The sequence below is a fragment of the Salvelinus namaycush genome, chromosome 36, assembly GCF_016432855.1.
Source record: "Salvelinus namaycush isolate Seneca chromosome 36, SaNama_1.0, whole genome shotgun sequence".
Lineage (NCBI taxonomy): Eukaryota > Metazoa > Chordata > Actinopteri > Salmoniformes > Salmonidae > Salvelinus > Salvelinus namaycush.
Window position 1 is genome coordinate 13,537,736 of NC_052342.1, and position 72,089 is coordinate 13,609,824.

General features: G+C 43.3%; 3 protein-coding genes across 3 annotated transcripts in view; 2 read left to right on the top strand and 1 right to left on the bottom strand.

Annotated features, from left to right (window-relative positions):
* Positions 1 to 1,852: 1,852 nt before the first annotated feature.
* Positions 1,853 to 25,218, bottom strand: acap1 (ArfGAP with coiled-coil, ankyrin repeat and PH domains 1). The gene is made up of 23 exons (XM_038976125.1): positions 24,577 to 25,218; positions 20,995 to 21,052; positions 20,316 to 20,435; positions 19,604 to 19,657; positions 19,376 to 19,434; positions 19,042 to 19,225; positions 18,463 to 18,507; positions 18,190 to 18,285; positions 13,967 to 14,041; positions 12,653 to 12,765; positions 10,431 to 10,482; positions 10,197 to 10,297; positions 9,952 to 10,063; positions 8,889 to 9,091; positions 8,691 to 8,760; positions 8,152 to 8,246; positions 6,826 to 7,022; positions 5,739 to 5,789; positions 5,403 to 5,587; positions 5,176 to 5,285; positions 4,984 to 5,094; positions 4,828 to 4,889; positions 1,853 to 2,654 (listed from the first exon to the last, which is right to left on the bottom strand). Exons 1-23 carry the CDS (start codon positions 24,627 to 24,629, stop codon positions 2,557 to 2,559), a joined length of 2,304 nt encoding a protein of 767 aa, XP_038832053.1. The 5' UTR covers positions 24,630 to 25,218; the 3' UTR covers positions 1,853 to 2,556.
* Positions 25,219 to 39,730: 14,512 nt separating this feature from the next.
* Positions 39,731 to 50,533, top strand: agfg2 (ArfGAP with FG repeats 2). The gene is made up of 13 exons (XM_038975832.1): positions 39,731 to 40,290; positions 41,131 to 41,224; positions 42,154 to 42,269; positions 42,521 to 42,674; positions 43,076 to 43,208; positions 43,422 to 43,526; positions 44,661 to 44,903; positions 45,465 to 45,537; positions 46,717 to 46,760; positions 46,954 to 47,046; positions 47,480 to 47,599; positions 48,154 to 48,224; positions 48,484 to 50,533. Exons 1-13 carry the CDS (start codon positions 40,124 to 40,126, stop codon positions 48,529 to 48,531), a joined length of 1,461 nt encoding a protein of 486 aa, XP_038831760.1. The 5' UTR covers positions 39,731 to 40,123; the 3' UTR covers positions 48,532 to 50,533.
* A 3,786-nt stretch (positions 50,534 to 54,319) lies between these two features.
* Positions 54,320 to 72,089, top strand: part of si:ch73-335l21.1 (insulin receptor substrate 1-B) — a 73,789-nt gene continuing 56,019 nt past the window's right edge. Inside the window, exon 1 of the mRNA XM_038975827.1 lies at positions 54,320 to 54,977. Coding sequence (XP_038831755.1) covers positions 54,629 to 54,977 — 349 coding nt within the window. The 5' untranslated portion in view covers positions 54,320 to 54,628. The remainder of the gene's footprint in view (positions 54,978 to 72,089) is intronic.

Consider the following 72,089-nt stretch of genomic DNA (forward strand, 5'->3'; position numbering starts at 1 on the left):
ACATCCGTTGGGGTGGTGTTGTCATGATGTTTGACAGTCTCCTGGAGGGGAAGGAGTCTCTCCAAGAAATGGCCATTTCACAGTCTGACGATATGGACAACTCATCAAGAGGATCCTCCGGGATGATGTATTTTGGGAGAGAGTGGTAAGCAGCCTGAAACATATAGCAGTAGCCATTGCACGGATTGAAGGAGACAATGCCATCCTGTCTGATGTTCAGACTCTGCTTGCAGATGTAAGAGAAGAAATCCATACTGCCCTGCCCACGTCACTGTTGCTCCAAGCAGAGGAAACTGCAGTTCTGAAATACATAAAAAAGCGTGAAGACTTCTGCCTGAAGTCCATACACGCCGCAGCGTACATGTTGGGCCCCCAAGTATGCTGGCAAGAGCATCCTGTCTGGTGCACAGATCAACAAGACCTATGGTGTCATCACTACTGCGTCTCGCCACCTTGGTCTGGATGAGGGCAAGGTTCTTGGCAGTCTGGCAAAGTACCCTTCTAAGCAAGGGCTTTGGGATGGAGATGCAATATGGCAGTGGTGCCAACATATCTCATCAGCCACCTGGTGGAAGGGACTGAGGCTCTTTCCCCGGTTGCCTCCATCATCCTCCAAATCCTACCAACATCAGCTGCCTCAGAGCACAGCTGGTGCTTGTTTGGGAACACACACACCAAAGCACACAACAGGCTGACCAATACAAGGGTTGAAAAATTGGTGGCCATACGGGCAAATTTGAGGCTTTTTGAGCCTGACAACGAGCCATCCTCAACAAGGTTGGAAAGTGACAGCAAAGATGAGGCCTCAGTCTGATGTTCAAGAGGTGGACATTGAGGAGGTCCAGGGAGAAGACATGGAAGCCTGAGGGGAAGACAACCAAAGCTTTAGTTTCTAGACTATCATTTTACAGATGTATGTTGAAAACGTTTTTAGGAGATGCGATGGATCATTGGGGATCATTCAATATTCCCTTTCTTTTGTTGTTCAGTGAAATCCTCCCATGTGAAGAGTCAACTCATTTAATTAAAAGTTACATTTGTAACTACATTTTCTTTCTCTATTGGAAGGATTTAATAATTTGAAATGATATCTACTTATGATGAAGTAAAAGGTTTATGTTTGTCTCCTTATGATATTGTAAATATATCCAATGCAAAAAACATCTACATTTAAATGGTATTAATATTAATTCCCATATTTTCCCGTTAATTCCCACGGAAAGTTTCCACCTCTGAATATTCCCCAAAATGTGCAACCCTAGTTGAGACTATGGCAATGGGGTTAGTTGAGCAAAATGAAGTGTTTTCTTCCCAGGCGTAATGCAAGGCACTATCACTAAGATAGGAGGTAACAAAAGGCATGTTTGGTAAATGGATAAGGATCCCAGCGTTAGTTTGTACTCTCTACAGTATTGCGCCGCAGCTGCTGTCTCAGTAATGCTTCACAGACAGTTGACATTGGTGACTTGCCAATAGGTCAAAGGTAGACCTGTTGACATTCTGCAAGTCACCTTATAATTCTGCAAGTCACAAACAGGACTTTATGTGCCTACAGGTTCCTCTTCAATCAACAGTACCCCCCTATCCAGTAGGCTTATGTGTATGGCACTACATTGGTTATATTTTAGGAATATTCAATTCAGTTCTGTTTTTTATGCTCGTTTAATAAAAAGTGTTTATTTTCTCCTAAATATTGTTAACTGTTGTTCAGAGGTTACTGCAATGACATGGTGTTGCCACCTAGTGGATATAGATCGTCAATACCCCTGTGGTTAGGAACCGTATGGTCGAGAAGACCAATAATCCAACTATTGACATAAATGCGTGTCTGGATGAGGGATGAATCACTGAATTGAACACAATACATTTTAATGATATATGAGTGGTTGCTAAACATTTCTGGAGGATGCAGTGAATTAAATGTGTGTTTTACTGCTTGATAATTGGGTATATTAAATGAACTCTGGTATTTTAATCGTCCGTACGAAATACAGCTCTGGTACCTCAGGCAGCCAATACAAAAGAAAAAAGAAACACATCACATCAGAAATGATGAAGTACAAGAGCACATACAACAATCTGAACCTTTGCTCTCTCATTTTGTTTTGTCACATTGTACAGTACATTGAGAAGGCTCAATCAAAATTCATACAAATCAACAACAAAAGGCAACTTTTTTTGTTCAAGTTCTGGGAAACCTAGTTGTAGTCGAGTCAACAAGACGAGATTAGGACGGATGGCCCCCAAGACTACGGGAAAGCAAATTAAATTATGAAATTAATCATTTAAAATGGGACGTTTTTAACTGTATTACCTGTCATTATTAGGCTGTACATCTTGTTCTCTCCTACAACCCCATATAGCCATTTAGCCTGAGTGTTCGCCTCTGGCAGCCAAACACAAAGATATTACTGTTGGAACTGGAGGCTCTACTAGGAGTAATGACCAGCTGAGCTACGACCTAACGCAGAGCAGATGGCCAGCAAATGTGTGCGTGTGTGTGTGTGTAAGACAAGGAAAACAACAGTATGTAAAAGAAACAGCAGTTGGTGTAGGTCAAGTCTTAAAATCTGTGCTGCGCCGTTTGAGCTTCTCTGGGTTGTTAGAGGCCATGTGAGAGAAGTCCCTGAAGATGTCCTGGTACGTTTCATCACCTGAGGAAAACAAGACATGAGAAGAACATGAACATTTTACGTTCACAAAATGGCTGTACATTTCTGTCCTCAAACGCCCCCTTTTCTCTCCCTCAATTTATCCACATTACTACTATAAGCAGACACGCACACGCCGTTTACCTGTAGCACTGTTAAGCAGGGGCATCAGGGGACACACTGTGCAAGCAGTGCAGAACAGGCGGTCGCCTCATTGGACAAACACAAAGGCTCACACGACAACAATGAAAAAGCAGTGCACATCAGAGACTGACAGACAAGTTGAGCATCTCGGAGCACATGACATGGGAATCACAGCACTGCTCCTCCAGAGACAGACAGATTATTTGAGTTAGGCCTATTTCCTGGTTTGAAATATCCTATTTGAAACTGTGAAATATTGTGTCAGTACTGGAGTAAGTAACTTTGACTTGGCTGACAGTTTGGCCATGTGGCAATGGATGGTACACTTTGTCATACAACTCAGCACAGTAAGGTTGAATCTGTCCACAGTGAGTCCGCTGTTCCCTTTCCAGCCCAAATCTGTTGCACCGGCTGGGCCCACTGGCTAGGGTTTAGACCAGTGGTTCACAAATGTTTAAGCATGGTTCATTGTGGATTGTCCTAACAGCAGCCTAAGACCGGCCACAACACAACCCACTAATGGACCAGGAGCCGTTAGGAAAACACTCAACTTCAAATGGACAGAGTGGCTCATTCCTGTCTATACAGCTTCATGTTCTCAGTATCATTGGTGTTATTGTCGAGCAAAAGCCACGCTAAACAGTGGCAGCGTGTATACACATTGAAACAGGTTGAACACAACAATAACCGCTTAGGTGTGAAAAACGAGGAACTGGTTTGAAAAGGTTCAAATCAGCCTGGGGAAAGGGAAAACACAGTGTAATGGGAAAACCCTCAAGTGAAAAAAAGCATTTTGTGTTGGACTGAGCTTATGACAATGACATACAGCAGACTAAATTAGACTACGCAAGGTGCATAAAATGTACATGAAGAGACATATACTGTACATCAACTGCACCCAAACAATCTGATTCCTGCTTTTTCAGTCAGCATACTGTGTAATCATACAATACATGCATACATACATACATACATACATAGGACCACAGAGAGCTGTACACTATAATACATATAAGTATAAATCAGTGGAGGCTGGTGAGAGGAGCTATAGGAGGACGGGCTCATTGTAATGGCTGGAATGGAATTTTGGAACGGTATCAAACATACGGAAACCTCGTTTCACTCTGTTCCATTGATTCCATTCCAGCCATTACAATGAGTCCGTCCTCCTATAGCTCCTCCCACCAGCCTCCACTGGTATAAATAGATGTTAAACATGGCCATTGCTCAGTGTTATCATACGGTGATCTACATAGAGCCAGCATGGGCTGTAAAGTGCAGGACGGCTGACCGTGCGTTCATTCACTGTACATCGAAGTGCAACGTGGACTCACTCGTGGGTGGACATACATGTCATTACATCAACACTCTTTAAAACATCCTCTTCTTCTACAGTATGTCCTCTCTTTTCCCTTTAGTATTATATATCCAAAATGGCCACCTCTTCCCACAGAAAGACTACAGTATAGAAGCTGCTTGTTCATACATTTACCCTGTATTCTAGTTATCCTTCTAATCAAACTTCATTTAGTTTACTCCCTCTACTGAGGTACAGCAAATCGTCCATAGCCAGTAACAATTCTCAGTTTCAAGAACCTTCCACATATACGTTCCGAAGAACGTTCCCCTAACCTCTTTGTCAAAATTGTATTCTGAGAATGTTCTTTCTGAAAACACTCTTAGAAGGGTCTAGCAACGATTCCAGAAAATCTATCAGAACATATCATGCTTGACTTTAAACGTTCTAACAATGTTTCAGAGAACAAACTCAACTTGAATGTTACTGTCTAGTCCCAATTTATTGGGGTTCTGGGAACATGTCTAGTTAGCCGAGTAGCCTATGCACCTCAGCAGTACCCCTTTGCCTCCCTCTGTTCTCTCCATCAATTACGATGCAAGTCCCCCTCTCTCTACTCATTCTGCCCCCCCCCCAGTGCCCATCCACTCAGTTGGTTCTTCAAGGCCTGAAGTCCCTTCCTGGTTTGGCCTATCCCACTCCCTGTCCCGCCCACTCCCTGTCCCATTGAGTGACCTGGTTGGCCAAAGGCTCCGTCCATCTCCCGCATCTCCTTGTTCATCTTGGCGATTCGCAGCCTGTCATGGGGATAGTAGAAGGATGGTGAGGAAAATCTGCTGTATCAATCAAACAATCAATCGTTCTAGTGCCAACAAATCAACTAATACTCACAGGGTGACGATGTCAGCATTGGCGGTCTCCACGGCAATGGTGATGGGGTCTTTCTGGGTGTGGTCTCTGGCGTTGTAGTCCGCCCCTCTCTTCAGGAACAGACACACCAGCCTGGGAGATAGAGACCAGGTTAGTGTGTGCGTGTATGTGTGTGTGTGTGTGTGTATATGCTTATGCATGCGTCTGTCCTACCCAGTGTGTCCCAGTATAGTGGCGTGGTGTAGGGGTCCTCTCCCATTGCTGTCTGCTGTGTTGACATTGGCACCGTTCTGTAGCAGGAACTCACACGCTGCCAAGGAGTTCTGAAGAGACAGGGGCCAGAGTGTAGGTAAGAATTCACACAAACCAGCGTCTCTCTCTTCTGAACGTAGACACACACCCACTCACGTCCTCGCCACAGTGATCTTTCACTCACTCACCGCGGTGACGGCTTGTATGAGTGGGGTGCTGGACTCCTCGGCTGTGTTGACCCAGTTGACGTCAGCTCCGTGGGCCAGGGCGTCGGCCATGACAGGGAAATGCTGCAGCGCTGCAGACCGATATAACAACGCCCCGGGATGAAGACCAGACAGGTCCTCCTCTTCATCATCACCATCTTCACCATCTGTGTATGGAGGGATGACAAGGGGGTTTAATGTGCTTTTTAGTTTGTTTAGTCTGTTTTGGTGTGTGTGACAAAAAGTATGAAAATGTTTGCACTCGCTCTGGATAAGAGCATCTGCTAAAAGACTTAAATGTAAATGTGTGTGTGTCACCTTTGTGAATGCCTGTATTGTTCTTTTGAAAAAGATCACTCGGATTGAGCCCTGAGGGAGAGAGACAGAGAGTAGACAGAGAGGGAGAGAGGAGACAGAGAGAGAGAGAGGAGACAGAGAGAGAGAGGAGACAGAGAGAGAGAGGAGACAGAGAGAGAGAGAGAGAGGAGACAGAGAGAGAGAGAGAGAGGAGACAGAGAGAGAGAGAGAGGAGACAGAGAGAGAGAGGGGGGGGGAGAGAGGAGACAGAGAGAGAGAGCGAGGGGAGAGCGGAGACAGAGGGAGAGAGGAGACAGAGAGAGAGAGGGGGGGGGGAGAGAGGAGACAGAGAGAGAGAGCGAGGGGAGAGCGGAGACAGAGGGAGAGAGGAGACAGAGAGAGGAGACAGAGAGAGGAGACAGAGAGAGAGAGGAGACAGAGAGGGAGAGGAGACAGAGAGAGAGAGGAGACAGAGAGAGAGAGGAGACAGAGAGGGAGAGAGGAGACAGAGAGAGAGAGAGGGGGGGAGAGGAGACAGTGAGAGAGAGAGCGAGGGAGAGGGGGGAGAGAGGAGACAGAGAGAGAGAGAGACAGAGAGGAGAGAGGAGACAGAGAAGAGACAGAGAGAGATATTCAGCATAGCAGCAGGTCACCATATTACAGGTTTATCGTGCTGATTATAACAATAGACACAGGGTGTATAGACACCCAGCTTACTGCTGTGTCACCAAGTTCACAGATGATTTCTGTGTGTATGTAGGTACTAGCGTGCATGCAGCGAGGCTGAACAATGTGGAAATATTTCATTCACTCCTATCTTGATAACTTGTAGAATGCCATCTATCCTGCTAAATATCCCTTGGACAGACACAAACAACCCACAGCACCTGCACTGTTTACATTCCTGGCCTGTACACACAGGTATACTGTTATAGGACTTAACAAACTTCAACACCTACCAGTCCATCAGTAGACTGCAGGCAGAAACATATCTGTACAGAATGAGTTGCATACCTGGTCTGCTAAAAGAACTCTGTAGGCCAGCCCGGTACAGCTCGGCTTGGCCCTATAGTGTAAATCAGACAAGCGTGTATGTTCCGTCCAGTACCTGGGAGTCGTGGCAGGGTGGCCCGATTGGGTTTGGGTTTGAGTGGTGGTCGTGAGCCGGCTGGCCTCTCCTGGGTGTTTGCTCTGTTCCTCCGGGCGCTGGAGCGCCGCAGTGGAATGTTACGACCCGTCTCCGGGAGCTTCTGGATAAACTTCTTCTCCACAAACTTAGAACGAATCCACGACTCCTTATCACCCCTGAGAGGTGACAAGACAGAGACAGAGAGACAGAAAGAGACAGACAGAGAGAGACAGAGAGAGAATATGAAAGAGAAAAATTCTGTAAAAAAAAAAAGTGTCAGGTCTTTCTGCTTAAAAGCATTTTTATTTATAGAAAGAAAAATAGAATCAAAATGCACTTCATACACAGTAATGCACATTATAAAACCATATTACACAGCAGGTAAATTCAGTTCAATTCAAACCAGGCCTCACTGTACTACTATTTGACAACACAGTTGACTGCATGCATACCACTGTACATCCTGTACACACACACACACACACACACACACACACACACACACAAAACCATGCAACTGCACAGCACATTTCCGGGGAACAGTTTAGTTTACAACACAAACCACAGCTGTCGTCGTCGTGTACCTGTGTAACTTCCTGTCTGGGGTGCAGCAAAGGAGAGGAAAAGAGGAAGCTAGATCATGTAACCGATGAAAGCGCTTGATTAAAGATTTGAGCAGAACTAATATCGTCAAATTGTGTAAAGAAAAAGGTTAGCCTGCATTTAGCAGTATGCATGTATAGTGTAATACGAAAAAAAGTTAAAATCTCCCTGTAGTTTCAAGTTATGACAGCAGAGGGGGATGAAGAGTGATTTTTTATACCAGGTGCTTGTTCAACGTTGCAGATATAAATGTAAAGTACAGTACCAGTCAAAAGTTTGGACACCTACTCATTCAAGGGTTTTTCTCAATGTTTGACTATTTTCTACATTGTAGAATAACAGTGAAGACATCAACACAATGAAATAACACACATGGAATCATGTAGTAACCAAAAAAGTGTTAAACCAATCAAAATATATTTTATATTTGAGATTCTTCAAAGTAGCCACCCTTTGCCTTGACAACAGCTTTGCACACTCAAACTTTTGACTGGTACTGTATATAACTACTCTGTATACAAAATAATCATGTCCAGTCTGTACAATATATTTATATCTGAACGTTCTGTTCCACTATACTTAATAAACATTTCAATCCAATCACACTGTAACGCTGGGAAATCTTTCATGTCTGAGTGAGATTTAACGTGTCGTTGAAGGGTGATGACTCAGGACCCGAGGAATGAAGATGAGAGTTCATACCTTGGACTGGATGGGTGGGGTTTCTTGATGGTGATCTCATCAATCCGCGCCTCGTAGATCCTGTTGATGGCTGTGTTCCCCAACTCACACATCAACTACAGCACACAGAGAGAGAGGGTGGACATAATCGCTTACTTTAAAAAGGTGCAATATGCAGACATTTCCTGGTTGCAAAAATGTGAATAGTTCGCCTAATTTCAGTTTGTGTGACAAAACAAGCAAGTGTAGTGACTCATTCATTGTACCATCTGTTTGAAGATGTTGTATAAGACTGAAAGTAAAAGACGCAAAAATGAAACGTAAGACCGGGAAGCATAGAAATAGCGCACATAGAACATATCTACTGCTTCTTAGACTTGCTTTCAATGAGAATGACATATCTATTACTCACATTTCTATGTGCTTTTGGTTTGGTCGCCAAAAAAGTACATATTGCAGCTTTAAAAAATTGTCTTTACATTGTATGAAAAAAGCTATGAATTAAGATAATATTTTCTTCAAGAAAGCCATATCTGCTTAGAGCATGGACATAGTCTTACCCTGACCAGCTCTGGTTCCCAGGAGTCCAGGGTGAGGGAGCGTACTTTGGAGAAGTGGACACCCAGACTCCTGTCAGAAGGACACCGAGAAGAAGGGAGTTAGTTACATATTAATATGTGTGTGTGTGTGTGTGTGTGTGTGTGTGTGTGTGTGTGTGTGTGTGTGTGTGTGTATGTGTATGTGTATGTATATCCTACCTGTGTATCCCGGAACAGACGATACAGAGGGTGATCCCCAGGTTGATAGAGGCCCAGTCCGGACCAGGCTCTCCACAGTCGCAGCACTGCCTGTTCCCCGGGATGGCCTGGACCTGATCCAGAGCCTCGCGGCCCCCCGTCTTCTCCTGATCCCCAAACACCCCTCCTCCTGGGCTGCCCGACACTGAGCTGCAACGCTCCCTCTGTGTGTGTGTGTGTGTGTGTGTGTGTGTGTGTGTGTGTGTGTGTGTGTGTGTGTGTGTGTGTGTGTGTGTGTGTGTGTGTGAGAGAGAGAGACAGAGAGAGAGGGGGGAGAACGAGACACAGAGAGAGAGAGAGAGAGGGGGGGGGGGGGGGAGAACGAGACACAGAGAGAGAGAGAGAGAGAGGGGGGGGGGGGGGGGAACGAGACACAGAGAGAGAGGTACACACAAACATATGGAATGAGTGTTGATCACTGCACCTTCTGTAGACAATGAGTTACAACTCTGCTTCTGAAAATACAAGTGTCGTGTGTTGGGGAAAATAAATAGTATATAAGAGTATAGTAACTATAAGAGTATAGTTTACATAACTAAAGTTACTTTGGAAAAGTAGTTCAATGCATTCAAACTACTTCGTGAAAATAATCATATGTAAATCTGAAATGTCATAGACTACAAATTGCAAGAAGAGATCCCTTTGCGGTCATATGTTAACCGAATGTGTAATTTAGCCTATTAAAACACCAACAATATGTTTCAATGAGAATTAGGCAGGGCTGCTGCCAAATATTTTATTTAACAATAAAAGTAGTTCCAGTCATTAGCTACACCGCTACATAGCAAAAAAAAGCATTAACTACTGAAACCACTACCTAGATTTGAATTTAGTTTAACTACAACCAAGCTACTGCAAAATGTAGTTACATTACTAGTTGAACTACGTGTAGCTACATTACTAGTTGAACTACGTGTAGCTACATTACTAGTTGAACTACATGTAGTTACATTACTAGTTGAACTACATGTAGTTACATTACTCCCCAACACAGAGTGAATAAATAAGGTGTGTGTGTTCTCACTGGGCTGTGTGGGTCTTCTCTGCGTTCCTGGAAGGCTGAGGCTATGCTGTTCTGGACAGCACTGATCCAGCCCTGCTGCTGACGCTCTGAGTCCGCCTGCAACAGACAGCTCCTACACACACACACACACACACACACACGCACACACGCACGATTACTATGTAAATACCACACGCCCAAAACTAACATCAATGGCAACATCAGCACACACAGACAAACTGCATATACACAGACAGTACACTCACTTGGACGGTGAGACCACCTCAAAGCAGAATCGTCTCTCGTTGTCAGCGCAGACCTTCACTGTGCACAGACGCAGGTCCTCCATCACCACGGTGGGCTGCTCCTGAGAGAGAGAATAGGACACGGTCAGGCTGTGAAAGTGTGTGTTTTTTTATTATTTTTTATTCTCTTTGTGTCTGCATGGATTGCTATTAAAAATGCATTGAAAAGTAAAGCAGTGGCTTTCAAAAATTCACCTTGAATTTCTTCTGATAGACCAGTTGATTTTTCTGGATAGAGAACCAGCGCCTACAGTCGTCAGACAGGAGATCAAAAGGAGATGAGACTGAATAATGCAATCACCTTCCTAGGCTGAACCATTAAAAACCTCTCTGGGCACAAAACACCTAGAGCTGAAGAGGGCCAAATAATGGGTGGAAAGAAAAGGCAGTGAAATATATTTATATATAAAAAAGAAAGACAGAGAGAGAGACAGAGAGAGAGACAGAGAGAGAGACAGAGAGAGAGAGAGAGAGAGAGACAGAGAGAGAGACAGAGAGAGAGAGAGAGAGACAGAGAGAGAGAGAGACAGACAGACAGACAGACAGACAGACAGACAGACAGACAGACAGACAGACAGACAGACAGACAAGACACAGAGAGAGAGAGACAGAGACAGAGAGACAGACATTAAGCCCCACCCTCTTCAACATATATATCAACGAATTGGCGAGGGCACTAGAACAGTCTGCAGCATCTGAGGTCAAATGTCTACTCTTTGCTGATGATCTGGTGCTTCTGTCCCCAACCAAGGAGGGCATACAGCAGCACCTAGATCTTCTGCACAGATTCTGTCAGACCTGGGCCCTGACAGTAAATCTCAGTATGACAAAAAATAATGGTGTTCCAAAAAAGGTCCAGTCGCCAGGACCACAAATACAAATTCCATCTAGACACCGTTGCCCTAGCGCACAAAAAACTATACATACCTCGGCCTAAACATCAGCGCCACAGGTAACTTCCACAAAGCTGTGAATGAGCTGAGAGACAAGGCAAGAGGGGCCTTGTATGCCATCAAAAGGAACATAAAATTCTACATACCAATTAGGATCTGGCTAAAAATACTTGAATCAGTTGTAGAACCCATTGCCCTTTATGATTGTGAGATCTGGGGACCACTCACCAACCAAGAACTCACAAAATGGGACAAACACCAAATTGAGCCTCTACATGCAGAATTCTGCAAAAATATCCTCTGTGTACAATGTAAAACACCAAATAATGCATGAGGAGCAGAATTAGTCCGATACCTGCTAATTATCAAAATCCAGAAAAGTGACGTTAAATTCTACAACCACCTAAAAGGAAGTGATTCTCAAACCTTCCATAATGCCATCACCTTCAGAGAGATGAACCTGGAGAAGAGTCCCCTAAGCAAGCTGCTCCAGGGGCTCTGTTCACAAACACAAACAGACCCCACAGAGCTCCAGGACAGCAACACAATTAGACCCAGCCAAATCATGAGAAAACAAAAAGATAATTACTTGACACATTGGAACTAATTAACAAAATAAACTGAGCAAACTAGAATGCTATTTGGCCCTAAACAGAGAGTCCACAGTGGCAGAATACCTGACCACTGTGACTGACCAGTGAGCATAGCCTTGCTATTGAGAAAGGCCGCCGTAGGCAGAACTGGCTCCCAAGAGAAGACAGGCTATGTGCATACTGCCCACAAAATGAGGTGGAAACTGAGCTGCACTTCCTAACCTCCTGCCAAATGTATGACCATATTAGAGACACATATTTCCCTCAGATTACACAGATCCACAAAGAATTCGAAAACAAACACAATTTTGGGTGAAATACCAGTGTGCCATCACAGCTGTAAGATTTGTGACCTTTTGCCACAAGAAAAGGTCAACCAGTGAAGAACAAACACCACTGTAAATACAACCCATATTTATGTTTATTTATATTCTCTTTTGTAGTTTAACTACTTGCACATCGTTACAACACTGTATATAGGCATAATGACATTTGAAATGTCTTTATTCTTTTAGAACTTCTGTGAGTGTAATGTTCACTGTACATTTTTACTGTTTGTTATCTACTTCACTTACTTTGGCAATGTAAACATGTTTCCCATGGAAATAATGCCCTTGAATTGAATTGAGAGAGCGAGAGAGAGAGAGAGAGAGAGAGTCTAGATTCATAACACAAGGTCAAATCATGACCATGAGGTCAGTGATCTTCAGGTTGGAAAGTCAGAGCTCTAGAAAGAGGCCCGAGTTCCCGAGTTGGGATTCCAAGTCCGACTTCCCAGCTATTTTGAACGTGGCAAGTGAGTGATGGAGAGAGCAAGAGAGAGAGAGGAGAGAGCAAGAGAGAGAGAAAGCGAAAGAGGGGGAGAACAACATACAGCACAGAAACAGAGAAAGAGAGAGGGAAAGAGAAATCGAAAGGTAAGGTAACATACCTGCTCCAGGTCTTGAAGGCATTGCTAGCTCTCTTATACAGGTAGCCCTCCATGGCGATACCGTTGGGTGCATCAGCACAGAAATCCATTAAGGAGTTATCATAGGAGACATCCTACCAACACAACATAAACACAAACATATACATGACTGTAGGGAAGGGATGTTAGTATCAGGACGTAAATATCATTTTAATGCAGTGATACCAGTTGATCCCCAAGCTATGTTTGAAAGAAAATGATGTCATAAAGTCTTCCTGTCTACAGTGCCTTCGGAAAGTATTCAGACCCCTTGATTTTCTCCACGTAGTTACATTACAGCCTTATTCTAAAAATGATTTTCATTTTTTCCCCCTCAATCTACACACAATACCCCATAATGACTAAGTGAAAACAGGTTGTAGGAAACTTTTTATTTACATAAGTATTCAGACCCTTTGCTATGAGACTCGAAATTGAGCTCAGGTGCATCCTGTTTCCATTGATCATCCTTGAGATGTTTCTACAACTTGATTGAAGTCCAACTGTTGCAAATTCAATTGATTGGACATGATTTAGAAAGGCACACACCTGTCTAGATAAGGTCCCACAGTTGACATTGCATGTCAGAGCAAAAATCAAGCCATGAGGTCGAAGGAGCTGTCCGTAGAGTTCCCGAGACAAGATTATGTTGAGGCACAGATCTGGGGAAGGGTACCAAAACAATTATGCAGCATTGAAGGACCCCAAGAACACAGGGGCCTCCATTATTCTTAAATATAAGAGTGTTTGGAACCACCAAGACTATGCCTAGAGCTGGCTGCCCGGTCAAACTGAGCAATCGGGGGAGAAGGGCCTTGGTCATGGAGGTGACCAAGAATCTGATGGTCACTCTGACAGAGCTCCAGAGTTCTTCTGTGGACATGGGAGAACATTCCAGAAGGACAACCATCTCTGCAGCATTCCACCAACCAGGCCTTTATGGTAGAGGGGCCAGATGGAAGCCACATGACAGCCCGCTTGGAGTTTGCCAAAAGTACTGAGTAAAGGGTCTGAATACTTAACTAAATGTCATGTATTTCCATCAAAAAAAAGATCCAAAAAACAGTTTTTGTTTTGTCATTATGGGGTATTGTGTGAAGAAAAAACGGTTTAATCCATTTTAGAATAACGCTGTAACGTAACAAAATGTGGAAAAAGTCAAGGGGTCTGAATACTTTCCGAATGCACTGTATATCCTCAGAGGATGGAGAGCTAGCGTAATCACATGGAAGCCATCATGGAGGTCTGTGATTATCTTCTTTCTTTACTGTAGTGTTTGGTTCCAGCCGTGTTTACCTTTTTCTTAATGGCAGCGTGTCTCTGTTCCATGTCTCTCTTCTCCCTGGCGGAATTCAACACTAGTTGAGTGTGCTGTGTATGAGAGGGAGAGAGAAAAAGTCAGGCACAATCAATTTCATTTAAAAACCAAACAAATCCAATAGGGACAGAATCGAGATACTCGTTAGTGTTTTGTTTCCTTGCCACGATACTAACTTCTTTAGGAAAACAGCCCTAACATTGGAAACACGCATCATTATGTCGTCATCCAGAGTCACATGTATTTATTTTCCAAGACATAGCAACCAAAATGTTTACATACAACAGGTTTCTAAAAGACCATAGAGTTGTCTACTTTGTGTTCTCATTTTAGCCATTGAAACAAATAGTGCGATACTGGTATGGCCACAGTCCTAGAATCCAATATTTCAAATGATGCACATTATCCTAAATAACACAGCAGTTCAGCATGATAGGTCCGTTCAGGCAGGCAACTAAATAAAGAGAATAATGTACACAGTATACTGGACAGTATGTTTTGGGATATAGAGTTGTAAAGATGAATGTAGAAACTGTTGAGGAAAATCAGGCGAGGAAATAAAGGGCTTCAGGCTTGTACAGCGTTCAGGTGGAGGTCAGGGAGTCCTTCACTCCAGACTTCCTCCTCTGGGGAAAACAGGAAGGAGGAAGTGCTGAACCTCTCCCAACTTCTGGCCGATGGATCGAGGAAAACTCTCCAGCAGCTTCGTATAGCAGTTTTACTTTCACTCCCTCTCTCTTTCTCATAAAGATTTCAGATGATCCAGCAGTCTTTAAGCAACTTCACTCTCATTCTTTCTCTCTCTCATTCTACCTCGCAATCCTTCACCATTTCCTGTAACAGCAGGAAGAGCTAAAATCAGTCTTTGTGGCTTTAAAATGGTCCAGTGAAAGGTGACTTGCTTTCCGGTTTCAAGCTGCTCTCGGATGTGCAGACTATTTAACGCACTGGTTAGTTGTAGTCTACTGTTGACTGCAGTCCTAGAGCTCCATGTCTGACAGCACGTCCAGTTATGCTACAGTGCCCATCCAGCGTAGCACTAACATGACGAATGACTAGATGAAAACATGCAAGCACATGGACACACACATATTCGCTCACACAGGTGCACACACACACACTTTCTAAGTCATGTGAAATATTTCCTGTTGATGGTGCCCACACTGTTTCCTGTCACGATGAGAGGGACTTTTACCTTGTGACTTCCTCGTCCCTCCTGGCAACATTGTCAGGACTCGTGTACTAATCCATCCATGGAATCAACTGCTAGAATAAACCTTCCATCTAAGACAGGGGTTCCCAACCTAGGGGTCACGCCCCACATATTGGGTGTGCCAACGTGCAGGACCGTCCTTGATTTTTTTTTTTTTTACAATTCATGATTGTTTATACTGATCTAAAACTACACATAAATCTGCGATGCTTTAGGATAGAAACAAGCGGAAGAGGAAGACGCGATATCTTTGGTTTGTCTCTATGACATTCAGAAGCTGAGCTACGACCTTCTAAAGTCGAGGAGTCAAAGAAATTGGATTTTGCTTGGGAAGTCACCTTATACAATGTGGGACTCTGTCGCAATCAATTGATCTATTCACTTTCTGTAAAAGAGAATATGTACAATGAAATTGAAAACTGAAATCATATATTTGGTAGCGGAATACCATTTGAGGAAATCAAGTCTAGCCTTTATTTTCCTTATCCATTAAATAGCCAATCTAAAAGAGTCTAGTTAAACTATGGAAAATAGCAGGAAATTTGCTTCAAAACAAACTAATTCCTAGGTCCCTCAAATTAAACTAAATCAAGCTGGTGGTGTTTTTATTAGAGGCTATCTCAATAAAAAAGAAAAAATAATTTTTTTTAAGGGGAGGGGGTTGCGTCGTGCCATTTCTCCAATGTAAAGAAATAGGGCCCTGGGTAAAAACAGAACACTGATCTAAGAGAAGAAGTCCCCTCCTCTTCCACTCACTTTCATTAAACTATTTTACTTCACTCTCTCTGCTCGCTAATGTCAACATCTGAACAACATGCACTGCCGTTCAAAAGTTTGGGGTCACTTAGAAATGTCTGTGTTTTTGAAAGAAAAGCACATTTGTTGTCCATTAAAATAACATCAAATTGATCAGCAATACATTGTAGACATTGTTAATGTTGTAAATGACTATTGCAGCTGGAAATGGCAGATCTTTTTATGGAATATCTACATAGGCGTACAGAGGCCCATTATCAGCAACCATCACTCCTGTGTTCCAATGCCACATTGTGTTAGCTAATCCAAGTTTATCATTTTAAACTGCACCTGTACATAGCCCATCTGTAAGCAGCCCATCTATCTACCTCATCCCCATACAACTGTATGTATTTATTTATCCTGCTCCTTTGCACCCCAGTATCTCTACTTGCACATTCATCTTCTGCACATCTACCTTTCCAGTGTTTAATTGCTATATTGTAATTATTTCTCCACCATGGCCTATTTATTGCCTTAACTCCCTTATCTTACCTCATTTGCACTCACTGTATATAGACTTTTTTGTTTTCTTTTTTTCTACTGTATGTTTTGTTTATTCCATGTGTAACTATGTTGTTGTATGTGTCGAATTGCTATGCTTTATCTTGGCCAGGTCGCAGTTGCAAATGAGAACTTGTTCTCAACTAGCCTACCTGGCTAAATAAAGGTGAAATAAAATGTTTAAATAAAAAATTTAAAAGGCTAATTGATCATTAGAAAACCCTTTTGCAATTATGTTAGCACAGCTGAAAACTGTTGTCAGATTAAAGAAGCAATAAAACTGGCCTTCTTTAGACTAGTTGAGTATCTGGAGCATCAGCATTTGTGGGTTCGATTACAGGCTCAAAATGGCCAGAAACAAAGACCTTTCTACTGAAACTCGTCAGTCTATTCTTGTTCTGAGAAATGAAGGCTATTCCATGCGAGAAATTGCCAAGAAACTGAGGATCTCGTACAACGCTGTGTACTACTCCATTCACAGAACAGCGAAAACTGGCTCTAACCAGAATAGAAAGAGGAGTGGGAGGCCCCAGTGCACAACTGAGCAAGAGAACAAGTACATTAGTGTCTCTAGTTTGAGAAACAGACACCTCACAAGTCCTCAACTGGCAGCTTCATTAAATAGTTCTTGCAAAACACCAGTCTCAATGTCAACAGTGAAGAGGTGACTCCTTGATGCTGGCCTTCTAGGCAGAGTTGCAAAGAAAAAGCCATATCTCAGACTGGCCAATAAAAAGAAAAGATTAAGATGGGCAAAAGAACACAGACACTGGACAAAGGAAGATTGTAAAAAAGTGTTATGGACAGACGAATCTAAGTTTGAGGTGTTCGGATCACAAAGCATGGTGGAGGCAATGTGATGGTCTGGGGGTGATTTGGTGATGGTAAAGTGGGAGATTTGTAACGGGTAAAAGGGATCTTGAAGAAGGAAGGCTATCACTCCATTTTGCAACACCATGCATTACCTTGTGGACAGCGCTTAATTGGAGCCAATTTCCTCCTACAACAGGACAATGACCCAAAGCCCAGCTCCAAACTCTACAAGAACTATTTAGGGAAGAAGCAGTCAGCTGGTATTCTGTCTATAATGGAGTGGCCAGCACAGTCACCAGATCTCAACCCTATTGAGCTGTTGTGGGAGCAGCTTGACCGTATGGTACGTAAGAAGTGCCCATCAAGCCAATCCAAATTGTGGGAGGTGCTTCAGGAAGCATGGTGTGAAATCTCTTCAGATTACCTCAACAAACTGACAACTAGAATGCCAAAGGTCTGCAAGGCTGTAATTGCTGCAAATGAAGGATTCTTTGACGAAAGCAACGTTTGAAATAATAATTGTGTCCTTCAATTATTTATAACCTTGTCAACATCTTGACTATATTCTCTATTCATTTTGCAACTCCTTTCATGTATGTTTTCATGGAAAACAAGGACATTTCTAAGCGACCCCAAACCTTTGAACGGTAGTGTACTTGAACAGATCTCTTCCTTCTTCATGAATTTGGTTTATCCAACACACTTCTCCCTCTCACTGCTGTCCTTGAGCTGTTCTTGTCTATTGATGTTCTGTGTTATGTCATGTTTCATGTTTTGTGTGGACCCCAGGAAGAGTAGCTGCTGCTTTTGCAACATCTAATGGGAATCCTAATAAAATCCCCCCCCCCAAACAAAGCCCCCACTTGTCCTTGTTACCTCTTCACTCAGGGTGCGTCGATAGTCGGCCAGCTCAGAGAGGGACTGGTGACCTTGTTGGAAGAATTGGGACTGGGCCTCCATCATAGACACCATCTGACAGAAACCCAGAATAAAACTTCCTCATACACTCAGACTAAACAATACATGCAGCCACAAAGACAAGTCAACAACTGCTCAAGTCAACAAATCATTAGACACCCACATGTGGACTCGACCGTGCGACACTTGAAATATTTCCGACAATAAAAGTTCCCACGTAATGAAACTCACCGCCATCAGAATGTCCGTCTTCTTCTTGGCCTCGATGACATTGATCTTGGACAGAGGACGAGTGAGTGAACAGGAGAGGACAGAACATGTGTGTTGGTATGACTGCAGCTAGTACTAACCACTGGGTATTAATAGTTACCAGCCTGCTACAGGGAAAACCCTTAGGCAATGCTGTTAGCATTCCCCACGGCAAAACACATGTCACTAAGCAGAGGTGCTGTTGCATATTTTATCAATGCCATTTGTTAGAAACATGTCCTGGTCCTCCTGACAAATCTCTTATGTAAAATTCTCTCTAGTATTTGGTTTGAGGCCTTCCAGTAGTGGCATGTCATCAAACAGAAAGCAAGCAGTGTAATGAACAAGATTCCAACATGAGCTGGAGACTACAACTGATAGTTTCAACACTAGTTGTCTGTAACTCAATTCCAGGCAAACCACTTCAAACCAGGCCCAATGTGTGTGAGCGCGTGCATGCGAGTGTGTAAGTGAATATTTTGTCTGTAGCATCCTTACCATCAATTAACCAAGTTTGGTCCTTCCCCAAAATACACTCTCATCCAGCTTTGATGACCTCACCTGCAGTACGTAGTCGAGGGCCCCGGAGCGGAAGGTCTTGCGGGCATTGAGGAGGGCATGGCTGGCTTCCTCCACCTCGTGCTGCTTCCCCCGGGGGGCCTGAGCGTTCCTGCCCAACGCCGCCTCCAGACTCTCGCTGCCCCGCTCAAACTCCTTACGCACATCCTTGAACCGACGCACGTCCCTGGGAGAAGGGGGGGGGGGGGGGGGGGGGAGAGGGAAGAATGAATGTGGCCCATAAAGATGTGGGTGGGACTGGGGGATGCTGTGACAGCAGTCTATGGTCGTGGTGTGAAACAATACTAAATTATTAAGGAGTGCCAGACTCACTCACTCTTTCACAAAACTCTGCAGTTTCAACTTCACCGACTTCTGTGTGGTCTCAATCACATCCTAGGAGATAAAGAGAGAGAGAGAAATAGAGGGAAAGAAGGGGGGTGGGTTAAATGGAGAGAGAGAGGAAGAGAAAGAGAGAGATACTCAGACACCTGACATTTAAAAGTGGTTGCTACAGTAACTAATGTTGTTGGCAAGCGATGCACAGTAGAGGAGTCCAACTCACCCCCTGAGCTTCCAGAATCACTTCCAGCTTCTGGGAGAATTTCTCCAAACACTCCTACGAGAAAAGAACACGGAATGAGTTTAAGTTATTTATCAATGGTTGAATACAATACAACTTCCACTTACATTTTAGTCATTTAGCAGACGCTCAATTAGGGTTAAGTGCCTTAAGGGCACATCGGCAGATTGTTCACCTAGTCGGCTCGGGGATTCGAACCAGCAACCTTTTGGTTACCGGCCTAATGCTCTCAACCGCCAGGCTACCTGCCACCCTTCCCTTCCTAAGAATGTACTATGATAAAGACATAATTATAAACTGGGTGGTTAGAACCCTGAATGCTGATTGGTTGACAGCTGTGGTATAGCAGACCGTATACCACGGGTATGACAAAACATTTATTTTTACTGCTCTAAACTACGTTGGAAACCAGTTTATAATAGAAATAAGGCACAAAGGGGTGTGGTATATGGCCAATATACCACAGCTAAGGGTTGTATCCAGGCACTCTGCGTTGCGTCGTGCATAAGAACAGCACTTAGCCGTGGTATATTGGCCATATACCACACCCCCTCGTACCTTATTGCTTAAGCATATAACACTAACCATAACTTAACACAACACTATGTAATAGCCCTATATACAGATCGGTCCCTCCTACACTGATCCCAAATCAGTGGTTCGAGTGTAGTTCCCAGCATCTCTATAGACTCACCCCCATCATGTTGTCCCCAGAACAGTGGTGGCCCAGCTCTTTGAGCCCTGTGACAAAGCTCTTGCTGGTCTGACAGTAGGCCCTGCCAGCCTCCAGCATGGAGTGGCACTGCTTCACCAGCTACACAATAACACAATGTGTCAGGATTCAACACAACACAATTCCATGTTGCAAAAGACATCAAAACACACTACAATGCATACAGCATGACACAACATTTCAATATGACATGGGGTAACACGACATGACATCAGCGACAAATATGATCACTGTCCAGACGCAAAATAGGTTGAGACTCACAGGAATCGGAACATTGATGACCAAAGCATCTGAAAATGTTATGCGCACCAATCCCTTATGGGAATTTGGAAGATCAAGCGATTGAAAGTACAATGTGTGGTCAGTTACTTGTTCTCTGGTAACAATAGGGTGGGGAAGCGGTACTGGAGTTAGTTCCCTTCAACTCAGGTGAAACACCATGTCTATCACAGTTCATAGTCACTACTAAGAGGAAGAAACTGACCCTGTCCAACTACTTCCTCTACGGTATGGATGGCTGGAGTGTTTATAGAAGTAGTGGTTAGATACTGGGAGCATAACGGAAAAGTGGGGAGGTTTGGAGAGAACATTGTGTGTGTGTGTGTGTGTGTGTGTGTGTGTGTGTGTGTGACTCTCTCACCTTTTCTAATCGCGTCTCCAATTCACTGACATCTCCTTCCACCACTTCAATGTCAGCCCTGGATGAAACACAGACACACGTCGCCACATTACTCGGCACATTAAGCCACACCACCACAGACAGAGGGTTTTATCCAATGCATCTACACCATCCTGGACAATGTTGAGCTGCTTGCACAGTGCTATCCGATCTACAGCAAAAATGTCTGTGGCTGTGGTATCGGACGTCATGAGAGTTCAGTCACCAACAGTACACATGATGCTTCAAATGATATCTGGTACGGTTTATAAAATGGGCCTGTCAGAAGGGCAGTGGAAGGAGATTGTGACTGCTGTGACAGTTAGTCTGTGAGTCAGTATCTCCTCTGTTCTTTCTCACATCAAGGGCCCAACAGTGTGGTTTCCGCTGCCTTCCACCAAAGACAGAGACACTGAGAAAGCAGAAAGACAAAAAGAGAGAGAGAGAGAGAGAGAAGGAGTGCAGCAGATGGAGAGAGAGAGTGACAGAGAGAGACAGAGAGAGCTATGAGAGAGAGAACAGACTCAGTGATCATAGCCTTGCTATTGAGAAAGGCCGCCGAAGGCAGACCTGGCTCTGAAGAGAAGACAGGCTATGTGCACACTGCCCACAAAATCAGGTGGAAACTGAGCTGCACTTCCTAACTTCCTGCCAAATGTATGACCATATTAGAGACACATATTTCCCTCAGATTACACAGACCCACAAAGAATTCGAAAACAAATCCAATTTTGATAAACTCCCATATCTATTTGGTGAAATAACACAGTGTGCCATCACAGCAGCAAGATTTGGGAACAGGTTGCCACAAGAAAAGGGCAACCAGTGAAGAACAAACACCATTGTAAATACAACCCATATTTATGTTTATTTATTTTCCTTTTTGTACATCACTACAACACTGTATATATACACATAATATGACATTTTAAATGTCTTTATTCTTTTGGAACCTTTGTAAGTGTAATGTTCACTGTTAATATTTTATTGTTTATTATCTATTTCACTTGCTTTGGCAATGTAAACATATGTTTCCCATGCCAATAAAGCCCCCTAAATTGAAATATAATTGAGAGCTATGAGAGAGAGAGAGAGAGAGAGAGAGCCATGAGAGAGAGAGCCATGAGAGAGAGAGCCATGAGAGAGAGAGAGAGCCATGAGAAAGAGACATGAGAGAGAGAGAGAGCCATGAGAAAGAGACATGAGAGAGAGAGAGAGAGAGAGAGAGAGAGAGAGAGAGAGAGAGAGAGAGAGAGAGAGACAGACATGAGAGAGACAGACATGAGAGAGACAGACATGAGAGAGACAGACATGAGAGAGACAGACATGAGAGAGAGAGAGAGAGAGAGAGAGAGAGAGAGAGAGAGAGAGAGAGAGAGAGAGAGAGAGAGAGAGAGAGAGAGAGAGAGAGAGAGAGAGAGAGAGAGAGAGGAGAGGGTGTCTGTTTGTCTGCTGGTAGTGTAGTAGAGACAGTGGCTGCAGTTTATTTAGCTCAGTACGGTTGACATTGAAATGGGACTAGCATGACAGAGGTACCAATACAAGACTGACAAAGGTTTGGTGGGGGGACAAAAGACAGTAGAAAAGAAAACTTTGAATAAGGGCAAACATAGAATTGATGAGGACAGAACAAAGCCTGTGTCATTAGACACACATCATATTCATTACCCTCTGAAAGAGTGTGTGTGTGTGTGTGTGTGTGTGTGTGTGTGTGTGTGTGTGTGTGTGTGTGTGTGTGTGTGTGTGTGTGTGTGTGTGTGTGTGTGTGTGTAAGATGATACTAAGGTGATATAACTGTCTATGCATTTGTATGAGTAAGTGTGCCTGAGAGAGAGACCTCAAGTTTCCACGGTGATCCACCCCCAAAAAACACACTTCCTGTCTCTTGTTTATCACGTCAGTATCTCTCGCTTCACTTCCTGTTCCACTCCACAACCCCAGGCCGCCCCCGGTTACCTAGCAACGGGAGGCAGACGTTTGTATACTGCGGTAGCCTCTCTTTTCCACTTTCATACATCTTTCCCGAATGTCCCTCTCTCTTCTATCCTTCTTTCACTTCTCTCTTTTCTATTCTTTCAAAGCCTCTTTTCTCCAAATGTCACCCTCTCCTCCCTCTCCAGTCCTTCACACTAGCTGTGTGTGAATATGAAGGCCTACCAGAGTTCGACCATGGCCTACATCTAAAACCTTCTCCTCCCCCCTTTTTCTCCTCCCCCCTTTTTCTCCTCCTCCACCTCCTCTCTCTCTGTTCTCTGTCAAATATGAGACCTCACCGCTGCAGAATGCACCAATGACTGCCGCAAACATGTCAAACTTTCCGACACTGCGTGTTCCTCCCAGAGAGACCGTGAGCCAAGAATGAAGAGAGCGAGAGAGAGAAGAGAAAGAGAGAAAGAAAGGGACAGAGAGAAAGAAAGAACAAAAGAGAAAGAAAGAGTGAGAAAAAGATAAAAGGTCTTTAAAAACTTGCAATGTTAATCAAACAAGAATTAAGAAAAGATAAAACAGCAAAGGCCGAGAGACAAAGAAAGGGCAAGAGAGTAAGAGAGTCTAACCACCGTCACGTCTTCTGATCTGCCAGCTAAAAAAAGGGAGGCACACCCAATGCAACAAACCTCTTATTAGCTACATTCAAAACTCAAAAATACACTTCCCTTTTGGTCTTATGTTGTGTTTCTTTTAGAGTTCAAATATATACAGTTTTGACTCTCTGAAAGAGAATAGGCCAAGCAGAGGTTGGTGTGCTGCATTCCTACATTGACTTACAACCATCTTGGTGGCATATGCTCCTAAATATTGTGCTGTGTGACCTAGAATTTTGATTAGCACCAATGCACCTAATACATGAATAGCAAAATTCAACATTTGTGTTTCGCATGGCTGATGTTACATTTGTATCATATTTGTTTTAACTAACATTTTAAAGTTGGGAGCACCAGTGCTACAAATGAAAAAGTCATTTTAGTTGTATAAAATTGTATAAATACTCTTTCATTCCAGCACTCAAAAACAGTCCAAAACAATGAGAAAAAGCAGTGTCTCGCCGCAATGGCCAAAGAAACCCATTCGACTCATCACAGTAATAAATGGGACCCCAAGCAAGAGGCAAGACCCCAAACGATCTGCAGGGCTGACACTCATTTGACAAGTTCATCATGTGGTTGTGCTGAATGACCTACAATGGTGTAGCCCAACACACTCTAGGCCTATATGCCAACTCAAGATAATATTGTTCAGGTAACTTTGATCTAAAAAAGAATGTCATCACTTCTCTATTTCCTCAGTTAGGGTGGATGCAAGCATCATTTGTCATAATTTTACCCTCTGTGGACATGTGACAGTTCTGAAACTATCTGAATAATGTATTGCAAAAACATAGAGTAGACCTACCCTTTAATTGGGTATTATAACTTATTGTAACTGTAATAAAATGGTAGTCACATACATTTATGCACCGTTTACAAAATAGCTCTCACCTTACAATGTAACTGAATGAATAATGCATATATGTAGATTCTTGCCTAAATCATAAATTTTTTTATTCATTGGCTAATCTAGATTTACCTGAATCGGGGGGAGTCTTTGAGACACTCTTCAAAGTCCAGTTTGACAGTCATCCTTCAGTTGGTTTGATACAAATTACACCAACAACGCAAACGCAACTACTTCTATTGATATTGAATGACATGGGACAGTGGGTGCGAAAATGTAATATAGGTTATATAGCCATATGTAAGATATATCTTACATATTAAAAGTATATTGCATTGTTTGTAGGTTTTTCCATAAATAACTTGTGTTCTCTTGAATTATATTCTTCTCGACATCAAGTCATGACATTAGGTGTCAGTGAATCAATCGAATCGCGCCTCTCTCTTATTGGACTAATATGTTATTACTGAATTGATTAGAACCATTTAAATAATCAAATAACTGCAATCGATTAGTTCATGATAGACACGTTTCTCCACTTCGCTCATATTAACTCCTTTTTCTATGTACTTTGATGTGCCTTTGCGTCACGAAAATTACGAAAAAATGCCCAAAAAACGTATCGCAAGGGTTGATCATTCCACGGCGAATAATCCAACATCAATAAAAAAAAACATATGTACCGCTGTTGCAAATAAGATTAAACAATCATTGGAATTTCCACTCGAGGTCCCCCGGGGTGGCGAGGGTGACACTGTAACGATACAATCCTATTCTATCTCTCTCACCCGGCCGGTCCACCCACTCACACTATTTCCGGGTATGCAAGTACATGCACCAACACAGATTGTTGAATATATTGACAAGATATTCGAGTGACCGCGCTAACGTTGGAAATACATGTTCTCAAAAATGGAACGCATGAGGGCGGAGGCCAGATCAGGTGGGACGATTCTAGCCAATTAGAGGGCAGATACACAAACAACAAACCATAGAGATAGATCGAGGACTGATTTTTGTATCTGTGCCATTATAGCGTCAGTGATAACATGGGCAGCGCCATTGAGGCTCCATCTACATTTTAAGGTAGTCAATGTTCTTCTTCTCCATTGGCTGATTGCTACCAACTGATAGGAATCCCCACCCAGTTGACAACTTTATAATGGTGGAAGCCTTCAATGGGAAAGTCTATGCCAAAAGTACCAGTCAAAAGTTTGGACACACCTACTCATTCAAGGGTTTTTCTATATTTTTACTATTTTCTACATTGTTGAACAATAGTGAAGACATCATACATATGGGATAACACACATGGAATCATGTAGTAACCAAATAAGTGTTAAATAAATCAAAATAAAATTTAGATTTTAGATTCTTAAAAGTATTCACCCTTGATGACCTTGATGACAGCTTTGCACACACTTGGCATTCTCTCAACCAGCTTCACTTGGAATGCTTTTCCAACAGTCTTGAAGGAGATCCCACATATGCTGAGCACTTGTTGGCTGCTTTTCCTTCACTCTGCAGTCCAACTCATCTCAAACCATCTCAGTTGGGTTGAGGTTGGGTGATTGTGGAGGCCAGGTCATCTGATGCAGCACTCCATAACTCTCCTTCTTGGTCAAATAGCCCTTACACAGTCTGGAGGTGTGTTGGGTCCTTGTCCTGTTGAAAACAAATGGTAGTCCCACTAAGCGCAAACCAGATGGGATGGCGTATAGCTGCAGAATGCTGTGGTAGCCATGCTGGTTAAGTGTGCCTTGAATTCTAAATAAATCACCGACAGTGTCACCAGAAAAGCACCCCCACACCATCAGGTGTGTCCACACTTTTGACTGGTGCTGTACATATTCCTCACTTCATGGGCTTCTTTTTCGTGGACAGATTTTGGGCAGAGTAAAACCTCTCCCTTCGCCTCTTCCTCTCTGACTAACAGCAAAAAGCTGGTGGGCAGTGATGTGGTGGTAATTAACATGAAGAGGGTATGATTCTATGAGGGAGAAATTGCACCTGGGATAAGTGGAATATTAAATTTATTCTAAGAGGTAGTTATTATAACAATGGTTGCATAAATGTGATTTCTTTTTTGTAGGTGGGCAATTCCATGGTAACAGAATTAAGCTGAGACTTGAAAAGTATGCCAAACAAAAGCATTGAATGCAAAGTGAAACAAACCATACAACTCAATGCATAAGGACAACTTTCAACAATTCCCACACAAATATTTTACAAAAACACATTTACCTGAAGAACAGTGCAGATGTAATGTTTGGTAGAGTGATGGTAAAATCTCCCTCAGTTTTTTGTGACCATGTTTTCCAAAAACTCTGTTAAAGATCTACCCCAAATTAAAATTCAAAGATGTCTGCAGCAAGAATGGGGTGTCAGCTAAAATATGACATCTTGAGTTTAAAAAAAATCTATTTTGGTTATTGAACTACAGTAGGCCTAAGTAAAGTGGATTAACACTCAGTAACAGAATGATGGTAACAGAATGACATCATGGGTCCCTGATCTGTATTATTAAAAAAATGCATAATTATGAACATCCTTCCCTTAATGGTGATGTATCCTGAATAAGTACATAAAGGTAGAAAAATGTACTGTCCTCCTTTGCTTGTTTGGGTATTATTCTACACACTGGCTATTATTCTAATGAGCTCCGCCCCAAACAAGACCAAATTTGGATGGCCCGGACCGGACCAGATTTGTATCAATCACAGTACAGCACAGAAGAGCACAGTACAGTACAGTAGAATATAGTACAGTACAGCACAGTAGACTAGAGTTCAGTACAGTAGCGTATAGTTCAGTACTGTACTGTACCATAGAGTATAGTTCAGCACTGTACTGTACTGTACAATACAGTAAATTATACTGCACTCAATTCTAGGCCTACTGTACTAAATTCTAGGCCTACTGTGCAGTATCTTGTTGTATTTTACTGACCTATTCTCTCTACTCGACTTTACTGTACTATACTGTCCAAACTTGTGAAACGGTCGTCTAAGATTGGTTCAGATTTGGACTGACCAAATTTCAATTACTTTTCAACATCCATGGACATTTACATTTTTAAAATGTATTTAACCTTTATTTAACTAGGCAAGTCAGTTAAGAAAAACATCTTATTTACAATGACGGCCTACCCCAGCCAAACCCAGACAATGCTGGGCCAATTGTACGCCACCCTATGGGACTCCCAATCACAGCCGGATGTGATACAGCCAGGATTCAAACCAGGGACTGTAGTGATGCCACCTGCACTGTGATGCAGTGCCTTAGACCACTGCACCACTCAGTCAGTGCTCAGTTGGTGAGAGGGCTGGTTACAGTAAATAGAAGAGAGGGGACTTATGGGTACGTGTTAGTAAGAGCCAGGAGAGGTGACATTAACTAGAGAGAGAGAGTTTATTATCTACTTCACTTGCTTTGGCAATGTTCACATATGTTTCCCATGACAATAAAGCCCTTGAGTTGAATTGAATTGAGAGAGAGAAAGAGAAGAGGGAAGAGAGACACACAGAGAGAGAGAGAGAGAGAGAGAGAGAGAGAGAGAGAGAGAGAGAGAGAGAGAGAGAGAGAGAGAGAGAGTTGTACAGATGGTTTTCACACTCTTGCTTCAACAAGGGCTCTTGAGTGGCGCAGCAGTCTAAGGCACAGCATCTCAGTGCTAGAGGTGTTACTACAGACACCCTTGTTTGAATCCAGGCTGTATCACAACAGGGTTGTGCACAATTGGCCCAGTGTCATCCAGGTTTGGCCCGGGGTAGGCAGTCATTGTAAATAAGAATTTGTTTTTAACTGAATTGCCTGGTTAAATGAAGGTTAAATTAAATAAAGAAAAAAAAAATGTGAAAGAGAAAGAAAACAGTTATGAGCTGAACATAGTAGTATGCCAGTGGAAGGGAAGACAGTAGCAGGTGACCCAACGGTGGTTTGTGACAACTATGAAATCCCATTGTAGCCAATTCCGTTACAGATTTTTGGGTAATTCGGTTAATGGTTTGGTAACAGAATGACGCATTTTAATCATTTAATAACTCATAAACCAAACGATTCATCAGTGAAAACACAATAACTGATTGGTAGGTCTAACTTTACTCGTTACGCTTGTGAACTTTTATTCTCCTCTCTCCTCATGAGGGAGCGACATTTGAAAATATCTTAAAGATATGTGGGCTTTTGGAAACAGAATGACAAAACACTAGGCAATATTTCTTAAACTTACAAAAGGCAAATCATTTCTGCAAAACTAAATATAACTGTTGATATTAGTTGGATACCACGTCATTTCAATGTGGACATTTGTGTCATATTTGGTAGAGACATTGATCAATGAGATGTCCACCTATATTAGCCCACTCAAAATGTCAGCCAGAAGTTTGTTGAATTCCCAATGTGTTATCACTATGATCTCAACCATGTAAAAGCACAACCAAATTCCAATGGAAAAACAATGTCATATTTTGGGGTTAGTTGTCATCCAAATGTCTATCACTGTGCTTTCAACCATTAAAAGCACAGCAAAGTTCCAACGTCAGACATGTTATTTATTTATACAACAGATTAACGTGTTATCACTGTGCTTCATCTAATAGCAGAACTAAATTGACAGTTTAATAATTTAGCACACACCCTTAGCCAGAGCAATTTACAGGAGATTGACGTGGATTGCAGTTGAGACTACAATAAAGTACATGGTGCAAGTGATCAATACCGTTCAAGGTTCTGCACAGATTATTACAGCAATTGTGAAGATCTCCACAGACCTATGATGACCTATTCATGCTATCTTGAACATGCACACTTTATATGATTACATGAGAAGACATTTATAGTTACAGTAACTTCAAAATATGGCCATAGATGTTTTACTAATTTTAATGTTGATTTAAAAATATATATATATTTCACCTTTATTTAACCAGGTAGGCCAGTTGAGAACAAGTTGTCATTTACAACTGCGACCTGGCCAAGATAAAGCAAAGCAGTGCGACAAAAACAACAACACAAAGTTACACATGCGATAAACAAACATACAGTCAATAACACAATAGAAAAATCTATGTACAGTGTGTGCAAATGTAGTAAGATTAGGGAGTTAAGGCAATAAATAGGCCATATAGGCAAAATAATTACAATTTAGCATTAACACCGGAGTGATAGATGTGCAGATGATGATGTGCATGTAGAGATACTGGGGTGCAAAAGAGCAAAGAATAAATAAATAACAATATGGGGATGAGGTAGTTGGGTGTGCTATTTACAGATGGGCTGTGTACAGGTACAGTGATCGGTAAGCTGCTCTGACAGCTGATGCTTAAAGTTAGAGAAGGAGATATAAGTCTCCAGCTTCAGTGATTTTTGCAATTCATTCCAGTCATTGGCAGCAGAGAACTGGAAGGAAAGGCAGCCAAAGTAGGTGCTGGCTTTGGGGGTGACCAGAGAAATATACCTGCTGGAACGTGTGCTACGGGTCGGTGTTGCTATGGGGACCAGTGAGCTGAGATAAGGTGGAGCTTTACCTAGCAGAGTCTTATAGATGACCTGGAGCCAGTGGGTTTGCCGACGAATATGTAGCGAGGGCCATCCAACGAGAGCATGCAAGTCACAGTGGTGGGTAGTATATGGGACTTTGGTGACAAAACGGATGTCACTGTGATAGACTACATCCAATTTGCTGAGTAGAGTGTTGGAGGCTATTTTGTAAATGAAATCGCCGAAGTCAAGGATCGGTAGGATAGTCAGTTTTACGAGGGTATGTTTGGCAGCATAAGTGAAGGAGGCTGAGAATGTTACATTAGTTTGTAAGATAGCCTTAACTTTAGGCTATTTAGTGTATTACAAAAGTAATATTGACTTGTGTTTGGTTAACAACACAACTAATGATTAACATTTAAAGGAGATGTAGAATATCTACTGCTTGGATAGTTTCATCTGAGCCCCTGGCTTAATGTTAACTTTTATTTTTGGTTTAGTTAATCATTAACTTGAAGATTACATTTGAAATCAACCAAAGCTTGAAACCCTAGGCCCAAATGTATTGTCTATTGTTAGTTGAACCCTGGGTTGAATTGAAACAATAGCTGTTGATGACTTTGCAAATGCTATATAGCATGGTTACATTTCATTTGCTCTATTAAACCTACCCTTTGGAATGATTTCGAATGCAACAGTGAACGTATTTAGTTATTAAGAGGTAAATAAAGGTGAAGTGCTCAGCATATGTGGGAACTCCTTCAAGACTGTTGGAAAAGCATTCCAGGTGAAGCTGGTTGAGAGAATGCATTGAGTGTGCAAAGCTGTCATCAAGGCAAAGGGTGGCGACTTTGAAGAATCTCAAATATAAAATATATTTTGATTTGTTTAACACTTTTTTGGTTACTACATGATTCCATATGTGTTATTTCATCATTTTGATGTCTTCACTATTATTCTGCAATGTACAGTCGTGGCCAAAAGTTTTGAGAATGACACAAATATTAATTTTCACAAAGTCTGCTGCCTCAGTTTGTATGATGGCAATTTGCATATACTCCTGAATGTTATGAAGAGTGATCAGATGAATTGCAATTAATTGCAAAGTCCCTCTTTGCCATGCAAATGAACTGAATCCCCCAAAAACATTTCCACTGCATTTCAGCCCTGCCACAAAAGGACCAGCTGACGTCATGTCAGTGATTCTCTCGTTAACACAGGTGTGAGTGTTGACGAGGACAAGACTGGAGATCACTCTGTCATGCTGGTTGAGTTCGAATAACAGACTGGAAGCTTCAAAAGGAGGGTGATGCTTGGAATCATTGTTCTTCCTCTGTCAACCATGGTTAATTGCAAGGAAACACGTGCCGTTATCATTGCTTTGCACAAAAAGGGCTTCACAGGCAAGGATATTGCTGTCAGTAAGATTGCACCTAAATCAACCATTTATTGGATCATCAAGAACTTCAAGGAGAGCGGTTCAATTGTTGTGAAGAAGGCTTCAGGGCGCCCAAGAAAGTCCAGCATGCGCCAGGACCGTCTCCTAAAGTTGATTCAGCTGCGGGATCGGGGCACCACCAGTACAGAGCTTGCTCAGGAATCGCAGCAGGCAGGTGTGAGTGCATCTGCACGCACAGTGAGGCAAAGACTTTTGGAGGATGGCCTGGTGTCAAGAAGGGCAGCAAAGAAGCCACTTTTCCCCAGAAAAACATCAGGGACAGACTGATATTCTGCAAAAGGTACAGGGATTGGACTGCTGAGGACTGGGGTAAAGTCATTTTCTCTGATGAATCCCCTTTCCGATTGTTTGGGGCATCCGGAAAAAAGCTTTGAGAAGATAAGGTGAGCGCTACCATCAGTCCTGTGTCATGCCAACATTAAAGCATCCTGAGACCATTCATGTGTGGGGTTGCTTCTCAGCCAAGGGAGTGGGCTCACTCACAATTTTGCCTAAGAACACAGCCACGAATAAATAATGGTTCCAACACATCCTCCGAGAGCAACTTCTCCCAACCATCCAGGAACAGTTTGGTGACGAACAATACCTTTTCCAGCATGATGGAGCACCTTGCCATAAGGCAAAAGTGATAACTAAGTGGCTCGGGGAACAAAATATCGATATTTTGGGTCCATGGCCAAGAAACTCCCCAGACCTTAATCCCATTGAGAACTTGTGGTCAATCCTCAAGAGGCGGGTGGACAAACAAACTCACAAATTCTGACAAACTCCAAGCATTGATTATGCAAGAATGGGCTTCCATCAGTCAGGATGTGGCCGAGAAGTTAATTGACAGCATGCCAAGGCGGATTGCAGAGGTTTTGAAAAAGAAGGGTCAACACTGCAAATATTGACTCTTCGCATTAACTTCATGTAATTGTCAATAAAAGCCTTTGACACTTATGAAATGTTTGTAATTATACTTCAGTGTTCCATAGTAACATCTGACAAAAATATCTAAAGACACTAAAGCAGCAAAATTTGTGGAAATTAATATTTGTCATCCTCAAAACTTTTGGCCACGACTGTAGACAATAGTAAAAATAAAGAAAAACCCTTGAATGAGTAGGTGTGTCCAAACTTTTGACTGTTACTGTATATGGAGACTGTTTAATGCCAAAATTATGGTGTTAAATACATGGACAAAAATAATTATAAATGTTTCCTAATCTTTCTTATATCTCTTAGATATAGGAGAGACACTTCAGAACTGTAACGGCAGCCTTCCTCCTCTTCGTCTGAAGAGGAGGTGTAGCAGGGATCGGACCAAGACGCAGCGTATTCCGTGTTCAACATATTTAATGACAGACGAAAACGTGAACACTTACAAAACTTCAAAATAACAAACGTGGCTTACCGATACAGTCCTTTCTGGTGCAGACAAAACACAGAGACAGGAAACAACCACCCACAAAATCCCAACACAAAACAAGCCACCTATATATGATTCTCAATCAGGGACAACGATTGACAGCTGCCTCTGATTGAGAACCATATTAGGCCGAACACAGAAACAGACAAACTAGACACACAACATAGAATGCCCACCCAGCTCACGTCCTGACCAACACTAAAACAAGCAAAACACATAAGCACTATGGTCAGGACGTGACAGTACCCCCCTCCTGAGGTGCGGACTCCGAACGTACCCCTTAAACTCAAGGGGAGGGTCTGGGTGGGCATCTGTCCACGGTGGCGGCTCCGGCGCAGGACGAGGCCACCACTCCACCATTGTCTTTGTCCCCCTCCTTAGCGTCCTTTGAGTGGCAACCCTCGCCCCCGACCTTGGCCTAGGAATCCTCACCAAGGTCCCTACTAAATTGAGGAGACAGCTCAGGACAGAGAGGTAGCTCAGGACAGAGAGGTAGCTCAGGACAGAGAGGTAGCTCAGGACAGAGAGGTAGCTCAGGACAGAGAGGTAGCTCAGGACAGAGGGGCAGCTCCGGACTGAAGGGCAGCTCCGGACTGAAGGGCAGCTCCGGACAGAGAGGCAGCTCTGGACTGAAGGGCTTCCGGACTGAAGGGCAGCTCCGGACTGAGGGGCAGCTCATGACTGAGGGGCAGCTCATGACTGAGGGGCAGCTCATGACTGGAGGGCAGCTCATGACTGGAAGGCAGCTCATGACTGGAGGGCAGCTCATGACTGGAGGGCAGCTCATGACTGGAGGGCAACTCATGACTGGAGGGCAGCTCATGACTGGAGGGCAGCTCTGGCAGCTCCTGACTGACTGGCGGCTCTGGCGGCTCCTGACTGGCTGGCGGCTCTGGCGGCTCCTGACTGGCTGGCGGTTCTGGCGGCTCCTGACTGGCTGGCGGCTCTGGTGGCTCCTGACTGGCTGGCGGCTCTGGCGGCTCCTGACTGGCTGGCGGCTCTGGCGGCTCCTGACTGGCGGCTCCTGACTGGCTGGCGGCTCTGGCGGCTCCTGACTGACGGACGGCTCTAGCGGCTCCTGACTGACGGGCGGCTCTAGCGGCTCCTGACTGACGGGCGGCTCTGACGGCTCGGGACAGACGGGCGGCTCTGACGGCTCGGGACAGACGGGCGGCTCTGACGGCTCGGGACAGACGGGCGGCTCAGACGGCGCTGGGCAGACGGATGGCTCAGATGGCGCTGGGCAGACGGACGGCTCAGATGGCGCTGGGCAGACGGGCAGCTCAGACGGCGCTGGGCAGGCGGGCAGCTCAGACGGCGCTGGGCAGGCGGGCAGCTCAGACGGCGCTGGGCAGGCGGGCAGCTGAGACGGCGCTGGGCAGGCGGGCAGCTCAGACGGCGCTGGGCAGGCGGGCAGCTCATGCGGCGCGGGGCAGGCAGGCAGCTCAGGCGGTGCTGGACAGACGGCCGACTCTGACCTGCTGAGGCGCACAGTAGGCCTGGTGCGTGGTGCCGGAACTGGTGGTACCGGACTGGAGACACGCACCTCAAGGCTAGTGCAGGGAGAAGGAACAGTGCGTACAGGGCTCTGGAGACGCACAGGAGGCTTGGTGCGTGGTGTAGGCACTGGTGGTACTGGGCTGGGGCGGGAAGGTGGCGCGGGAAGGTGACACGCACCACAGGGAGAGTGCGTGGAGGAGGAACAGGGCTCTGGAGACGCACTGGAAGCCTGGTGCGTGGTGTAGGCACTGGTGGTACTGGGCTGGGGCGGGAAGGTGGCGCCGGATATACCGGACCGTGCAGGCGTACTGGCTCCCTTGAGCACCGAGCCTGCCCAACCTTACCTGGTTGAATGCTCCCCGTAGCCCGACCAGTGCGGGGAGGTGGAATAACCCGCACTGGGCTGTGTTGGCGAACCGGGGACACCATGCGTAAGGCTGGTGCCATGTATGCCGGCCCGAGGAGACGCACTGGAGACCAGACACGTTGAGCCGGCTTCATGGCACCTGGCTCAATGCTCACTCTAGCCCGGCCGATACGTGGAGCTGGAATGTACCGCACCGGGCTAAGCACACGTACAGGAGACACCGTGCGCTCTTCCGCATAACACGGTGTCTGCCCGTACTCCCGCTCTCCACGGTAAGCATGGGAAGTGGGCGCAGGTTTCCTACCTGACTTCGCCACACTACCCTTTAGACCCCCCCCCAAGAAATTTTTGGGATTTCTTCTCGGGCTTCCAGCCACGCTTCCGTGCTGCCTCCTCATACCACCGCTCCTGGGCTTTAGCTGCCTCCATCTCTTCGCGAGAGCGGCGATATTCTCCAATGTGAGCCCAGTGTCCTTTTCCCTCCAGAATTTCCTCCCATGTCCAGGAGTCCTGTGTAGTGGGCCGCTGCTGGTGCTGTTGCCCGTAGCCACGCTGCTTGGTCCGAGTTTGGTGGGTGGTTCTGTAACGGCAGCCTTCCTCCTCTTCGTCTGAAGAGGAGGTGTAGCAGGGATCGGACCAAGACGCAGCGTATTCCGTGTTCAACATATTTAATGACAGACGAAAACGTGAACACTTACAAAACTACAAAATAACACACACACCCATACATATATACATATGCATATATACACATACATACATACACAAACATTCATGCCCCAGAGTAATAATCTACACTAATTTAAAATATACACATACATAATAGTAAAATGCTAAGAGAAAATAATTATAAAGTACAAATAATAATTATATGTACGCACACCTACACAGACACTACAGAGGGCTGGTGGGGATCTAATCGGGAGAGCGGCCCTCGGCTAAGACAAAGGCAGAACGGCACAAAACATCAACTTGCTATCCAGGTGTCTGTGTCTGCCCCTTCCCAACCATCACCCCCAGTCCCCTGCAAGCAATAAATAAATGGTATTGTAATAGCAATAAATGTAAGAATTGAAAAATAAAAAACAAAACAAAACAAAAAATGGGGGAATATAAGTATATTCATCCGAAAGTGTCAATGATCAAACCTGGAAGGCATCCCAAATAGGCATCGCTCTGAACACAGCCAGAATGAACGTGACTTTAACTGAGAGCTCTGACCACCCTCCACAGCATCTTACATGTTCGGTAGCCCTTGTTGAGACCGTTCAATACGGTTTCACCCGTTATGGTATAGTATGGGTTCGATTCCATGAGCAGACCCTAACACACAATGACAAGGCACTCTAACCTGTACGGGGGATTGGCGTATGTTCCCGGATAAACTTCTCTGCGTCCAAAACCGAGGAGAGCCAAATCTTCTCACCGGAAGGCGGGGTAATTCTTAGTCTTGCAGGGAAGAGCAAGGCTGGGCGAAGATGGAGTTTGTAGAGTTTGGTCATGACATCTCTGTAGCCGCCGCGGTGCTTTGCCACATCGGGCGCATAATCCTCATAGACACGGAAGGGGTGCCCTTTATGTAACAGGTTGCCCCTCATTCGGGCCTCGCGCAGGATAAGATCCTTGGTCTTGAAACTGTGACAACAGATGATTACTGGGCGAGGACGTTGGCACGGTCCAGGCACTGGGACAAGGGCGCGATGTGCACGGTCCAGCAGGGGGTCCGAAGCCAAAACATCAGATCCCATTGCATCCTTCAATAGCTTGGCGAAGAAGTCGGTGGGGCGAGAGCCCGCCTCTACCCCCTCTGCCAGACCAACAACGCGAAGGTTATTACGTCTGGAACGGCCCTCCAGGTCGACCACTTTCACAGAAAGCCTCTGCACCCTATCCTGCAGTGACGAGCATACATTCTCTAACTCGTCGATCCTACCAGCGTTGAATTCAGAAGCTTTCTCAAGGTCCACAATACTCTGGCCCTGCGAAGCGACCGTTCGAATGGTGCTCTCGATTTTGGTGTCCAGTTCAGCAATAGTAGCCTTAAGATCCTCAGCTAAAGCAACACGTAGTTCTCCCAAAGCCCGGGTAAGTTCTGTAAGTGTCACGTTGTTGCCTGTGCCTTCCGCCATGTCTGTCTCGTTGTTTGGTGTGGAGTAGGCCTCCGATGTGGATTTATTGTCCTTTGGTCGCTTATTACTCGGCATTTTTACACAGAAAGTTACAATGTTGTATTAGAAAGAAACGTTTGTTGTAAAAAGTATCATAAAGTAGGTTAAGTTAGATTATTTCGCAAAAAAGTTGCAGGAGCCTCTCACACACCGCCGTTCACTCCAACATGCTAGCTCCGCCCCACAAAACTACAAAATAACAAACGTGGCTTACCGATACAGTCCTTTCTGGTGCAGACAAAACACAGAGACAGGAAACAACCACCCACAAAATCCCAACACAAAACAAGCCACCTATATATGATTCTCAATCAGGGACAACGATTGACAGCTGCCTCTGATTGAGAACCATATTAGGCCGAACACAGAAACAGACAAACTAGACACACAACATAGAATGCCCACCCAGCTCACGTCCTGACCAACACTAAAACAAGCAAAACACATAAGCACTATGGTCAGGACGTGACAAGAACAAACTTTATTTAGATCTTTGTGGGGGACTATCTGTTGTTCCATGTAATGAATCTGTTATTCAATGCATTTGTATGGGCTAATAGCATTAAGGCCCAAAATAATTTTTCATCAAATCGTTTTTTGAAATATATATTGGGGATGCTTCAAGGGGTCTTGAATTTGAAAATAAAATAGCTAAATGATCCTTGGTATGACCTTCTTAAAACAATTCCATATAGCTTAGACAGGGCTTAGAATCTGAATGATTTTAATAAAGCAAAAAAAAGATAGACTCTTACCTTTCACTTGACACCAAATTTGATGTACTCCTATGGACTTCACCTGTTAGTGCTCATGGGGCTTTTTACATGGAAATGCCTGGGCTTATTCATAGCAAGGGTACACATCTCAGAAAGGACCCTATATGCCCATATGCCTTCTATGTTGTGATCACATTTATATTTGCACCAAATTAACTTTAGCCTCTCACCAGGTCCCGGTTACATAAAAGCTCCCAATGATTCAGTCTTGGATGTGTATTCCCAATGACCAGTCAATTGTGTGATTCATTCTTTTAGTGAGAGTGAATGTAGTTTGCATGTACAATAGGTTTTTATGTGAGATAATTATGCTTGGTAAGTGCCAGCTACTCCCTCAATCCCATATAAATCCCATATGAATCCCATATAAATCCCATATGAATCACATATAAATTGGGACACACACACACACACACACACACACACACACACACACACACACACACACACACACACACACACACACACACACACACACACACACACACACACACACACACACAGACACGGACACACACACATTTCAAAACAGAACATATTCTTGAGCAACACGGAAATAGCTCTACCTCAACATTATCACAACATACAGTGCTATGCAACCAGAGAGGTCTGATTGCCACAGTAGCTAGTCTGTGGTTGACTAGCCTAGACAGATCATTACAGTGTGTCACGCCCTGACCAGAGTTTGCTTTGTATGTTTTATGTTTTGGTTGGTCAGGGTGTGATCTGTGTGGGCATTCTATGTTGTTTGTCTGGTTTGTCTATTTCTGTGTTTGGCCTGATATGGTTCTCAATCAGAGACAGGTGTTTTGCGTTGTCTCTGATTGGGAACCATATTTAGGTAGCCTGTTTTGTATTGTGGGTTGGGGGTTATTGTCTATGTCTATGTCTATACGTTGGTTGCTTGTGTCTGCACTTTCGTTATATAGCGTCACGTTCGTTTTGTTGTTTTGTAGTTTGTTTAAGTGTTCTTAATTTCTTTGTTTATTAAATTAAGTATGTATTCTAACCACGCTGCGTTTTGGTCCGATCCTTACTCCTCCTCAGACGAGGAGGATTACGACGTTCGTGACACAGTGGTTGATGGTCTATTCTAGCCCCATAATTTTTGTCTCTCTGGCACAACACATGTGTATGTTTGTACATGTACACAGAGACAGTTAAATATGCACGTACACACACACACACACACACACACACACACACACACACACACACACACACATTAGGACACAATCTAACAATTGTGCTCATTAGTAGAGTAGAAGGGTATAATGGAATTGAAGAGATGTGTTGTTAAATGGCCTTACTCTGCTTGGTGGTATACACGCAGCCAGGACTACAATATATATATATATATATATATTTTTAACATTCGTCAATAACTCCACAACTAATCTTCCAGTACCATCAGAAATGCTTGGAGGATCAAATGACGAGTGACAAGTGCTGCAGGGACCTGACCACGCATGGCGCTCCCTTGTTACCAAAATAGGTCCTTACATTAGGCCTACTTGCACTGACTGATCTGCTCTGAGTGTCAAATCTGAACCCAATCTAAAGGTTTAAGAGAGATTTATTTTGCGTAGGTAATCTATCTTCAATCTGTTGACTACATTAGTTGGCTACATGTGCGTAATGGCGCGAGGGCAAACCCTTTTGGACCTGTATAGCCTAGCCTATGTTTTTATTTATTTGTATGTTACTGTTCTATACGGATGGGTTTTAGAGAGTGGTGTGAAGGGTTAACAAATTCAAAACAGATGAAACAAACATTTTTCATGTCGGACGTCATCATGCAATGGGCGTGATGTAGCCGTTAAAGGTCTGTTGCTGAGTTACTATGAAAATAAACTCACATCAGACAGCTCTGATCAAATAATACTAATCAACATCTATTTGTTTCAGCGTATAGAATATAATTTCATAACTACAATGGTGAATTTTTTTCTCTCGTCTATGTTGGTTTATTTGTGTGGGTTATTTTATTTACCATTCTATGGTATGTGTGATCCTCTGGTCCTTGCCTTAGCTGGCAATCTGGGTTTCAAAAATCTGTCATCATTCCAAAGCGCCGCGTCTTCATGGAAAGACAGACACGAGCGCAATAATGTCAAAGGGGGGTGTGCGTATGGCAAGCAGAGAGCGGAGCAGAGAGAGAGATATTTAGAGCGAGAGGCAGATGTCTTTCTCCACTCCAGAAGAGAATACCGCAGCAATGGATAAATAATAACGACGTAGTAAAACTCATTGACAGCTTGATAAGACCTCATTTCTGACTTCCGCTAAAGACACGAAATAGCCTGACGCATGCATGTAGGAATATCCAGGTAATATCGGTCTCAAATCGCGTAAACGCGAGCCGCATAATAATCGTTTTCATAATGCGGGCGTGAGTAACATACTGTAAACGGAGGGAGGAATAAGGGAGGTTAGTGGAGGGCCAGTGGTACTCGGCTCACCACTATACGAGCTATAGTTCTCTCCGCCAGACCAAAAGCGGGCCGAGACAGCAGTATGTCGAACCGAAAACATCGGGACAGCCAAGAGATATGCGCCCGCAAGGTCCGGGAGCTGGCCCAGGCTGGAGTAAACAAACACTGCTTCGAGTGCAGTCAACCGGGGGTGACTTACATCGATATCACCGTGGGCTGCTTCGTGTGCACGTCGTGCTCTGGAATGCTGTAAGTAGGTGGATACACAAGGGGCATATATATTTGGATAGCTTCTATAACATGCATATTGCGCACATGAGGCTATTATATATGCATATAAATAAAATAAGCCATTGCATGCAAATTATTAACCAATAATAATGTCCAGTATGCTGCATCTGCAGAGCATATGTAAAGATGCTGTTATATTTGAGCATTGAGAAGGAACTGAAACGTGAAACTGTAGCCTAACGTGGCCTATGCGCCCTGTATTCATTTACGCGTCCCCCCTTGGTGTGTTAACTTCCTATGGCTACAGTTAATTGTACTACTACTACTTTAACATTTTCAGGCGTGCCCGTTTATCGCGCCGTGTTACGTTTCCTTTCGTCGTGGCCCAGGTTCGGTGTCTCTTTCTGGTTCATGTAACATTCTGCATGCAGACCGTTGCCAGCTCAGGTCCTCAACACATTATAGGCTATGGCTGTAGCATGTCGCAAGGTTCAGTAATTTGCAGTGGCCAGATTTCAGCACAGGTTTAGAGTCTTGTCACGAGCACAGAAGAATAGCCTAAACTTTAAACCCTTTGCACACTGAATGAGCAAACTATTATGTCATGTTTTGTATGCCTAACCTCTACACTGGATACATTTGCACTATGACAATTTTCACATTTTCTCACAGTCACCTCTCATGGCATCCATTTTTTGATCACTTTAAATCCCCCTTACATCCCATTACTCTTCAATTCTCTATCATGAGTGTTCCTCTTCAGTGATTTATGTGATTATAGGCAGAACAAATGTGGAGTGCCCACTTACACATCTTCCATCTCTCATTTATTGTTTTTTTCCCCAATCTCTGCCTCAGGAGAGGACTCAACCCTCCCCACAGAGTCAAGTCTATCTCCATGACAACCTTCTCCCAACAGGAAGTGGAGTTTCTGCAAAACCATGGCAACGAGGTGAGTGACAAACGGGCCGCATCCATTATTGACAGTCAGGTGGGCTTGTAGGCGGGACCTAACAGTATTCCACCTATATTTCACCTTCCTCATTACAATTCTGGGGATAATTTTCAGTGCTCGGCTGGATACTTCAATATTCTAACGTCAGGAAAAGGTGAACAAAACACAATCGTGATGCATACTTGGACTTGTAACATTCAGTATTCTATACATTTTTGATGTTCCAGGATAAATAGAGCGAGAATAGATGATATACCATAGGTATTATAAATAGATATCATAAATGCTACATGTACATCCTTTTACCGAGGCCACCAGGAGAGCGATTGAGGCGACATGAGGTAGATTTATCCATCTCTCATAATAGTTTTTTTATGTGAACTAGACAATATTAGATCCAAACCCTCACCTCTCTAGACCAGTCTGTTGTAGAATCTCCTCTATTTTCTTATCCCTCTTTATGAGATAAAAGGGGACGCTTGATGCCCCCCTCCTGTATCAGTCAGGCCAGATCATGGCACTGTTTTGGTGGTTGCAGACTGTTTCTGGAGGAATGTAGCTGCTCTGCAGTGAACGGAACGCAACATCACAGCTACACCCAAACCACCTCGTGTGTGTGTGTCTAATTCATTGCTTACAGTTATGCCCAATAATTGAATTTTAAACCTAGTTTGTGTGTACATGTGTGAGTGTCTGATTCATTGCTCTAACGCAGATATCAGGTCGAAAAGTCTGGATATTTCAGTCAGATTTAGTCATGATTAATCAATGTGTTGATCTTGGTGATTCATTTTCATGTCGGTGAGATGCAGTACTGTGACTAAAAGATGTAATTAATGTGTGGGGAGGCATGTGTATTGTTTATGTTCTGTATCATTGTGTGTGTGTGTGTGTGTGTGTGCGTGCGTGCGTGTGTGTGTGTGTAGGTGGGGAGGAGGACCTGGCTGTGTGCCTTTGATCCAAAGACAGAAGGTTGTTTCGACACAAGGGACTCCCAGAAACTGAAGGAGTTCCTCCAGGACAAATACCAGAAGAAGAAATGGTGAGGAAATCAATAAAGATATCATCATATATTCAGAAAGATATCCATATGTCAGATGTACCACCTACTTTGAACTCATCTGATCAAAGCTCCATAGCAACTCATTTGTAATTGCACATTGACTAGAATGTGTGGAATTTTTAGGACAGTGCATTTACTTACTGTGAGAAAAGTTTTCTTTTTTAGTTTAGTTTCATTGAGATAGAATCTCTTCCTCAAATGTAGTCACAGCAACATGTAACTATTTCCAGGCATTTTTCGAAGAACAAGAACAGGAGGGAGGTAGAGGGACCCTGGAGCCCGCCTGGGGTACAGGCCTTACCCATCTCTCACGGCCCCACACCCTCCCAGGCCCAGGCCCAGGCCCACGCCATGCCCCCCTCGGTCAGACTGTTACGCACACTGGTGAGATACATAACACCTCCAAGAGATTGAGGAAATGAGAGAGAGAGAGAGGCAGAGCTGTATTTCCTGTCAGTAAAGCTGGATTGAATCGAATTAAATTAGAGAAAGTGAAGAAAGAGAGAGAGCGTGAGAAAGAGAAGTGGAGGGAGAGTGATAGATAGAGAAAAAGAGAAAAAGAGATAGGCAGAGAGAGGTGTTAATGTGGACACGAGTAATAGAGGTAGAGAGAGGTGAATACTGTAGCAGAGGTCCTACGACACAGAGAGAACCCACTCCAGGTCGTCTCCACATCAAAGATAAAGTGATTAATAATAGACGAAGGGTTATATGAGGATATGTAACACAGAGGGGAAATATACCCACCCACTGTGTGGTGACTGTCTTGTTCCCTCCCTGTCTAGCCTCTCCTCCAGTCCCAGCTCTCGTCCTGGGGGGACAGAGTCCCTGCTATCTCCCCTGCGGACATGCGCACTGACGTGTTCACCGCCCGTGCTCCCTCGCGCTCCCAGAGCTTCAGAGACCCCCCTTTGAAAGGTAGAACTGTTCACCATCTTTTTTTGGTACTATGAATAATGGCACCTGAGGCAACATGATTTGACCCTGTTTTTTCTTTCTCTTTCCACTTCTCTCTATTGTTATGTCTGTTTCTCTATCTTTCTCTCTCTCTCTGTTATTCTCCTCGTCTCCTCTCTGTCTCTGTCCTCTCTTTCCTTGTCTCATCTCTCTCTCTCTCTCTCTCTCTCTCAGACTCTCTAATGAGTGGTATAGAAAGACAACGTCCAGGCTCTCTTTCCTCGGCGATGGGAACTCACAGCCATGCCCCCTCCTTCCCTGCCCTCCCTCGACCCTCAGGTACAGACCACACTGACCTCTTGTCTGATTGGATGTCTTATGAAATATACTTCCTGGTGTCTTCTTCTACCTACAAATCTCTAATTTTCTTCCCCATCTCTGGTCCCTCTTTTTCTTTCTCTTTTTCCTTCTCTCTCTTCACATTTACCTCCTTAGCCAGTAGCACTTTCAAAAACAACTTCACTTTAGGTAAGGCACTAACCTGTACAGTATTTGAAAGTGTGCTGAATGGTTATTCCGAGGAATAGAATAATTAGCATAATTCCCTGTAAAACAGTAGTAATGTGTTCTCCTGCGGAGAGAGAGAGAGAGAGAGAGACTGAGACTGAGAGAGAGAGACTGAGACTGGGAGAGAGACTGAGAGAGAGAGACTGAGACTGGGAGAGAGACTGAGAGAGAAAGAGACTGAGAGAGAAAGAGACTGAGAGAGAGAGACTGAGAGAGAGAGAGACTGAGAGAGAGAGAGAGAGAGACTGAGACTGAGAGAGAGAGACTGAGAGAGAGAGAGACTGAGACTGAGACTGAGTGAGAGAGAGACATGGGAGAGAGAGAGACATGAGAGAGAGACTGAGAGAGAGAGAGACATGAGAGAGAGACTGAGAGAGAGAGAGAGACATGGGAGAGAGCGAGAGAGAGAGAGGAAAATAACACATTTATAACTATTTTTAGAGAGTAGCCAATGCTCCTTTCAACGGGGCCCCATGGTATTCCACCATGCTGTGGTGCAGTAGTGTAGTGAGCTATATGGGTCACAGTTCTAATCATGCACATTAACATTCCAAATAAGTATGCTATGAAGAAGTGTATGATAAAGTAGGCTATGAATCAGTCCAAATCCTGCTGGCTGCTAATACGTGTAGCATGCTAAACATTTATGCAAAGCTAGTATTGCCCCAAAAAGGAATTCTGAGGTTATATTTGCCATATTGGACTGTTGAGGCTATTGCCTGGTCAGGTCACATGGTCAGAAAAACAAATGCATAGGCTGTGTCTGAAATGGCACTCTATTACCTATATAGTTCACTACTTTGCAGGCCCTGGTCAAATGTAGTACACTATCGAGGGAATAGGGTGCCATTTCGGACTCACACCCAGCCTTCCTTACATCGGCCATCTTTTTGTTGGCTCTCCCAGGTCGTACAGTGGCCTCCTCAGGGGGCTCAGCCCCTTTCAGGGCCTTCCCTAAGTCTCTGAGTGTAGACTTTGGAGGGCTCAGCCAACCGCACAGTCGCAGTGCCCTCAGCGTCGCCCCCCCAGCCCCCGGCCCCAACACACACACAAACCACCAGGACCGCTACGCTGCCCTGTCCCAACTGAACAGTGTCTTCCCTGACACATCACCCGGACCTGGATCTGGAACTGGACCAGGACTTACAGGTAAGGGTACAAGGAGTGAGTGGGGGGGGGGGGGGGGGGGGGGGGGGTGCATGTGAGAGAGCGAGATAAAAGGTTGTTGTCAGCTACATTGCATAACGTTTATTATTCCCATTGTGCTTTCAGCTCTGAATGCTACACCGTTGGGTTGTAGGAGAATGACTTTGGAAACATGTTCCAGTTTTGATTTAGCAATGCTACTAAATGCTAACATAACGAATGCTAACATAAATGTGCAGGAACAATGCTTTGGGCATGTTTAAACATATATTATTGTTTTATTCCCATGATTCAATACACACTACTTATCCCCCAGGCAATCATATAGGTATTGTTTTTCTGTGTCATAGTTTAATTTGATTAATATAGCGTTGAACTTTTTTTACACTTTTACACTCAATACAGTTACAGCTTGACGACTCAAGCTCTCAGAGTGGAAACTTTGCATCCTATGTCTAAGTGATTTAAGTACTCTTACCAGCTAATTACACTCGATCTCTCGAATTAAGCTCCAGCTAAGCCCTGTGCTTATGGTCTGTCTATTGTTTTAATGTCTGTTGTTAGCACCCCCCGGTGGACCACGCCAGTATAACACGCTCTTTGGGAAGCGCCTGTCCTCCAGTTCTACTCCTGCCAGGTAATGAATGCAATGTCAAGCAAATACACTTAACGTTCATATTAAGTTAACTGACTATGTGTCAACTCTGTACACGCGCATTGCAAATGCGCCGGTCCCAATACAAAAATATTGTTTTATTTGCTCAGGATATCTGCACGCCCTTGGTTTAGTAATTCATGACAGTCCTACACCAGAGCTGGAGACAACTGCAATAGTAAATTGATTGTTTTAGTTTTTTTAATGTTCATACATGTAGTAATACAGTAATACAATAATTCATACCCTTTGACTTAATCCACATTTTGTTACAGCCTGAATTTAAAATGGATAAAATATATATGTTTTCTCAACCATCTACACACAATACGCCACAAGCACAAAGTGAAAACCTTTTTTTACAAATTTTTGCAAATGCATTGAAAAGGAAATAGAGAAATATCTAATTTACATAAGTATTCATCACCCCTGAGTCAATAAATGTTTGGCAGCGATTACAGCTGCGAGTCTTTCTAGGTAAGTCTTTAAGAGCTTTGCACACCTGGATTGTACAATATTTGCACATTATTCTTTTTTAAATTCTTCAAGCTCTGTCAAGTTGGTTGTTGATCATTGCTAGACAGCCATTTTCAAGTCTTGCCATAGATTTTCAAGCCTGTTTAAGTCAAAACTGTAACAAACTCTGTAACTGTTTTAAAGTCACCATTGGCCTCGTGGTGAAATCCCTGAGCAGTTTCCTTCATCTCCAACATCTGAGTTCGGAAGTACTCCTGTATCTTTGTGTTGACTGGGTGTATTGATGCACCATCCGAAGTGTAATTAATTACTTCACCATGCTCAAAGTGATATTCAGTGTCTGCTTCTTTTTTTTTTTTTTTTACCCATCTACCAATAGGTGCTGTTCTTTGCAAGGCATTGCATAACCTGGAATACTTATTGACTCAAGACATTTCAGCTTTTCATTTGTAATTCATTTGTAAAAATGTCTAAAAACATCATTCCACTTTGACGTTACGGGGTATTGTGTGCAGGCCAGTGATACAACATCTCAATTTAAATCCATTTTAAATTCAGGCTGTAAAACAGACAACATTTTGAAAAGGTCAAGGGGCGTGAATTCTTTCTGAAGGCGCTGTAAATAGTTGGTCCTCCCTCATCCTCACCTTCCTTCCTTCCTTCTTCTTTTCCTTCTTTCTTCAGCTCTCCAGGCATGGATGCCGTGACGGGATCCCAAACATTTGCAAGTAGGCAGTGTTACAAAAATATGAATTTATCACGCGAGTGATTATTTTTCATGAAAGATTTTAAAAGACATGACCAAATTCCTTAACCTCTTTGTCTCTCTCTCTCTCTCTCTCTCTCGTCTCTCTCTCCCTGTCTCTCTCGCTCTTTGTCTCTCTCCCTCTTTCTCTCTGTCTCTCTACCTCCATGTCTCAGATTTCCCCAACCCGTTCAGCTCCTGTTCCAGGTCTCAGCAGCAGCAGCCTGCCCTCTCTCCCAGTAACCCCTTCCACAGCTCCACCTCAGGAGGTAAGTTTCCCACAGGGCTAGTGCAATCCAGCATCCTTGGGACGTCTCTACCCTAAACCTTAACCTTAACCCTAACACTAGTCTTAACCATACCCTAACCCTAATCTTAACCATAACCCTTACCTAACCCCAACAATTACCTTAACCTTTTTACATTTCAAATTCAATTGGGTAACGTCAGAGTTGGGACGTCCCAAGGGGAAAAGGTCAAGAATGTTCCAGTAGCAGTTTACATTAAGGTACTCTTTAAAGTGTTAAACTGTATATAAGTAGTTTATAGACAGTGTTCATGAGTTAATACTATAGTTTATACATCATTAACAAGCAGTTATAATGGAGAATTGGGAATAACGTCTGCTCCATATACAAGGCCCCTGGATTCGTGGTGTATTGGAGGACACAAGATGACACCCCAGTGTTGTGTTTCTTCCAGGTGACTCCAGTGGGTTTGTCACCTCTCCCACCTCAGTGTTTCCTCCGTCTGCCACCTTCCCAGCTCCCACTACCCAGGATGCATTTCCTCACGAGCATGCCAACAAACAGGAAACCAACGGCAAGTAGAAGTCAACAATCGTTCTATTCTATTCTTCTAAGCTCTTCTCTTTCCTATTCTATTCTGCCAACAGAATTGCGAGATTTTTCTCCAACGATCCAGTACAGGACCACACGAAAATACCACTTGCCGTTTTGCGTTCTGTATATACAAAGTACAGTACATGCTTTGCCAAGAAACACAAAATTTAGTCAGTGCTGTGGTGTTTGATGGCTGTGCTACCACAGCAGCATGCCATGTCACCCCACAACTAATGATGATTACCAGCATCTTACCTCCCCTGCTTACATAACACCAACTCAGTCCCTAAATATAGAGTCACAACCCAGAAATGTTGAATTAGTGAAATTGCCATGGTCTGTGGGGCGTTGCCCATTCTAGTAATTATATTTCTTTGTTTACACCCCCTTTCATGTTGGGTGCTGGTTGATTTCAATGTGTGTTGAGTGGCAATTCCCATGTGGTTCTATATTTGTCAGACTAGTATAGTATTTGATGTATTAGTATTTGGTCTTAATGTATCTCTGGCTTTGGGGGTGTTGTTGTGTTTGTAGGTTTTGCCTCTTTCCCTGCGCCGGACTCTCCGCCCAAAGTTCCTTGTCCAATGTCAGTGAACCCATTCACTGTGAGTACCACACTACAGCAACACAACCACAATGAGCATTGAGTGCACTTCAATAGATTGCGCAGTGTTTGCTGGGGATTTGGATGGGAGCTGCTTAATTATTATGCTAAAGCTTAATTCAACAGGAATGAATGGTTCATTGGTGTTTGAGGGCTTTTCTGGAGCAGTACATTTACAGTAGGAGCTCTCCCTCACCATCTCCTTCGCTCTCTCACTCTCCCTCAACCTCTTTCCCTCCTTCGCTCCCTCCCTCTCTCAGGGGAATGTTTACCCGAGTAGAGGAATGTCGCGAAACCCTTTCATCTGATACCGGCGCCACTGGCTACAACCGACATGGAGGGGTGGCCTGAAGACCGGTGAACTTGAAGAGCTGCTGCCATTTCAATGCCCCATCAAAGAGAGAGAGAGAGGGGAAACATTCATGCAGGCCCCTCTCCCCTCTACGTGTGTGTGTTCGTGCACGTGTGGACTATCTGTACTGTAACGTTTATCCATGGAAAGAATGTGAGCATGTGCGTGCCGGTGTGTTTGAGTGTGTGTGTGTGTGTGTGTGTGTGTGTGTGTGTGTGTGTGTGTGTGTGTGTGTGTGTGTGTGTGTGTGTGTGTGTGTGTGTGTGTGTGTGTGTGTGTGTGTACCACATACCATATACCAAGGGTGTTTATATGGCAATAGAATCCACCTCAGGGATCTGTGCGTGTCATCACCAAGACATACACACACACTTACACACTTAAGCTGGGTGTACACTACACGATTTTGGCCCCGATTTAGCTGTCCCAGACAAGATTTTGAGATCGGAGACAAAATCCAACGACATAATGTCGTTGCCTACTCGTTTAATGTGAGCGGGTCAGAGATGCACTCTGAGGGCTACCCATCTCGTCTTTGAGCAGTCCCAGACATCCCGATATTTTCAAACGTTTGATTTTGTCGGCACAAAATCTGCAATGCTCTTGAAGTGTGAGATGTGCATCGACAAGTTCTGAGAACGGTGATCAGCAAGAGCCAATGAGGGCTCGCCAGAGAAGAAGCCAGTGAGATGATGACGTTGTTTCGCATCACCCAGAATGTGTAGACTCTCAAGCAGGAGCCATGACTACTACTAGTATGCATTTGTACTTGCCTTTAACCAAAGCCAAAGTGTCAAATTGTTAAACAGCTCTGAAGTTCACAAGCAATGTTATTCCATTCAAAATGTTGGCTAGATATCTCAACTCTGTATGGCAAGCGTGAATGTCTGACTGAAGAAGTTTATGAGGCTGCTTTGAGCCACAGCTCGTTCTCGTAACATTAACAATCCAATCACATCATCACGTCAATGTTTTGATGAGACAGCGTGGTGGTACCGAGAATCCTCACGACCAAGTGAAGAATCTTGGCGTGTGTGACACCCATTTGTGCCACGTTGGCAAGACAAAGAACTACAGGAAAGAAGGTTGTTTCATGTGAGAGGCTCAGCGATGTTAGGATTTTAAAAGTCGTGTAGTGTCCACCCGACATTAGCTGTTTCTCCCATGTACTGCTTCTGTGCAACAGCAGCCCCATCAGCACGTCAAATCATCATATTTTGCTTACTTTTTGGATACACCTCTGAAAAGGACATTCAAAAACTCCCCAAAGCTAGCCAGTCCAGTCAGTCAGTGTGTATCAAGTTACAGAATGGAGACATTCCTCTTCAAGGCTTTCAGAGCTGAACAATATAACAAGCGCAAAAAATTATGACAAGCAAGCATTTTTTTCCTTAGTGACGGTTATGCCAGCCTTAACACAACATCCTCTTAATGCATGTAGATTGGAGAACATTCAGACAAGCCTGTCTTTTCCCCCCATGTGCTGTGTGCGTATCGGAGGAGGCTGGTGGGAGGAGCTATAGAAGGACTGGCTCATTGTAATGTCTGGATTGGAATGAATGGAACAGAGTCAAACGTGGTTTCTGTCACAATGAGCCCGTCCTCCTACTGCTCCTCGCACCAGCCTCCTCTGTTGTGTACGTATGTGGAAAACACGTTTGTATTGTTTTATATGTTTGTTGTTTTTTGTAAATCATTTGTGTTTCAGTCTCAGGCTGCATGCGCTGAGAGGGCTGCAAGAGGAGATGCTATTGAATGTAAAAGCTATTTTCAAAACGATAACAGTGTGTTTCATCTCTCCCTGTAATGGACCAAATGTTTCTTGTTCTTTTGGGTGACAACATGGAGGTGAAATTCATTTTCGTTCTTTCTTTCTCTTTTTTTCAAGAGTTCCATTGAGAAGGTATTTGTAATGAGAAGTGTCCATGTTCATAAATTCAAATAATATTGGTTGCTTCTTTAAACAGTGTCTAGTTCTTTATTTTGTTGTGTGTGCGTGTCTCTCTCTCTCAATTTTTCACTTCAATTTGCTTTATTGGCATGACTTAACAATGTACATATTGCCAAAGCTTACTTTATACATATAAAATATTAACATAATTCATAATAATAATCAATATTGTCAACAGGACAACAGTAACAAAAATAACAAAGAGTAAAAATAACCATACATTGAACAATAACAATAAGCATAGAGGACATGTGCAGGTTAGTTGGTCTGTCAGACACTGTCCCTCATTTTATGGCAGGCAGCAATGTAGTGCGCTGCCAACCCACAGCTCTCTGCGTCCTCCCCCAACAGCACGGGTAGCCTATCCTCATCAGAGAGTTTTTTGAAACCTCGAATAAGAGTTTCAAATTTGGGGAAATTACACTCTTAATTGATTTATATTTTTTAAATTTGATCAGGAAATGCAGCTCTGTCTCGGGTTCTGCTGAGGTGCAGTGGTTGCACAGCCTTTCCTCTATAGGGAGCCAGGTTTTCCTGTGTCTACCCTTCTCAATGACAAGGCTGTGCTCACTGAGCCTGTACTTTGTCAAGGTTTTTCTAAGGTTTTGATCAGTAACCATGGTCAAATAGTTTACCACGGTGTACTGCCGATTTAGGGCCAAATAGCACTGCATTTTTCTTTGTGCTTGTGCTTCTCAATAAGTACTGTAGTTTTCTTTTGACTGTGTTGTAATTTGGTTTATTCTGATTGATTGGACGTTCTGTTCCTGAGGCTTCAGTGTGTTAGTAGAACAGGTTTGTGAACTCAGCCCCAGGACCAGCTGGATGAGGGGACTCTTTTCTTTGCTCAGCTCTTGGATTTGCAGGGCTTGGTAATGATATGAGAGGGGGTCACTGTATTTTAGATGTTTCCAAAACTTAATTGCTATTTTTTTAGTTTATATTAATACTAATTGATTTACTAATTCTGCCCTGCATGAATTGTTTGTAGTTTTCCTCTGGAGATGTAGGATAATCTTAGAGAACTCTACATGCAGGGTTTCAATGGGGTGTTTGTCCCATTGGGTGAAATCTTGTTTTGCAAGTGGACCCCACACCTCGCTGCCATAAAGTGCAATTGGTTCAATGACACATTCAATAAGTTTTAGCCAAATTTGAATAGATATTTCAATTCGATTTTTTTTTTAAATGGCGTAGAATGTCCTGCGTGCTTTCTCTCTCAGTTCCTTCACTGCATCATTAAGGTGTCCAGTTGAGCTTGTTTTTAAACGTAATTCATTGTAGTGTGTGCAGTATTCTATATATTTTGTACCAACTGAGAACTTTGGTTTAACTCCCTGAGATCTGGATCTTCTCTAGAAAATCATACATTTTTATATTTTGGGGGTTTACTGCCAGGGTCCAGGTCTGGCAGTACTGCTCTAACATGTCCAGGCTCTGCTGTAGGCCATGTGCTGTGGGTGACTGTAACAAACGTCGTCGGGAGAAGGAGAAGACCAAGGTGCAGCGTGGTAAGTATTCATAATACTTTTAATAAATACAAATACTTGAACAAAAAAACAACAAAAACGACAAACGAACAGTTCTGCAAGGTGCAATACACAAAACAGAAAACAACTACCCACAAATACAGGTGGGAACAGGCTACCTAAGTATGGTTCTCAATCAGAGACAACGATTGACAGCTGCCTCTGATTGGGAACCATACCAGGCCAAACACATAGAAATACAACACACAGAACAAAACAGAATTCCCACCCCAACTCACGCCCTGACCAACCAAAATAGAGACATAAAAAGGATCTCTAAGGTCAGGGCGTGACAGTGACAGCAGGTACAGGTCATCTGTGAAGAGCAGGCATTAAACCTCTAAATTGTGGAGACACTATTTTTCTAGAATAGTGGCCAATTCGTTTATGTAAATATTGAAGAGTGCAGGGCTCAGATTGCAACCCAGGCGAAGGCCCCACTCCTGGTTAAAGAATTAAAGTTATTTTCTTGCCTTTTCTTTTCTCTCTCTCTGTGTGTGAAATGTTTCATTTGTTTCACTAAACGTTTTGTAATATATAACTTGTAACAAACCATTTGGATCATCAAATATTTACCCAAGTAATTCCTTCCTTCTGGCTATCAGTCAATTATGAGTAGACTATTTAAAACTTCCCTTGTGACAACTTTAAATAGGTAATGACATCATTTAACCACCAGGCGGCGTATGTTGCATAGTTTTCAAACCTTGTCCGTTTATTTTTTATTGTATTTAACCTTTATTTAAATAGGGAAGTCAATTAAGAATAAATTCTTATTTACAATGACGGCCTACCAAAAGGCAAAAGACCTCCTGCTGGGACGGAGGCTGGGATTAAAAATAAAAATATATATAACATAGAAATATAGGACAAAACACACATCACGACAAGAGAGACATAAGACAACAACATAGCAAGGCAGCAACACATGACAATACAGCATGGTAGCAACACAACATGACAACAACATGGTAGCAAGACAACATGGTAGCAGCACAAAACATGGTACAAACATTATTGGGCAAAGACAACAGCACAAAGGGCAAGAAGGTAGGGACATTGCATAATTCTACATCTACAATGTAATAATGAAAATAAAGATGAATCGCTAGGCTGCTAGTTATAATTATTACCTATGTGTAATTAAAATAATACAATAAACAATCTTCATAAATAATACATTCACATGACTTTGACTGAATCATGTAACTGTGCCAATAAACCGAATGTAAAATGTTCCCATTACAGTTCAATCGATCGCACCAACAGCTGTAAAAAGATTCAACTGAAAAGTTCAATCAAGCCAAAGGTGCTCCGAGTTTCCATCATCGGGATGCAATTTCATCAGGGTTGCATTTTTGTTGAGTCTTGAGTGTTGCATTTCTCTGGCAGCACATGATGTGATCTTCAAAATAACTTTGCAAATTCCACAATATTGGCTGAAGAACACATAGACAGTCTTCTAAGAACCAAACGGGAATTAATTCGATTCCAGTTCGCACCCAAACGCAATGCTCTCTCTCTCTCTCTCTCTCTCTCTTTCTCTGTATACTCTGACTCTCTCTCCCTCTTAAGTTATCTCACATACTATGGACAAGTGTTGACTGACAGCTTTTCATAGTAGCTCTACGCCTAAGCGAGGGGACAGGAGCGGAGAGGACAGCAGTTACAGCGAAGTAGTCCGTACACTGCTGCAGCTACAGTACATGGATTAAAGCACTCTGCCTACTAGCTAAATAATAGCGATGTGCATTCCGGGTCTTTTCCGTGAGCCGCATCATTTGGCTCCGTTCAGCTAAAAGAGCCGCATAATTTGCCTCCCAAACGGCCCTTCATTGAAAATGCTGGAAAATCAACCGAGAACCATGAAAAAATTAACAAATCTCTAATGTAAAGACAAAAGAGTAAGTTACCATTATCCCATGTGAGATCGTGATATGCAAGTTCAACTACATTTTTACCTAGCCAAATTGTTAGATCGCCTGCGAAACGTTTTTTTTATGCACTTCAACAATTAGAGTGGACCAGAATGACTTGCTCTCCCCACTATTTATTGTTTCTGCATTCTGAATCATCCATCTTCAGATAATGATTATGTAGCTTAGTTGCAGATACTCGTTTGCAACTCAAAAAGCAGTAGTAATAGTAGTAGTATGCAAATCAGGGAGCCAAATGAACGGCTCTTTCACGAGATGCGATTTGGTTCCCAACGTTTGCCAAAAAGAGCCGTTCATTCGCGAACGACTCATCACTACTACATAGTAGTAGCAGGCGCTTTCGCGCAGTTGCCGAATGTGCTCGTCTGTGTGTTCGTGCAGAAAACTAAAGGAGAGACTGCTGAGTTGAACAAGGTAGTTATTGCAACAAGAAAGGAAGGGAATATTTAGCTAATCTTTTAAAATACTAAACTGGACCAGAGGACCTCTCTCCCTTGCATACATGTGTTATAGGGAGGGAGGGGAACGGCACAGAATTATGTTTAAATTACCCTCTACAGTTAACTTGGGAGAGTATTTTTGCTGAGTTGAAAATATTAAGTTTAGGTTCTAGAAAAACAAGATAAGTCGAGCGCAATGGAGAGCCAACCACCGGATCCGCAAATCTACGAGGACGTTCGAAAGAGCGGCTATCTCCGCAAGCAGAAATCCATGCACCGGCGATACTTCGTCCTCCGGACGGCCTCGGAGAGGGGCCCGGCCCGGCTCGAATACTACGAGAGCGAGAAGAAATTCAGAGGAAAGACACCCGTCCCCAAGAAAGCCCTGGTGCTGGAGACGTGTTTCAACATCAATAAGCGGGCTGATGCGAAGAACAAGCACATGATAGTGCTGTACACTCGGGCGGAGAGCTTTGCAATCGCTGCAGAAAACGAGGCGGACCAGGACGACTGGTATCAGGCCATGGTGGAGCTGCAATGCAAAAGTAAGTAAGCAAAACTACAACGAGCTCTGACTGCAACCCGACCTCTATATGGCTGCCTATCGTTATAACGAAGTGGCCATAGTATTACATCTGAACGTGGCGATGTAGCCCACTGCAGCAATTTGCTCAAATGCAGCTTATAAAAACGACACGTGCTCGTTTAATATACCACGGCTGTCATTGTTATTAGGCTATTTGTTATTAGGTTATTGTTATTAGTCATTTAAATGTTAAAAAAAATATGATTATTGTTATTAGGCTATTTTTAGGACATCCAGAAATGTGCATAACGGGAGTAACTTAACATTGCTCGTCAGCAGCGAGGAACGTCCCACTGCTCACTACCAGCGATGTTTTAAAAATGTCGGCACACGATTTTAGCGTAATAGTTTGAGGCATGCTCTTTGCATTTTAAAGACAAGTGATGTCAAAATATATCCATATTACAGTGTGTGGTAGGTTACTGTACTGTTTTGCTGCCTATGGACCATAATTTAAATATTATGTAAAATTACAGTGCATAATTCTTTGCATAATAATTATATTTAGCCAAGGTCCCCCAGAAACTGCAAATCTTATGTTCCAAGTTGCCGTGTGTGCTTATCCTTGCCAACACCCAGAGAACGTTAAACGTTATCATACTTTTTCCCCACACCCATATAGATAGTGTACTTGCTCCAAAAGTTCACATATGGACCAAATGCTTGTGGTTTGTACAGGGTTTAGAGAAGGGAAAAACAAGTAGTTCCATTAAAACGTTGCCTGTATCAAGAGTAGGCTATATTGGAGACAATGTTCAACAGCCAACCTTCCTCCTGCTTCTTCCATTCCCGAGTCAACCCTGGCCATTGCGCAAACGCATCCAGATTTTTGTTATGAGCCTGATTCTCTGTTTACTTAGTATGTACGAAAAAGTATGAACAAAGTATGAACACTCCCTACAGTAAGTCGCCAGAGCGTCTGTTAAATTACTAAAATGTAATTATAAACTGGGTGATTCGAGCCCTGAATGCTGATTGGCTGACAGCCGTGGTGTATCAGACGGGTATGACAAAATATTTATTTTTACTGCTCTAGTTACACTTGTAACCAGTTTATAATAGCAATAAGGCACCAATGGGGTTTGTGGTATATGGCCAATATACCACGGCTAAGGGTTGTATCCAGGCACTCCACGTTGCGTCGTACAACAGAACAGCCCTTATGTGGTATATTGGCCATATACCATACCCCATCGTTCCTTATTGCTTAAATGTATGTTTTTGTTTTCTGCTGACATGACAATATTTGCCAAGACAAGACATCACAGTAGAGGATACACACAAAACCAACAGCATGAACAAGTTTATACAAGATCCATATTGTTGGATACCTGTGTAATGTGCACAAGTATCAATAGGCATACTCATCTTCCATTCAGAGTTTTTTTGTATTATTTATTCATATTTGCAATTATGCACATACAGTAACAAAAAGCATCGATTTTCAATTTATACACGCTTTCAAATCCCTCCTGATATCAGCAGTTGAGCAAACCTTTTGTGCAAACAAAACTATCAAGCCAGGGGCTGGCTGTGGCTGCAATCACCAGTTTTTTCTGCAGTCTCATCATGGGAAAGAAAGCTCATAGACCAGTGACTGGGGTGGGGAGGACACATGATGCAATCTTGACAAACGAAGGTTTGGGTTCAAGGTACTTACAGCTGACCTGCTAGCCTACGTTATGTAAAAGAGATGATTACAATGAGGCGGAAAAGTAGGTGCCGCCGCAACAAATAAGAGAGAAAAGCAGAAGCCTCTTACTGTGTTGAACATGTCCTAAACATTCTCCACAGGTAACAATGATCAAGAGGTTGACATAGAATTGGACCTCTTTTGACTTGGTTAACCTGTGCCTTAAAGTAACGGTCCAGTGTTTCTATGAAATATGGCCTATAAATACTTACAATATGAGTGAAATAGTTTCCCTTCCAAAGTAATTGTCATTAAGTATGTTAAAAAGCAGCTTTTCTGTGTTGGAAGGGTGTGTGGGTACCCCAACAACAGAATGGTGTGGGCATATACCAGTCATTAAAATTATTCATGCGAGTAGACCGTTGATTGGCCAGCTCATCCTACTCTAGAATGGTGATTGGCCAGCTCATCTCCCCTCAGGAGTATGATATCCTACTCGATTAGAAAATAGCGAGCATTTTTTAAACGGTCTGTTGGAGATACAAGTTTGAGGTGGGGTTTTTGAAGTATTTTTCCCTTCAAATGTATTCTTTGGCCACAGATAGTAGCGTAGGACAACATTATTTAGATATAAGTCAACAACATTATTTGGGTATAAGTCAACAACATTATTTGGATATGAGTTAACAGAATATGAACTTTTAAAATGAGATTTTCACTGTACAGTTACTTTAACTAATGTCTTAGGCCTATGACATGTGCAAAGGGGTCCAGGCTGTCTCAGGCTTTAGTTGGCCCTATGTACAGATCTAGGATCAGTTTTCCCTATTCCAGTCCTAACTGTAACCAATTGGGCACAAAAAACAGCAACAATATGTTATGCATGTGTTTACATTTACATTTGAGTAATTTAGCAGACGCTCTTATCCAGAGCAATTAGGGTTACGTGCCTTGCTCAAGGGCACACCGGCAGATTTTTTCACCTAGTCATCTCAGGGATTCGAACCAGCAACCTTTCAGTTACTGGCCAACACTCTTAAACGCTAGGCTATCTGCCGTGCATATGTTATATGCAATAGGTTACATACTGTGCCTTCAGAATGTATTCATCCCCTGGACTTTTCCACATTTTGTTGTGTTAGACCCTGAATTTTAAATGGATTGAATTTAGATTGTTCTTCACTGGCCTACACACAACACCCCGTAATGTTAAAGTGGAATTATGAGTTTAGAATGTTTTACAAATTAATAAAAAATGAAAAGCTGAAATGTCTTGAGTCAGTAAGTATTCAATCCCTTTGTCATGGCAAGCCTAAATACATTCAGGAGTAAAAATGTGCTGAACAAGTCACATAATAAGTTGCATGTACTCACTCTGTGTACAATAATAGTTTAACATGAAAAACTACCTCATCTCTGTGCCCCACATATAGTGCATTCAGAAAGTATTCAGACCCCTTGACTTTTTCCACATTTTGTTACATTACAGCCTTATTCTAAAATGGATTAAATCGTTTTTTCCCCTCATCAATCTACACACAATACCCTATAATGATAAAGCAAAAACAGGTTTAAAACGGAAATATCACATTTACATAAGTATTCAGACCCTTTACTCAGTACTTTGTTGAAGCACCTTTGGCAGTGATTACAGCCTTGAGTCTTCTTGGGTATGACGTTACAAGCTTGGCACACCTGTATTTGGGGAGTTTCACCCATTCTTCTCTGCAGATCCTTTCAAGCTCTGTCAGGTTGGATGGGGAGTGTCGCAGCACCGCTATTTTTAGGTCTCTCCAGAGATGTTCAAACGGGGCTCTGGCTGGGCCACTCAAGGACATTCAGAGGCTTGTCCCGAAGCCATTCCTGCGTTGTCTTGGCTGTGTGCTTAGAGTCGTTGTCTTGTTGGAAGGTGAACATTCGCCCCAGTTTGTGGTCCTGAGTGCTCTGGAGCAGGTTTTCATTAAGGATCTCTCTGTACTTTACTCCGTTCATCTTTCTCTCGATTCTGACTAGTCTCCCAGTCCCTGCCGCTGATAAACATCCCCACAGCATGATGCTGCCACCACCATGCTTCACCTTAGGGATGGTGCCAGATTTCCTCCAGACGTGACGCTTGGCATTCAGGCCAAAGTCTTCAATCTTGGTTTCATCAGACCAGAGAATCTTGTTTCTCATGGTCTGAGAGTCTTTTAGGTGCCTTTTGGTGAACTCCAAGCAGACTGTCATGTGCCTTTTACTGAGGACTGGCTTCTGTCTGTACACTCTACCATAAAGACCTGATTGGTGGAGTGCTGCAGAGATGGTTCTCCTTCTGGAAGGTTCTTCCATCTCCACAGAGGAACTGGAGCTCTGTCAGAGTGACCATTGGGTTCTTGGTCACCTCCATGACCAAGGCCTTTCTCCCCCGATTGCTCAGTTTGGCCGAGTGGCCAGTTCTAGGAAGAGTCTTGGTGGTTCCAAACTTCTTCCATTTAAGAATGATGGAGGCCACTGTGTTCTTGGGGACCTTCAATGCGGCAAAACATTTTTGGAATTATTCCCCAGATCTGTGCCTCGACACAATCCTGTCTCGGAGATCTACGGACAATTAGTTTGACCTCATGGCTTGATTTTTTCTCTGACATGCACTGTAAACTGTGTGATCTTATATAGACAGATGAATGCCTTTCCAAATCATGTCCAATCAATTGAATTTACTACAGGTGGACTCCAATCAAGTTGTAGAAACATCTCAGGGATGATCAATGGAAACAGGATGCACCGGAGCTCAAGTCCGAGTCTCATAGCAAAGGGTCTGAGTACTTACAGTTGAATTTGGAAATTTACATACACCTTAGCCAAATACATTTAAACTCAGTTTTTCACAATTCCTGACATTTAATCCAAGTAAAAATTCCCTGTCTTAGGTCAGTTAGTATCACCACTTTATTTTAAGAATGTGAAATGTCAGAATAATAGTAGAGAGAATGATTTATTTCAGCTTTTATTTCTTTCATCACATTCCCAGTGGGTCAGAAGTTTACATACACTCAATTAGCATTTGGTAGCATTGCCTTTAAATTGTTTAACTCGGGTCAAACGTGTCGGGTAGCCTTCCACAAGCTTCCCACAATAAGTTGGGTGAATTTTGGCCCATTCCTCCTGACAGCGCTGGTGTAACTGAGTCAGGTTTGTAGGCCTCCTTGCTCGCACACGCTTTTTTAGTTCTGCCCACACATTTTCTATAGGATTGAGGTCAGGGCTTTGTGATGGCTCTGTTGTCCTTATGCCATTTTGCCACAACTTTGTTGTGGCATGCTTGGGTCATTGTCCATTTGGAAGACCAATTTGCGACCAAGCTTTAACTTCCTGACTTGAGATGTTGCTTCAATATATCCACATAATTTCCCTGCCTCATGATGCCATCTATTTTGTGAAGTGCACCAGTCCTCCTGCAGCAAAGCACCCCCACAACATGATGCTGCCACCCCCGTGCTTCACGGTTGGGATGGTGTTCTTCGGCTTGCAAGCCTCCCCCTTTTTCCTCAAAACATAATGATGGTCATTATGGCCAAACAGTTCTATTTTTGTTACATCAGACCAGAGGACATTTCTCCAAAAAGTACGATCTTTGTCCCCATGTGCAGTTGCAAACCATAATCTGTCTTTTTTATGTCAGTTTTGGAGCAGTGGCTTCTTCCTTGCTGAGTGACCTTTCAGGTTATGTCAATATAGTACTCGTTTTACTGTGGATATAGATACTTTTGTATCTGTTTCCTCCAGCATCTTCACAAGGTCCTTTGCTGTTGTTCTGGGATTGATTTGCACTTTTCGCACCAAAGTGACTTGCCAAAACTATAGTTTGTTAACAAGAAATTTGTGGAGTGTTTGAAAAACGGGTTTTAATGACTCCAACCTAAGTGTATGTAAACTTCCCACTTCCACTGTATATAAATAAAGTATTTCTGTTTTTTAGGTTTAATACATTTACAAACATTTCTATAAACCTGTTTTTGCTTTGTCGTTATGGGGTATTGTGTGTAGATTGATGAGTTTAAAATAAGGCTGTAACGTAACAACATGTGGGAAAAATCAAGGGGTCTGAATACTTTCCAAATGCACTGTACAATTACCTGTAAGGTCAGTCAATCAAGCAGTGAATTTCAAACACAGATTCAATCACAAAGACCAGGGAGGTTTTCCAATGCCTCGCAAAGAAGGGCACCTATTGGTAGATGGGTAAAAAAAAGCAGACACTGAATATCCCTATGATCATGATGAAGTTATTAATTACACTTTGGATGGTGTAACAATACACCCAGTCACTACAAAGATACAGGCGTCCTTCGTAACTCAGTTGCCGGAGAGGAAGGAAACCTCAGGGATTTCACCATGAGGCCAATTTTGACATAAAAACAGTTAGAGAGTTTAATGGCTGTGATAGGAGGAAACTGAGGATGGATCAACAACATTGTAGTTACTCCACAATACTAACCTAATTGACAGAGTGAAAAGGAAGCCTGTACAGAATATAAATATTCTAAAACATGCATCCTGTTTGTAACAAGGCAGTAAAGTAATACTGCAAAAAATGTGGCAAAGCAAATAACATTTTGTCCTGAATACAAAGTGTATGTTTGGGGCAAATCCAATACAACACATTACTTAGTACCACTCTCCATATTTTCAAGCATAGTGGTGGCTGCATAATGTTATGGGTGTGCTTGTAATCGTTAAGTACTGGGAAGATTTTTCTGGATAAAAAAAAACACGGAATGGAGCTAAGCACAGGCAAAATGTTAGAGGAAAACCTGGTTCAGTCTGCTTTCCACCAGACACTGGGAGATTAAGTCACCTCTCAGCAGGACAATAACCTAAAACACAAGGCCAAATCTTAGCTCGAGTTGTTGACTCAAGAGGTTGAATACTTATCAAATCAAGATATATTAATGTTAGAATTTTTCTTCCACTTGACATCACAGAGTATTTTGTGTAGATCGTTGACAATTTTTTATTAATTTTTTATCCCACTTTGTAACAGAACAAAATGTGGAAAAAGTCAAGGGGTGTGAATACTTTCTGAAGGCACTGTAGACCTCACTGATCCTGGATCTATGTCAACAGTTTCTCCCCCACACACAGCACTACGCATGGAAGAGACAGAAGGAAACTGCAACAGCGGAGCACCCTCAGAGACCCCAGAGTGGGTATGGGATGTGGTTGCCAGATTAGGGAGACCGGGAGCAGGGAGGGAGAAGAGAGGGAGGACAGGGGGTGTTTCTCACTCTCTCTAGTTGTCAGCCAATAAACAATCGGCAGAGCAAACCATATAAACGACCCTGTCGACTCTTCGTCTGGTCAAACATTTTGACATCTGTCTTTTGGCATATCTTGTGTCAATTGTGTCACTGAATTCTCTGTTATTGAATGACAGCTTAACTCAACATTGCTCAGAGTGCTGGCACCCTCTCCTCCTGTTTGTTTAGGGTTGTGTTATAAGCGTAAATCTATTTTCTCTGACTGGTCTAAAGTTTAGACATTTCTCAGTCAACCCCAGCGCCAGCCAGCTACATCAATCTACACCCATACGGCTCATATTGCATATAGGGTCTAGCTCATGTGGTTTCAACATTTTCCATCTCTTTCATGCAGACGTTTGACAAAATAATTTTTGAGGTGAATGAGGCCAACTTGTGTGCACACCCACTCACACACAACCCTTGGCATTCCAACCCATATAGAATAAACGGGTATGTTATACAGTGCTTAGAAGAGTCGACAACAAGCTCCTCCCATTTTAAATGATGCCATTGGGAAAATGGGCGGAGTCTCTGTGTCAGTGACCATCTAGTCTTCGGGGTTTCCGTCCAGTAAGCTGAAAGTGTATGGGGGTAACGTGAACCCCCACTTGTACAGTTGGGAGAGCAAAAGGATTCACACCCACCCAGATACCTTTTCAGTCGAGCAAATACTGTGCCGCTGCCACTTTCAAGTCATGTCAGTCTCCTTGATCCTATAGGTGTGGAGCAGTGCTTTGTGACATGCTATGGCTTGAACTGAGGTTTTGAGCCAAAGCTGACACATTGAGAGGTAGCTACAGTATTATGTTACAGCTCTACATTATTATTGGCAGTGTATATGGGAACAGTGGCTACAAAGGAGAGAAATGCATTCTCTCTCTCTCCACACACTGTAACGATGTTCGTCTGAGGAAGAAGGAGTAGACCAAAGCGCAGCGTGGTACGTGTTCATGATGTTTTAATATAGCCTGAACACTGAAACAAAAAACAAAAGTAGAACAAAACGCAACAGTTCTGTCAGGCACTCACACAAAACAGAAAACAACTACCCACCAAACACAGGTGGAAAAAGGCTACCTAAGTATGGATCTCAATCAGAGACAACGATAGACAGCTGACTCTGATTGAGAACCACACACGGCCAAACACAAAGAAATAGAAAGCATAGAAGAATGAACATAGAATGCAAGACATAGAATGCCCATCCCAACTCACGCCCTGACCAAACCAAAATAGAGACATAAAAAGGATCTCTAAGGTCAGGGCGTGACACACACGCACATACAAACACACACACGGCATATGTTTTACTATTCTTGTGGGGACTTAAAATGAACCCCTAACCTTAACCCCTAACCCTAATTGTAACCCTAACCCTTACCCATAAGCTTAAAATATCATTTGTCCCACGAGGGCTAATTTTCTTTGTTTAACTATCCTTGTGGGGACGTTGGGGGATTTCCTGTACCCATGGGGAGCCCCCCCCCCCCCCCCCACACACACACAGAAAAGCCTAACAGACAGCACAGCAGTTAGTCTGTGCACCCGCTGCCCACTTTCAATAACTGCCCCAGTCTCAGACTCTCTCCGTGCTGCGTTCTGGGAAACTCACCTGGAGCAACCAGGGACTGCCTTCATGTCAAATTCTCGCAGGCAATCTCCCTCCCTCCGCTAACCCGTAACTTTCACAAATACAGTCCAGCTGCCATGCAGAGACCGAGAGAGATATTGAGATCTTTATTTGTTCAGCTGGGTCCAAGGAGGCCATATGGCCAGTAAATACAGTATCAAACTGTAAGAGAAGCTTATTTACCAAACTATTTATATTCACTGGAGTGTATCAAGGCTGAAGTAGGGTATTAGAAGTATGGAGCATCATCGTTTGCCAGGCAAATAAAGTGCTCTGGCTCACAAGCCACCTCAAGAACGGTTGTTGGACCTAGTAAACAACGAAGCAGTGTAAACTGGAGATGAGAGATGAGATACACAGTACTGTTAAGCCAGGCGGCAGGCAGGGGCACTGTGCACACTCTCGCTAACACACACACACACACACACACACACTAGGAGGTAAACCGCTCATTAAACTATAGTGTCAAACACAACCAGCAAGCCACAACCCAGAACAAAGGTCCTTCCAGGTCTGTCTCGATGATAAACAGCTACTAAGCTCTGATCTACAGTGAGTTGTCCCTTTTGGCCTCACATAAATCACAGATATATTCACTGGTGTATGATCCACTAACCCCATATTAGCTCTGATCTACAGTCAGTGTTTCCTTTTCACTTCATATAACAGACATGATGACTGTTATCTGATACTCTGACTCTATATCAGTGCAAGCCAAGACACCACTTCACCCATGTGGATACACTTGTCTCAAGGCATGGCTGTAGTGTAGTATTTATACCCAGCCCTTGTCAGTCAGTCTCCCAGTCATCCAGGCAGGCGGTATGACCTGGATCTCACCGGTGGCCGCCTCGGCCGGGGGAGGCGATTAAACGTTGAACCCAGTTAAACTGCTGCTCATCTCCCTAATTAGACCGTAATTGTTGTCTCCGAGTCGGGCCGACTCAGCGCTGCCTGACGGGGACAACAGGACTGTGGGTGTGAACCGGAGCTAGCTTAGCCTAGAGCTATTTTGACCACTAAGACCCAGGGGCTGTGTCCCAAATGGCACCCTATTTCCTATGTAGTGCACTACTTTTGACCAGAGCCCTGGTCAAAAGTAATGCACTACATAGGAAATAGGGCACCATTTGGGATGCTACCTGAGTAAGCACTGTGAGCTGGACCCTCCCTCCTCCTTCTCACGTTAGCCACAGGGCCACGGGGTCATTTCCTATGCAGAAAATAGTTTACACCCATTAACACCCTGTAATTTCATTCAACATGTCGGGCTAGCCCGTGTTTTGCTGGGCAGGTAGATCCCCTGTTGCGCAATAGACCCATGTTCACTCTCAACAGTCAGCTACTGTAAAAGGTCAGCCCGAAGGCTCAGCTCGACATTTAGGCTTGAGAGTGATCAATTTAAATCACCTATATGTGCTTCATATGCATGTTATATGTGCAACAAGCGCGATTTATCCCAAGGATAGTCGGTAAGTCTCCCATAATTTGATTGACATGAAGGAAAGGCTGAGAGAGGAACACAATCGATCACGTTGATGAGTGTCCATATGGCGCGATGCAGCTGTGAGCAGAGGACGCTTATGCAGGTATAGAAACCTTTTTATGGTGATATTGATCTGCTGGTTGATAGTACATGATATAGGCTAACCACCAGCTCACTGCACTGTGGTGCAGGACCAGGTCAATGGGTTCATCTCAGTGGTGATGTCACGTTCTTTCAAAATCAAACCCAGAAGCAGACCAGGACAAGGAGAGTAGGAAGAAGGTGAGTATTTATTTACAAGTGAATGTGAATGGGTAGATATATCCAGGTGGCGTAGCGGGCAGCGGTGGTGAGTTGATGGGAGTAAATAGGTGGATTCAATGGGGTAGCAGAATCCTCCGACGACCAGGCGGGAATGGGGTAAATGATCCGGGTGAGTAACTGAAGACAAAACAAACGGAGGTAAGTTTAAGGCAAGCAATACGTAAAAAACAACAAAACAAATTCTATCCAACTTGAGGCTGATACTATGGCACAACATACTGTTCATGGCTAACGATCCGGCAGGGAATGGATGTCAGGTCCGGGCTTATGAAGAGGAGAGATGATGATCAGGACCAGGTGTGCAGATAGCTGATGGGATACAGGTGCGGGTAATCAGAACTCCCAACTGGCTACATTGCCCGGCAACCAGACAGGGTGCGTTCCAGGACGCCGGAAAAAACACTCCAGGACAGAACACAGGCAAAACACCGACTCAGGAAACGGGATTCGTGACAGGTGAATGAATTTGACTTCTGCAGCTGCGCTGACATGAAGAAAACTGGACAGGTTCCAGTATATTCCATGGGTAGGCCTCCTCTGCTATATTACTTTGGCTTATCTTGTACTTTTGGCTGAGTGATGAAGAATAGGAGACGAGAATTGACAGCCTCTTCTGGTATGCACCTGGTGTGTCCTCCTCCAGCGCAGTCTTCATTCGTCAGTGGTTCTGTGACCACACAAAAGCCTTGACGTGGCGCTCTTTAATGATGGCTGCCAGGCTGACGGGGTTGTTGTGAAGACCGACCAGCACGCTAGCTAATCTTCACGCTCACTTTCATGTGGTGCTTTAGCGATGGCAAATCTGGATGCCTCGCTGATAATTGTGTGCGTGTGTGTGTGTGTCTTCATAACACATACCATATGTGCGAACTGAGCCTTGGGGAGGTGGTGGTGTTGTGTACGTGTTGTGTTTCTTCCTCCGGGGGCCAGGAGAGAGGGGGATGGATAATGAGGGAGTGGGAACGAGAGAGAGTGAGGGAAGGAGAGCTGGGGGGGTAGAGGAGACAGACTGGGACACTCGGCAGTAAGGGAGATCCTTTTGGGGGGATCCACGGTTTTATTGACCCACACACACACACACACACACACACACTGGACACAGCTGTCCTGTGTCTCTCCACACTGGTAACTCAGGGTGATGGCGAGAGATGAGGGGGAGAGATAGCCGAGCAGGCGAGATGGGAAATAAAGGGACTTCAGGCCTCGGATGTCCAGCTCGTTGGCTTCTTTGGTGACGTATTTGAGAGCGTTGTGGCATGCTAGGGCACTGGGGTCAGCAGCATGAAACAAGGCCTAGTGGGAAAAGGATCTTTCCATGCCAGCTCTAGCGTTCAGTGATTTACTGAGTGCATTAGCGAAACTAAGAGAGATACCGTTTTTACGCCTAGCACTCACAGATATCGATCCCCTCCATGAATCTGATGAGATTGGAATGTAAAAATCCACAAAAAGTTGAAAGGGCGCCCCACGGTTTGGGAACCACTGCCCTACTTCATAAAATGATCATACGTACAGTAGGCTACTTCACACCAAAAAAATAGGTTCTAAATGTAACCTAAAGATACTTTTTTGGTCAAATAAAAGTTGAGAAACTAAACCCTCAACTTCACTACAGTGCCTGACAAATAAAATAGACTATACATTATGCAACACTACTGAATCCTACCATACATCACACATGCAGGCTACCTGACCACTGAGGGCTACTCCAAGGCACCATGTACATACTGAGCCTACATGTCAGAGTTGAGGGCATTTCCATGGAAAAGGATCCATGAGCACCAACATGTGAAGTTTATAGGAGCGTATCAAGTTGGGGGTCAAATGAAATCTAAGCGTCTATCTTTTTTAGAAACTGGAATAAGCAAAGGCTTTGATTTCTTGTCAAACAGATGGAGAACGGGTCTTAGGTAACATCCAGCCGAAAAAGTCTTTAAAGGTATTAGAATTACATCGAAACCCAATAATGTAAAACTAAAGACTTCTGGCAACTAATATCAACACCTGTATTTAGTTTAGAAAATATATTTTTTCCTTCTGTAAGTTTAAAGGGACACTTCAGGATTTTGGAAATTCAGCCCTTTATCTGCTTCCCCAGAGCCAGATGAACTTGTGGATAAAAATCGTATGTCTCTGCGTGCAGTTTGACTAGCATTAGCGCATTTGCTAACTAGTGTTAGCACAAAGACTGGAAGTCTATGGTAACTGCTAGCATGCTAGTAGATACCATAGCCTTCCAGACAATGGCCTAACACTAGGTAAGTGCATTGGCTCGCGAAATTATCTCTTAACTTCCTTCATACTGGATCCATTGCCAAAATCCCGAAGTATACCTTTATGAAACATTGCCTTGTGCCTTGAAATTCAGTAACCAAAAACCCCACAGATCATTAAATATTTTCAAATTTCGCTCCCTCTTGAGGAGGGAGGATAATGAAAGTTCACAGAAGTAATGAGTAAAGGTAGACCTATCAATTAGTTATAGTGTTTTTATGTTAATTAACTATTAAGTGATAAAAGTGAAATTCTGTTACCTATTATTCCCGAAATTCTATTAATTATTTGGTAACGGAATTTCTGCAATTTAATTGGCTACGAGGAGAAATTGTAGTAGTCACAAACCACAGTTGGGTCACCTGCTACAGTCCTTCCTTCCACTGGCATACTGTTATGTTCAGCTCATTACAGTTTTCTTTCTCTTTCTGTGGTCATTCCGCCCTGGCCTTGATTTCAATGTCCACAAATGTCGTTTTTTGGTCCAGTCCCGACAAGCCTTGATTTCAACATCTACAGACCTTTGGACCGGCTTTCATTTGGACCAAACATAGACAACCTTGACTGGTTCAGATTTGGTCCGGTCTGGACCAAATCTTAACCAATCATGGATGTCTATGTTTCACAAGTTTGGACAGCACAGTACATTACAGTAAAGTAGAGCACAGTACAGAAAAGTAGAGTAGATTATAGCTCAGTACAGTAAAGAAAAGTAGAGTTTAGGTCAGTACAGTACTAAAGTAGAACAAAGTGGAATAGAGTTCACTACAGTACACAGTAGACCACACGAGTTGAGTCAACTATAATGTACTGTACTGAACTGTACTGAACTATACTGAACTATACTGTACTATACTCTACTTGACTATACTGTACTGAACTATGCTGTACTGTACTGAACTGTATTGTATTGAACTGTACCGCACTGCACTGAACTATACTCTAATTGACTGTACTGAACTATGCTGTACTGAACTGTACTGCACTGTAATGCACTGCACTGAACTATACTCTACTTGACTGTGCTGAACTATGCTGTATTGAACTGCACTGAACTGTACTGCACTGAACTGTACTGCACTGAATTATACTCTATTTGACTATACTGTACTGAACTATACTGTACTGATCTGTACTGCACTGAACTATACTCTACATGACTATACTGTACAGAACTATACTGTACTGATCTGTACTGCACTGAACTATACTCTACCTGACTATACTATACTGAACTATACTCTACTTGAATATACTGTACTGAACTATACTGTACTGAACTATACTGTACTGATCTGTACTGTACTGCACTGAACTGAACTATACTCTACTTGACTATACTATACTGAACTGTACTGAACTATACTCTGCTTGAATATACTGTGCTGAACATTACTGTACTGAACTATACGGTACTGAACTATACGGTACTGAACTATACTGTACTGTACTCTAATGTGCTTTACTTTGATGTCCAAACTTGTGAAACATAGACATCTATGATTGGTTCAGATTTGGTCCGATCCAACCAAATGTGGTCTTGTTTGGTGGCAGGGCTCATTAAAATAATAGTCAGTGTGTAGAATAATACCCAAATATGCAAAGGATATTGCATATTTCTACCTTTGTGAAACCTATTTAGGATGCATCACCATGAAGACAATAACATTCATATCTATGAGTCTACATTTTTGTGTAGATCAGGGACCCATGCTGAAATTCCGTTACCACAGTTCTGTTACCGGTTGTAAATCCACTTCACTTACTGTAGTTCCGTAAGATTTTTTCCAATGTTCGGTGTCATGTCATAGCTGACACCCCATTCTTTCTGCAGAGATCTTTGAATCTTAATTCTGAGTCGATATTTAAGAGTTTTTGGGAAACGTGGTCACATAAAAAACTGAGCGAGATTTTACCAAAATTCTGTCACCAAACTTTGCATCTGCACTGTTCTTCCAGTAAATGTGTTTTTGTAAAATATTCTGTGAAATTGTTAACAGTAGTCCTTGTGCATAGAGTTGTATTGTTTGTTAAACTTTGAAATCAATGTTTTTTGTTCGGCATACATTTTAATTCCGTTACATGTGGAATTACCCTTGATCTACATTGAACAGGGCCGCCTAGTCAGTGTGTGATAACAGCTACACTCCGTTCGTCGCTAATGGAAAGGGCTTGTCACTATCCCAGCAGCCAGCGAACATGCACACGCACACATAAACATTTGTCGGAAGTTTACATACACTTAGGTTGGAGTCATTGAAACTCGTTTTTCAACCAATCCACAAACTTCTTGTTAACAAACTATAGTTTTGGCAAGTCGGTTAGGACATCTACTTTGTGCATGACACAAGTAATTCTTCCAAAAATTGTTTACAGACAGATTATTTCACTTATAATTCACTCTATCACAATTCCAGTGGGTCAGAACTTTACATACACTAAGTTGACTGTGCCTTTAAACTGCTTGGAAAATTCCAGAAAATAATATCATAGCTTTAGAAGCTTCTGATAGGCTAATTGACATAATTTGAGTCAATTAGAGGTGTACCTGTGGATGTATTTCAAGGACTACCTTCAAACTCAGTGCCTCTTTGCTTGACATCATGGGAAAATCAAAAGAAATCAGCCAAGACCTCAGCAAAAAAATTGTGGACCTCCACAAGTCTGGTTCATCCTTGGGAGCAATTTCCAAACGCCCGAAGGTACCATGTTCATCTGTAAAAACAATAGTACGCAAGTATAAACACCATGGGACCACGCAGCCGTCATAACGTACTTTGGTACGAAAAGTGCAAATCAATCCCAGAACAACAGCAAAGGACCTTGTGAAGATGCTGGAGGAAACAGGTACAAAAGTATTTATATCCACAGTAAAACGAGTCCTATATCGACATAACCCGAAAGGCCGCTCAGCAAAGATGAAGCCACTGCTCCAAAACCGCCATAAAAAATTCAGACAACGGTTTGCAACTGCACATGGGAACAAAGATCGTACTTTTTGGAGAAATGTCCTATGGTTTGATGGAACAAAAATAGAACTGTTTGGCCATAATGACCATCGTTATGTTTGGAGATAAAGGGGGAGGCTTGCAAGCCGAAGAACAACATCCCAACCGTGAAGCACGGGGGTGGCAGCATCATTTTGTTTGGGGGCTTTGCTGCAGGAGGGACTGGTGCACTTCACAAAATAGATGGCAGCATGAGGGAGGAACATTATGTGGATATATTGAAGCAACATCTCAAGACATCAGTTAGAAAGTTAAAGCTTGGTCGCAAATGAGTCTTCCAAATGGACAATGACCCCAAGCATACTTCCAAAGTTGTGGCAAAATCGCTTAAGGACAACAAAGTCAAGGTATTGGAGTGGCCATCACAAAGCCCTGACCTCAATCCTATAGACAATTTGTGGGCAGAACTGAAAAAGCGTGTGTGAGCAAGGAGGCCTACAAACCTGACTCAGTTACACCAGCTCTGTCAGGAGGAATGGGCCAAAATTCACCCAACTTATTGTGGGAAGCTTGTGGAAGATTACCGGAAACGTTTGACCCAAGTTAAACAATTTAAAGGCAATGCTACCAAATACTAATTGAGTGTATGTAAACTTCTGACCCACTGGGAATGTGATGAAAGAAATAAAAGCTGAAATAAATCATTCTCTCTACTATTATTCTGACATTTCACAATCTTAAAATGAAGTGGTGATCCTAACTGAACTAAGACAGGGAATGTTTTCTTGGATTAAATGTCAGGAATTGTGAAAAACTGAGTTTAAATGTATTTGGCTAAGGTGTATGTAAACTTCCGACTTCAACTGTATACACACACACACACACACACACACACACACACACACACACACACACACACACACACACACACACACACACACACACACACACACACACACACACACACGCGGCTAGCAGCCTCACAGGTTCATGTGCAAAGGACAAACAGCTGTTACGACCCCCAATAAAGGCTGACCTGGATCAGGCGGAAGCAGGGGGAATACCGTAGTGCCTTGGCGCCAACAAGTCATAATCACACCTTAAATCATATAATGGCCGGTGGAGAGATGCCCAGCAAGACATATTAGTCTACAGTATATGCTTATACTCGTCTTGAGGGGGGAGAAAAGGGTGCAGTATGTTTGAATAGTGCAGTGTGCAGTGTGTAGTGTGTGTGTTCTGGACTTCTGGAGCCATAAGTGAAGCTGAACGTTGTGATAAGGTTGCAGTTAGGTTATAATACATTACCTATCTTGTATGAATAGAGTAGTGTGTCAGAGTGTGTTCAAACTGCAGTTGGTTACATCCATTCATCACATGGTGAACTGAATGTTTCAGTAAGGTTGTCGCAAGGTTGAAGTACAGTAACGATGGGCTACATGAATAGAGTAGAAAGTGTTCTACTCATCCTGCAGTTGGCTGTAGCCACAGACTAGC

Excerpts from the sequence above, each read along its gene's own strand:
- acap1 (XM_038976125.1), bottom strand. The coding sequence starts at position 24,629 with ATGACTGTCAAACTGGACTTTGAAGAGTGTCTCAAAGACTCCCCCCGA. Across the intron at positions 9,092-9,951 it reads GAGAAGACCCACACAGCCCA|AGGGAGCGTTGCAGCTCAGT; the intron begins GTGAGAACACAC and ends ACACACACACAG. Across the intron at positions 5,286-5,402 it reads TCATACAAGCCGTCACCGCG|AACTCCTTGGCAGCGTGTGA; the intron begins GTGAGTGAGTGA and ends CTGTCTCTTCAG.
- agfg2 (XM_038975832.1), top strand. The coding sequence starts at position 40,124 with ATGTCGAACCGAAAACATCGGGACAGCCAAGAGATATGCGCCCGCAAG. Across the intron at positions 46,761-46,953 it reads GGGATCCCAAACATTTGCAA|ATTTCCCCAACCCGTTCAGC; the intron begins GTAGGCAGTGTT and ends TCCATGTCTCAG. Across the intron at positions 47,600-48,153 it reads CAACAAACAGGAAACCAACG|GTTTTGCCTCTTTCCCTGCG; the intron begins GCAAGTAGAAGT and ends TTGTGTTTGTAG.